The following is a 60,948-nucleotide window of genomic DNA, read 5'->3' as shown; positions in this document are numbered from 1 at the left end:
AGTTACAATTTAATAACAATTAAACTTTTCTTTAGTTTTTGATAAAAGTTGAAAACAATTTTGTAGTTCTTGCTAAGTTTTTTAAACTTTTGATATATACTCTTAGTAAAAAAAAGGTACAGTCAATTTTTTTTTTTGGTAATTTAATTTTTTTATCTGTCTAATTGCCTTTGAGATTTCACAGTGCCCTGGTGAACAGACATTGACCTTCTGGTTGCTATAAAATTGAACCAAGGTTGGAATACAAAGTTGGATAACACTAGTTTTTTTGTTCACAAAAAAATATTTTTTGCTTTATAAGTTATTTATGAGGTCTTATAAGTTAAAATGAGGTCATTTTTCTTTTTTAAAGTTCAAAAGTACACCATAAAGTGGCATAATTTTACTTCATAATTAACATAAAATCAAACTACACAAAAGTAGCTAAAATACATAGTGACTCTTTTTTGTATTATTTTTCTTAGATATTGTATAACGTTCATGAAAAGATAGATATCTTGCTCAAAAAAAAATTATGTTCAGCTATTGACTCCTTTTTGCAAAAATCAAGGTCTTTGATGGGCATTTTAAAGGTATATTTGAGGCAGAAAACTGCGGTCCATGTATGGTAAAAGTTCTGTCAATAAGCATGTTTTTATTTTAAATCAGGTGTGTCCCAAGAAAAGTACAAGCCCTGGAGCATGCAAATGTGGTCAACAAATGAAAATTGTAAATAATAAATTAGATATTCTGAGTTTCAAAATAAAGATAAAAAAAATCTTAGGATAAATTTGTAAAAATGTAAAACTTGCACTAAATATGCTGAGTATATTATTGAAAGTACAAACTTAAAATACATTTGTGGCAAACAAACAGAATTTTTTTCTAAATATGGCCCACCACCACCAAATGCCTGCCATCCCCTAATTTAGGATCATAATAATTAAAGTTCCAAATGTAATTAGCCTTACTTGATTTTTTTTCTAGGCTATAGCACATATTAGGGAGATCTATCATTAACTCACAGAGAATTCTATTTTTACTGACTAAACTTTATTTTTAAGATTTTAAAGCATTCTTTTGCAGTTTGCTTAAATTTTTATTCAAAAAAAATGTTGTAAATTTTAAATTTCCTAATAACTTATTTTGTTTTATGATAAACTTTTCACTGCATTAAAAACAAATTTTGAAAATAAGAGTTATAAATAAGTACTCTAGAAATTTTGTAAATTTTGCAAGCCATTTTTCACTAAAAGTTGAAGAACTTGAGTATTTTTAACTGAAAAACTGCAATTATATAAGCATTAAACTATAAGCATTAAGAAAATTCTGTAAAATTAGAATTGTAATAAAATAACCTTAATACTTTTCAAAACAATGACGCAAAAAACTTATAAATTAAAATTAGTTTAATTTAAAACAATCAAGTTATTATTTTAGAAGTTTAAAGCAAACTTAAGTAGTTGATTACTAAATTATTTAATTTTGCTTAAGTTATTAAAAATACCTTGAAGATTTAATCTCTATAGGTTGATTTATTAAGAATTCCCTCTTTTTCACTTGAGTTATACACTCTCATGACAATAAAACACATTATTTGCAGAAAAATAATACTACTTATCTAAAAATGTCAGACCTAGGTGACACAGATTATTATCAAGAGTTAAAAGATGATTATTTATCTGAAAATGATAATATTTTAGAAGAAGAAAATGAAGAAAGTAATGAGCCAAAAGAGGATCCTGCACAGTCAAAAGATGACTGTTCATCTGAAAAGGAAAATGTTACTGAAGAAGAAATAAATTTTAAGTCAAAAGAAAATCTTGTTGAGACGAAAAATGAAACTGGTGATTCCAAAGAAGAAAGTACCAACATTGTGTCAAAAGAAAAATCAGATGCACAAATTGAATATGAAAAGGCAGATAAGGTTAAGTTTTTTTAATATTTAAGTGTAAGTTAGATTATACCAAAGTATTTAAAGAGTTCTAATTGCAGTCATAAATAAACTTTTTGTATTGATCTAAAGCTGTAAGTTGTTCAAAATTAGTTTGATGCCAAAAAAATAAAAATATATTTAATGATGCTACTTACAGGAGTTGGACGCAATTAAGGCTCGAATAAAGCAAATTGAGGAAGAAGCAGAAAAACTCAGGGCAATTTCAACTGAATCAGAGAAAAATGCGGTTCAAGAGGCTGAAGCCAAAAATGTTTTGATTGAAAGTGAAAGGAAAGAGGCTGACTCGAAATCAGTATTTGTAGGAAATGTTAGTTATTGTTTTGTGTAATTGTAATATGCATCGTGAACACTTTTGTTAAGCTTACAACGCGTACGTTCTAGTTAGATTAGAAAAATTTAAGTTAACCTAATATTATTTCTTTAGAAAATTCTTACTAGTGTTTAGTTTGTTGTAAATTTTAAATTAAGTAATGTTTACATATATAGTAATATAGTAATACCTTTAAAACCATGCAAAAACAACTAAAATAGTAAAGTTTAACTTTATTATTATTATCATTTTTTATTATAAATTAAGATTTTGTTGTAGTTTAAGATAAGTTTTCTAGACTTTGCAATTAACAAAAGTTGACAAGTTTATAAGCTTCAAAGAGTTCCAACTCTTTTTTTATATGGATACTATTGAATTAGAAACATGCTATTATTTAAATTAAAATAAATAAATTGGATCATATTTTTACATTTTAATAAAAAAATAAGTTATATAAAAACACAACTGTTATATATTGTTGAAAATGTAAAAGCTAGATTTTATGTTACATTCAGTGTTTTCTTTTTTTAAATACTCTGTGAAAAAAGGTTTAAATTTTACTCAACATCAATAAGAAAGAGTATAAACTGTGTTTCTTAATTTAGGACATAAAACTTTATGTTTAAGTTTAAAAATTATCGTAATGTCCTAAAAGTAATTGTAAAACGTTACTTATTCATTTCTACAACTACAATTCAAAGACTAAATGAAATTTAACATTCTAAGCTTCGTAATCAAACATTATCAAGTGTCCAAAAGTTTTATTTTAATTTAAATAAAACTTAAATTATTTTATTAGCGTTTACAAAACTCAATTATACGTTTATTTGCAAATAATTTATATAGTAAAGTATAATCAGTACTATTTTCAATTATTATTTTTTAGTAGATTGATAGGAAAAAAACAATCAAACTTTAATCTTTGTAAACTTTGTTAAATGTGCAGGTTGACTTCAAAGCAAAAATATCAGATTTAGAAGAGCATTTCAAAGGAACGGGAGCCGTGGTCAGAGTTACTATTCTAACTAACAAGTTCACAGGAAAACCAAAAGGCTTTGCTTACATTGAGTTCGAATCTGCCGAATCGGTAGACACAGCTCTTGCCATGAACGGAACACTTTTCTTTGGTAGGCAGTTACAGGTAAGATGTTTGGTTGTTTATGTAAGAAATTAAGTCTTAATTTGTTTATTTATGTTTGTACTTCCTCTACTTTAAAACAAGTACAGAAAATTAGTTATTTTTTGACAATCTAGTTTTAATTTTTTTTTTATGAAAATATAACTTTTTGATTAAATTTATAGTAAATAAACTTATTTTTATGTTTGATCAATATTCATAAAACTGAAATTTTAAACTATTTACTCATACTTTTTTATTATCACTATAAATTCTTATTAAGTTTTTAAATGATCAAAGTCTAATGTTTAACCTTCAATGATAAATATTTTTCTATTAATCATTTGACTATTGTATTTATGATAAAGTATATATTGTTATAAACTATGTATGCAACTTATTGTTTCAATAAATTTAATAAGTTATTACTAAATTGTTTAAGTATTTTGACACAAGACGTTTTAGTTATCTAAGTTTTTTATAGAAAATAGCTTATTTTAAAATTAAACAAATCAAATTATTTTTGATAAGCTGTAATACATTATTTTGATCTTTTTTCATGAAATATGTATAAAATTCAAGAAACTTAACTTTTAAAAAAAACTACTTTATCAATATGCTATATTTGAGTTACACAACTAAATAAAAATAGCTATTTATTTATAGTAAGTATATTAATTATGAATTAAGAAATTCACCTTTTGTAACAATCAAAAAAATCTTGGTAAAAACCTTAGCTGTGTTAATTTAACATTATCGTTAAATTAAACATTAAAATAAAATGTTTTAAGTTAAAAAATTAACAAATTTTATATGTTTATGAATTTCTTTGATTAAAAAACTGTTCTTTACCAAAGTTAAGTATATTTTAAAGAAAAGTTTAGAAGATAAGTAGAGTTTATGAACTTTTTTTCAGCTTGCTATCTAAAAACAAGTTTGACTAAAATTATCGACGTTATAATTTATAATACAATTTATGTTTAATACATACAAAGTTTATATAAAAAATAATACATTTGCCCTAAAAATTTTGCTTTACTTTTATTTGTTTTGTTTCAATAACTATATGAAGAAAGTTCTTGTACTATTATTTTGATTGGTTAAAAGTTGAAACAGGTATGTCCTAATTTAAATGTTTTAAAATAAATTTAATGGTTTATAAACAGCTGTTCACACTATTCTTAAGCTTGAGATGTTGATAGTACCTGTGCTAAAAAAGTTATTAGTATTAAAACATTTTTAAACATTAGTATATAAAAATTATCCAAAAAAACTTCTATGTTTTGTTTTTTACAAATAGAATACATATTGATAATTAAGTTTATTATTAGCTATTTATATATTATATGTTTTGGTTTTAAGTTTTATTTATTGTAATCTTTAACTAGAAAATAAAACTATTCAATTTTTACTTTATTTCGTACAAATAAAGAAAGTAAAAAAATACCATCTGTATTTTTTTTAAATAACAACTACTAAAATAATGGTTATTTGTTTTATTGCCAGATTTTTATTTCTTATAAATTGACTCATTGATAAAGAAATAAGCTACTTGACAAAATTTAAAACATTTTGATTGCCAACGGTTTTCAAAGATATTACTTTAAAAAAAAAAGTATATTATTGGAATAATAGTTTTGTTTTTAGTTCTTTTTTTCACTTCCAAATTAATAAGTATAGTAGAAAACAAGTCTGTGACAAAATAACAAATTGTACAGGTGACCAAGAAGCGCACTAACGAACCCAGTTTCCATGGTAACGCGAGGGGAGGCAGGGGAAAGTTCAGGGGAGGATACAGGCCCCAGCAAAGGTACAACCCGTACGGAAGGGGAAGGGGTCAGCGCCCAAGAGGAGGCTACCGGGGGAGAGGGAGGTAATAAATATAAATTCAAATATTTTATTTTATTTAAATTAAAATGGCAACCATATTTGTTGTGTGATACAAATAGTGCTCATGCACTAATCCTTGTTTATAATTTCTTTTTTCGTAACAAACAGTCATTTATTATGTTAAACTAGTACTAGAGGAACTGTATAAAATTTTTTCCTTAATTATTTAGTGACAAGAATTTAAAATGCTAAAGGATAGTACATAAAGTAGTAAGTGAAAAGTAGATATTTAGTTAAGTAGTAATTTTTTAAAATAAAAATTTAACATTTAAAAGTAATATAACTATACAATTCAGGGCGTGTTTAGGTATTTTCAAGCTGAGTAGCACTTTTTTTTTCTTTTTATTAACGCTAAATTAGCTTTAAATAAAACATTTTTTTTATGAAGTAAGTGCTTATTATTTAAAGGAATTTGTAAATTATAATGTAGATAAAAGTTTCTCTTTATTAGGTTAATAATAAAACATTTGCAGTGACCATTCTTTTAAATTTTATTACAAAAGTTTTTTTTAAATAAAGGTAAAGAGAAAGTGGTTTTAATTTCTCTAACTGATACAGACACTATGACAACTAGCCCTGTAAAAGATTAGCCATTCGTTTCAAAAACTGTAAAAATTGTTTATAGATAAATAAGTGTTAGCTATTAATATATTTTTATTAAATTTTATTAGTAAATCAAACATCCTTTTCTATCGAATTTTAAGACAAGTTTCTTTTTAATTTATTAAAAGTTTTGTTTTAATAACTTCTTTATTCATTTCAAACAATATAAAAAATTCACTTTTGGATTCAAAATAAATTCAGTTGAAAAAAAAATATATCAAAAATTTATATTTCCAAGAATCATCACAGGCATTTTTTTAAATTTATGTTTAATTTTTTTATTATGTATACTTAAATACTTATGAAACTCAAACATAAGACTCAAATGTCTTGTTTTACCTTACTTTTATAACTTATTTTTTAGATTATCTAATGCATTTGTTTATTTTTATAACAAAGAAATGCTTTTGTCTAATTTTCAAGGAGTATAAACAGACTTTGTTTTGGTTTCCATTTCAAATATTATCAACAATTTTAGTAGCTTTAATGCTTTTTTTATAACAGAGGTCGAGGATCTTACCGTGGTAGGTATTGATGTCACTGTGACGTAACAAGAGTTCCATTTCAATCATGTTCTATTCTTCCAAGTACACATTGTGATTTAAAGGAGCAGTTTTAGCGTTTTTCTATTCTTAAGTTTTCTACTAAATTTCATCTTGCCTAAAATCGAGTTCTTCCCTTGCACTTTTAAAATCCGATGTGGTTCTTTTTAATGTTGCTTCTTTTTTCGCAAATACAAAGTTTTCCCAACTGGAAAGAATAGTTTTGTTTAAGATGAAAAATAATAAATTAATTAAGTTATCATCTGTAATTAGAAGTTAGTAAAATTTTAAATTTATCAATCAAATGTGTTAAAGTGATTGAATATTGAGATGAGTATTAATTTTCAAGTCTTGAATACAAAATATTCAATTTAGTGACTGTTTATTTTTAATAAAATAACAAGCAAGCGTTTATGCAATATGCATTACCAAAAGTATCTCGTTTTACGTAAAAATTACGTTTAAAAATGACAATAAAAATTTTTTAATAAAAATAAACCAAACTTAAATAAAAGAATATAATTGTAGAAAAAAAATCCAAAAAACGGTTTGCTTCACTCTATTTTGTCAATCTCTATTGATTTGCATGTTATACTTGGGTATTCATTTTAAATACTGAAGTTTCATTAGTTAGTTGTGTAAATCAACTTTATTCTGCAATGTTACTGTATTAAGATTATATATTGTATAAAATCGTCCGTGTTTCGTTACCGTATATCGGAGCACTACACACACTTGCACAATAATCGTCAGTCTTTGTGCAAACGATTAATTTTTTTTGTTCAAAACTCTTGCAGTAAGGCGAGCAAACGTGCCTTGCGCCTCACCGATCCCACAATTGATTTTGTTTTCGACGATGCGTTTGACGGTGTACGAAGCATTTTACGTTTTCGATATCACTGCAGTTGTTTAAAAACATTACAAGTAGTTAAATTTGTAATTTCCTAAAACATAACATAAATTTATTGTTAAAAAATGCTTATTAATTTAAAATTAACAAATGTAACTTATGAAAATTCTAACTTTAAATGTTCAAGAAACCAGACTATATTCATTAGCATAACAACAAAGAAAAAATAATCCTTTATAAAAACTGAAATTACTACATATAAACAATTAAAGAAAACATCAGCGAAAGTCCAACAGAGCCTAAGCCTGAACTTCATATATGCAGTGAGAGAAGCTCATGTGGTTTTGTTATCAATCTGTTTAGTTAACAGAAACAATTACTACCAACAACTATTTATAATGATGACCAACTAAAGTTTATAGTGTTTAGTCTTTTTTTATATACATAAAATTTTATCTCATTGTCAAAAAATGTGGTGAATTTTATACGTTGTTTTATAGGAATTTTGACAACTTTGTAACATTATGTATCTTAAGGTATTTAAGTTAGAATATAACTTTATATTACCAATTCTGATTACGCACTTTAAGTCTGTGTTTAAAAGTCTTATCAAAGCGGAAGATAACTATATTTGCTAAAGTAAAACTAATGAAAACTCTAAGTAAGGTAAAAACTTTCTTTATATACTCTCATTTAAATCTTCAACACTTTATTGTTTTATGTCTCACCGACAAATTTTGTCGTCTCCGACCTCTTCATAGAAAAAACCTTCGTATAAATTTCATTTAGATGATGAGTGCGGTTCTCTTGGCGCCACGGAAATTTCTACTGTTCGTTCCAAGTAACCGGCCGGGTTGTTTTCTCTGAGTTAGCTTACAGTTTTTATTAATTGAGACTTCGTGCGTCTCACATCACGATGTTCGAAAAGCCTACGGGTTCTGATATCATCTTCTAAAATACTATTTTCATCATTAAGTCGATAGATCATGCCAACATAATAATCACTGCCGTCAACTACGTAAAATTTTAGTACTGTCAAGTCATTACTTTTACTCACATTCCTATTGATTTATATTTTTTCAACAAAAAATATTATATTTAAAATATTACGTTTTAAATAAAAAAGTTTTTTTTATTTAACAAAAAAATCTACAAATTTATTAGTATTCGTTATATTGCCTAAAGTACTTTCAAATTCTTCTTCAGTAGGCAATTAGAACTAATTTTTTTTATTAAATAAAAAAAACTTTTTTTAACTATTTTTTTATTTAAAACGATTTTGATAAAGACAAAGAAATCACGAAGAACAACACACAACCAAGGGAAGATTTGAGACACTTAAAACTAAAATATTCTTACTGTAATTTAAAATATTAAAAATACAAAACTTTATTAAGTAGTCAAATCATCTAAATTTGGCAACCTTTATGAAGAGTATCATATCAATAAAATCTAATTTAATATTTGATAAAGATAATAACATCACCCTACTCACATTTGGTTTCAACTAAGTTTTATTTATGTACTTTTTCACAAATAAAATATTATATAACAAGTAATTTTGATATATGATAAATTTGTTCCCAAAAAACCGATAAAAGTGATTACTAGAAGTTGATAAAAAACTTGTGGCTGATCAACTCGCGTAATGTCTAAAATATGGTTGCATGTCGGGTGGGAAATATCAGTAAATGAAAAGTATATTTGAGAAATCTGTGTAATTTTTTTTTATTTTTCTTCGTATAAAATATTTTTTTATACACTTACATTCAGAAATAAAATCCTGTTTAAATTAAGGCATAGTACAGGGTGGCCACAGGTTTTTAATATATTTCTTTCCGGTTTTCTGTTTGTCTTCTAGGTTTTTGAAAAATATGTTTTCCTCCCTTTTTTTAATAAAAGTTGTATCTAAAGTAGAAAATTTTATTTAGTAGTATAGAATTACTTTAAATATGTTTTATAATAAATAAAGTTTTATAAAATATTTTTTTTGTGTATAATAGTTAATTTTATCGGTCGCACGACTATTCAAACTCGGACAACTCAAATTCTTAAAAAAAAATTGAAAGGGTCACAACTAAAAAAGTAATGTATATTTGTCAAATATAAAAAATACATATGTAGACCCTATTAATATCTAAAGGACGTTTTTTTTATTTTTGCAAAATATTAAATATTTATTGAGATATGGCTTAAGTAAAGTAAAAACATAGTTATTTTTAGTAATTTTAAAATGTCTTCAAAAATATTAAAGATTTTGCAAAAAACAAAAAGTTGCTTGTAGATTTTAATATGATCTACAATTAAATATCATATTTTTTTCAAATTTATATTACTTTTTGAGATATAGTATTTTAGATATTTTTTTTAAAGTTTAAATCGTCGGAATTTGAGTTGTCCTAATTTGAATTGTCATGTAACCGTTTTAATCTAATCTAAATTTCATTGTTTTACACGTAAAAATAGTTCAAAGTTCTTAGTTTTTATGTTTTTTAATTGATTTTTATGATCAAAATGCAAGGTTTTTTCAGTATTTTAAATTATATAGCTAATCTGATACTAAAATCTCAAGAAATCATAATAAATATTATTCAATTTTTCATTTTCATTCCGCAGGCCGTACGTTGCCCACCCCTACACCGTATAACATGTATTGTTTGTGGAACGACAAAAAAAGCGCTCAAAGTATTCGGTCTTAAGACCTGGTGTACGAAGAACCTTTCGGTTATCGAGTCGCATACCACTTGGATACCTTTTAACGTCTTTTCCAGGACTTGTGTTAACTACAAGTCCTGCATAGGTATTAACTTTAAACATTTTTTTCAAACTTAATATGCTTTCAAAGTATTGAACAACAATTTTAAATAATTTAAAGACACATTTTTATTTAGGTTTGAAGTTAAAAGTAAATAGTAATTTTCAAAGAGTAAACACATAAAAGTAATTTAAAACAAAAAATATTAAACAGTACAAAGTTTTAGCCCTACATGTGGTTATTATATCGAGCAAACAGTATACATAATAAACTAAAATTTAATACAGAAAAAGTATTTTTAACATGAGAGTTTACGCAATAAAAAACTTAACAGTTTATGCTATTCTATAAAAAACAATATTTGTTGTAAACCCTGTCTTACTGTAAACTACTTATGATAGCCACTATTGATTGTGATAAAAAATACAAGGTTCTATCTTTTAATTTCATATAAAGAATTCAACCATGGTAATTGGGCTTTAACTACAATAGAGACTTTAATAAATTACGCATTTTAAGAGCCACGTTACCGCGTGAGGTACGCATAAAAACTCGAAAATGAGTATAACAAAATCTAAAAATCAAAATTTTTTATTTTAAATGAAAAATATTAAACAAAATAAAACATGATCTTAATTTATTAATAAGAATAAATATTTTCTTTTCAAATATGTCAATCCATCATGAATTAAGTTAGACAGTACTTTTTATAAACCTAAGTAGATATTGACTATTTTTTGGTGTTAAAAACAAAAATGTTGTCAAAAACTGTAAAGTACGCTTTTTCAGGTTTTAAGGTATACGATTCAATAACTGAACTTGTTTTGTGCACCAGTTCCATATACTATTATTTAAGTTTTGTTATTTTGAGTGACTTTTTTTTTGTTCAATAAATGAACAAAAACTACCTAATTAATTTCCCTACTATACTTTAAAAATAAATTAATACATAGAATAATAAAAGATTGTTATAAATCATGTAATTAGTTTCAAATACGACCAACTTTGTAGTATGTATTACTAAAAATAAAGACGTCCATGTACTTTTTCTATATTGACTTTAGTTTTATTAGTAGTAATTTGAAGTAGCTTAAAGGGAAAAATCAAACTATAAAAAAGCAAACTAATACTTTTTAATAAGTATCTAAGAAAACATAGTATTTAAAATTAATTATTTTTGTTCACTAAACTAGAAATAATTTAATAAACTCCATATACATAAAATTAATATTTAGATTCTTCATACATATAATCTAAAAACTATAACGGTGCATTTTTTTTAACTGCTTCTATTGTAAATAATGTTTACATCTTAAGCTGTTACTTCAAGCTTTCTTAGCTACAAATGATTTTATTAAATTAATTTTGGTAAAATACAACTTCGTTTTGAGTAACTCTGATAGAAGTACCTAATTAGTTCGAATTAATATATAGTTAATAACATTTTTTTATAAAAAAATTTGAAACTAAAGCAAGTATCATTCTGCAGTGTATTTTTATTTATGTAGTAAGTGCTGAAAATAAAGTACCTACTAATCATGCTTAAAAGCTTAAGATACGTAAAATAAAAAAACTTTATTTATAAAAAATACAAATTTAGCAAAGAAAATCATTAAAATTGTCACAAAATTGTCAAAATATTCAAGGTAACTTGACAAAAATTGAAACAGGTACAAATTGGCCGGTAAATTATTTAATTGTGTATAAAGTTTTCTGTGAATTTTTTAGTAAAAGAACATATTCCAGGAGTGTTAAACCCGGCATAATGACTATTATCTACTTAGTATTTTTATAATTTTTCCTTCACCAAAACATTTAAGTAGTCTAATCTTTGGTTTCCTAAAATTTAGTAAAAAAAAAAAGTTGACTTAGTAACTGTCAATTAAGTTAAATTTAATAAATGAAAAGTGTTTATAATGATGACTAACTAAGTTTTATAAAGTTTAGTCTTAATTTAAATGCATAAACAAATTATGTTTTTTCATAAAATAAACTAAAAAGATTTTTTTTTATTCCTTCCTCTATTTCTACTAACTGTACTTTAAATGCATACTTATTTTTTTCAGGGCTTATTTATAAAATCTGATCGGAGTGTTCCAGAGTTGTTTTTTTTACATTGCATATGAAATACTATAACATCCTTCTCTATTTATTTCGTTATTACTTTTAAGTAGTTTTAAATACTTTTAATTAGTTTTGTAATCGCAAGTATGAGAGAAGAACTTATTTGAGCATGTCAGTATTTATTATACCGTGTTATATCGTTAAGACCTATACTAAAATTGTATCAATATCCTCAAAAATTTTAGATAAATGATACTATTGTTTATTACTACAATTGTAACTAATAATAAAAAATTTCTAACCACTAAGCAAATGAAAACTTTTCCTGTGTTTGTAGAATGTATTCAGTTTTTTTTAGTTTTTTTTTAGTTTTAGACTATTTTTAGTGCAGAGACACCTTGTAAAAAAACAGCATACAAATTATTTATTTAAATAGTAAGAAGTCAGCCTGAGTAATTGAAAACTAATCTGAGTTACATCAAATTAGTTTGAGTCGGTCTAAGTCTTAAAGAAAATATAAGAAAAATCAGTTTTACACCAAAAGCTTTTACTACTTGCTTTTTTATTTACTACTGATTTTAATGAATAGCTTATGCTGAAATACAATTTCATTAAAAAAATATTTTGGGTGAAAGAACCTAATTAGTTACAATTAATTTAAATAATATATTTATATGAAAAAATATTAATCAAAATAATAAAGACTAAATTTATTACCATAATAACAAAAGAATAACAAATATATTCCTTTATAAAATCAAAATGTTTTACAAATTTTGTTTTACACACAATTTTTCGTTTTTAGAGTTTAAATTTTAACTGTAAAGTATTTTTATTTAATTAATTAGTAGCTCATTATAATTTTTAGCTCATTATAATTTTGATTAATTTGGGTATGCAACTCGATGACCGAGAGGTCTTTTTGCGTATCCAGGTCCTTGAACCAAAAAAATTTGAGCAATTTTTGTTTTTGTTCAATAAATCACTTTTCATACACAACTACTTGTAAAAACTATTTATAGTAACTAAGAAAATTTTGTATGTTTTATTAGTGATATACCGGATCAACAAATTAGGATTGAAAAAATTGAAAAAAATATCCGGGTCCAAGCAGAAAATTGTCGGTTCAAATCCGGATCCAGAACTTTGATCCGATGGATCACTGCTTTAAACTTTTGTACTTTAGACTTAGTTAGCGTTAAGTATTTAAATACACCAAGTTCTTTTTGCATATAAGAATAAATTTACTTAGTAAATTTAAAAGACTAGGTTTATATAATTCCGTCACAAATATATTTTCATTAAAGTTTGTAAACTATATATATAGCTTTGAAATCAAACTATGAAACTATTTATAAACACATAAAAAATGGCTTTTTAAGAGTAGAAATAAACTAATTTTAATAGTTTAAAAAGCAACATACAGGCATAGATCCGAAAAAAATTATATACAATATACTTAAAACAAAAACATTCTAGCGTTTCTTTGATAAATGTAAACTTTGTTATATTTTGTAAACTAAAGCAAAAAGAAAGACTTTTAGTCCGACGTAAGTAACGTTTTCAATCAGCGGGCTAAACTTTTTAGAAAAAAGTTAAAAAGTATATAAAACTCAACCAAATCATACTTCATAGGTTAAACTAATCACAGACCCTAAAATACCAGGTGTAAGCTTCAAACCTCGAATTATTTTTTCCTCATCATATGGATCTCAAAATAATTAGTGTATATTTTTAAAATTTTACTTGCTCGCGGTTCAAGCTTAAAAGACAGTTTTAAACTTTTAAAGCTTTAAATTTCGCAAGTCTTAATTGACTATCCCTGCTCTTAGTACAATATCTTTAATTAATTTTATTAAATTACAGTAAACTGTAAATATTTGATAAAAATTATCAATGGAAATGTACTTAACAGTTTTTAAATGTATTGACTACTGCTTTTTTTTTTGTTATTTGTTTTAATTTAAAAAGCTTAATGAACAACTAGAAGCTACTTTTTCTTTAAGTCAAGCTTTAAGTATCGCTTAATTTTTTATAATAAGCATTTTTTTTATTTGAGATATTTTTTATTTTACTATTTATAACGTATACTTTAATGTCTAACATAAAGTTTACTCGCTTTATTTAACTTGAATTAATGTTAGCTCTTTAAAAGTTAAGTAATCTTCATTTTAAAGTTTAGTTAGACTACTTTCAAGCAGTTAAAATATATTTATTTTTAAACAGATTTATATCAATTTGAAAAACTGTTAAAATTTCTAACTGCCATTTTTTTGTTTAAGGTATAAAATAGGTAGATTAAAAACAAAAAGGTTTTACAAATTGTTATAAAGTAAAAAAAAACTTGTATAAATTGTAAAGTAAAAAGATAAACACTACAATCTTTTCTGATCCAAATAAGCAAAATACATGCTAATAAAGAGTAAGTAAAACATAAGTCTTTAGATTTTTGTTTACAGCTTTTGTAACTTCTATACAACTTGAAAGATTTTTAGATTTTTGTAAACCTACATAACTCCAATTTGTTAACATACTAATAATAGGTATTTGTTTTTGCTTTGTGGTCAATTTATGTTTTTAAGGGTTTATTTTAAAAAATCAGACGTTTTGTTTTTATACAAACATTAGTTTTAGTCTTTTTTAATTATTGAATCTGGCCAAATCTCAGCTAGTCATTGGCCGTGTTCGGATTCTTTTTTTTAATTTAGATTCCGGCAGAATCCAGATCTTATTTTTTTTAACTAGGATCTTAAATCCGGCAGATCACATAATTTAGTCACTATATAAATATACAAAAAAGTTATTTTTTTATTAAAATAAAGTAAAACATAAATTTTAAAAATTATTTTCTTAAAATTAAATTAATTTTTTATTTTTATTCCTTGTAGTATTCCTAATAACTGCACTTTACCTGCAATTTTTTTCCGGGTTGTTTTATACAAACTAGTTGGAGTGTTCCAGACTAGTTTTTTTGGGTTATTGCATATACTAAGTCATTTAATTAATAAACTACTTTGAAAAAAAATTATTTACCTTTTTTAAACTTACGATGACTATACATTTAAAAGCTACGGTTAGTATTGCTTTTTTCTTAATTTTTTTCTGTTTTAAAGGTCGGTAGCCTTTTTTAAGTCGTGGGCTGCACTGTGTAGAAAAATGTCTTCCACAGACCGCAACTAATTGAATTAAATACTGTGATCATTATAAAAGCACTATTTTTAACCAAGAATGTGATAATTTCAACGATAATAAATAATTGATAATTACTAGTTATTAAATTCTAGAGCCTAATTTCAAGTTTTTACCATAAAAATAATTTTTATTATTTTAAAAAATATGCCAGATACTATTTTTAAAATTTGTTTGTAAACTGCTTGAGAACTTATAAAAAAGGGCTTCTGATCACTTTTATCATAGGACTTTTTTCATAGTGATAGTAAATATAACTATCATTGTTTAAAAGTGTGGTAAATTATGTTCGAAACATAAAATCTTTGATTTGAAAAGATTTAATTTAGTTTTGAAGTAAACTTATACAGCTGTAACTTTATAAATACAATAATATGTTATAAAATTATATAAAAAGTGATACTAGTTCATATATTTAAAAAAAAATTGAAGTTCAATTAAGTTTAAAAAATACTTCTTGCTTATAAAACTTTTCAATAAACTCAAATTTTCGTTGTCAGTTCGTATAGTATTAACTTAAGTATATAGATGTACTAAAATAATGTATTTACACTAAATTTTATTATTTAACGAAAACACACAAGTTAAAATTTTGCAAAACTGAAATTTATTTTTAAGAAAAACGTTTTCCAAGCCTTTTACAACATTTTTTCTTCCATCCTTGTAAATAGTTCTCGTGTTAAATATGTTATTAATCTAAGTTCATTATTTTAAAACTTTGCAAGTCTTTGTAGTTGTTATGCTAAATTAGTACTTAAAAAGTTATATATATACAATTTTAAGAAAAAAGTTGTTTTGTGTATGATGATAATTTGTAAAACCCCTATCATTTTTAAGAAAAAAATCAAACAGAGTTTTAATTAAAATATTAACAAAAGAAATAAAAGTACATGTTGTTCAAACAAATAAACTGAGTTGTCATCAAAAAATTGTGTTTAGTTGCAAGCATATTTTACTTTGTATTAATGTACAAACGTAAATTATATATGGATGTACTTAAAATGTTTCACATATTAATGATTTTCATAAGTTGTAAACAAAAATTAATTTTGTTTTGCTCATTGTTTTTGTAAAGGAAAAACGAAGGCTTACAATTACAGAGTATAAATACTATGTCAGAACTTTGTAAGTCTAACACTGTTCTAAGTTATTGTAGATTTACGACGCTTCTTTTCAATTTTCTTGAATGTAATAGATAATAAAAGAACATTATTAGTTTTATTGACATACTATATTTAAAACTATTTGTATTATTATCATTTTTATTTTAGATAATGTTAAGTTGTTGTAAAACTAGAACAGTTTTAATTAATTATATTACACTTATGTATACATTTCTACAGCTTTATTGTGTAAGTAGCTCTTTAAAAATATATCTGAGTACTAGCGCAAAATATTGTTGTCTTTTGAGGATTTTTTCACTACTTACTATAGCGAACGTACTAAAGAAGCTGAGGTGTGAAAAAAAAAGAAGTAAAATTTAAATTTTTGTTTGAAAATATTCCTGCACTTTGGCATTGAAATGCTTGTTAAGAATTTACTGACACTTTGGACACACAGACTATCAATGACAACTTAAATTACATGATTTGTAGTGACGAAGTGAAGACTGAGTTTGAAATTTACCTAACTATCTCGAATCTTGTAAAGAATCCTTTCGACATAAGTGAATTCGATTACGAAGAATATAGTTCTGTATTATTAAAAAATTAAAATTTTCAAAAACCAGTGCATTCGGAATAAAAAAAACTTTTCGAAGAACAAAATATGTTTGTAAAATATGTTATTGAAACATAATATTTAATAAATATACTTAACACTTAGGCAAAGAGCTTTTTCGTACTTAATAAAAGTAATGTTATCAATCAAAAGTAACAAATGATATAAATTATTATTGAAAAAACATATAAATTTGTTAGAACTATGTGCTTGCTAAGAGAAATTAGAGCTTTAGTTAGTACTTAAATTAAAATTTAACATTTAATTTACTTAATCTTGCTTTCAACTTTTTTGTTTACTGAGCAATAAATGGGCAGGCAAACTGGCCTAAGCTACTTTAAAAACCTTCTTTTTGGGAAAAAGAATTACAAATAAACTCTTTATTTATTAAATGCACATAACTAGATTTTATGTCAGTATATAACAGTTTTAGTTTAAATCTATACTTTTTATATTATTTACTACAACTATTTTAAATAACTAATGCCCGCGAAAGACTTTTTTCTATGTAATGCAGTCAGCAAGCAGCTTCTTTCAGGAAAATTGGCTCACGATTTTTAAAAGGCTGCCGACCCCTGGAATAATGTTAAAATATTTACATAAACGAAATTAACAAAAAAAACATTGTGTCTTAAGTTATTACATCATAAATAATGGTTCATTAGATCTTAAAATTGTTGTACAATTTGAACTTTTTTCATTAAATGTGTTTCAAATATATAAATTGTAAAATGAGAAAAACGATTAGAAAAATAATTTATTTAGTTATACTAGTTCTACTGTTAAAAACGTTTTTCATGAGACTAGGAGAAGAAAGAACTGTTGTATCTGCGCGCTACAATAACAAGTTATTTTTATGCACGTTTATTAACTTCAAAGTTACTTAGTTTTTCTTTTAATTTGGATACTCTATAGTCTATATCATCAACTTAAAGTATAAAAATTGCCATATGTAAAGTTTATTATAACGTTGTTAAGTTATTAAATACTAAAATTGTAACTAACCTGATATATACAACTTGCTATTAAAAATTACAGTTGGAGAACGTCAGAAAAAAGTTTTCCTTTTCATAAAAGTTCAACCTCCTTGGTAAGATACAAAAAATTATTTTACCTCACTGTGATTCATATCCTTTCAAGTAACAAAGTTTTATGTAATAAAATACAGATTAATTTTATCTCCTCTATAAGTTATAATTGTGCAATACCTCTTCTGGGTATATGCAGTACAATTAACTTAAATTCTTACAGCTGTAGTTTTAATTTAGCTAACTTGTAAAAAATATTAACTAATAAATAATTTTTTTTTTCCTAGATTCTAATTCTTAACAAAAAATATTTATTCAGAAAACAAAACATTTGATAGAACTGTTGAGTTACAGACAAGCTAATGAAAGAAAAAAATTTCAAACGAGTTGTTTAGAAACATTATCGGGAAATAATGCTCCTGTAAAAGACAAGTTGCCTGCGAAAAATTCGTACTTTAATGTAAGTTATAAATAAACAGTACGAATGTTACAAAGTTAGACAGTTGAAAAAATAACTCTATGTTGTCATATGCAGTTACAGTCGATAAAATAAATCGTAATAAATAGTCTGTTACTTATGTTATTCAAGTATATCATTTTATCTACTGTAAAGCGCAAACAATTTCCGTTAAAAGTCACAGATTGAAGAAAAAAAATTGGAAAATTTCAAAACAAAACTTATTTCAAAAACATCGCACTGTGAAAATTTTTTCAAGTGGAGAGGTTATATTGACATGCCGTTATCACTCGTCGAAAAAAACTTTCCAATTGCTTACATATTAACAATTCACAAGTTAGTTAACAAAATTTATTTTTACACAAAAGTTACTAGTTTACTAAAGTTTTCTAGCTACCAATGCATATGTCATTATTTAGTTTACTAATCAGGAACTTGGTGCAATTTGAAATGCTTCTTCGTTCGATCTACCGGCCAAACAACCTGCACTGCGTTCACGTCGACAAGAAAAGCTCCAATGAGTTCGTTGAGCAAGTTACCAGAATCGTGGAGTGCATTCCGAACGTGTTTGTGACGTCACTGAGCGTGGACGTTCGGTACACGCATTACAGCAGAGTTGAAGCGGACATAATGTGTATGAGAGACTTGGTTGAAATGTTATTAAACTTCATGTTTTACTCCTATAAAAAATAATTTTGATTCAACATTTTGCATTGAAGTAGTATGTTTTGCTGTGCTCGAAAAAGGCAACAATAATAAAACTTAGTTTAATAAGATCGATGTGATGATTTGTATTTCTTTACGCAAATATAATGCATAAAAAAAAATTGCAACAAAAATAGACTAATCATAAGTACTTTTGGCCACGCTTTAAAGTTTTTTAAACCCTGGTTAATATAGTAAAGATACTTCCGTTTAATTAGTTTGTGTTGAGCACAAAATGTTAGGAGTTATTGTTGTAAACTATTATAAAATCGATTATCCATTATAAATATACTTATGAAAATATGATACTTAAAATATAAGTTTTGTTATTGCTAACTTCATTATAAATTTGTCTAATTAACTTGTAACAAAATAAAAACAGCTAAAATAGCCTAAACTTGCTATTCATATAATTTTTTTACTATAACGCAAATATATATACATTCTCAGGAGAGAAAAAGTCAAATGGAAGTATGCAATAAATTTATGTGGACAAGACTTTCCAATAAAAACAAACTTTGAAATTGTAGAAACTTTAAAAGCTCTATCTGGTTACAATAGTTTAGAAACTATAGCTATGCCTGAACACAAAACAAAACGGTAAGACAATTATTTAGAATTATAAGAGTACAACAAAAATATAACTTTATATCTAATTTTGGTTGTATGTTTTTTTGGTTATAACTGCCAGATGGTTTCAATAAGTTTGTTTTAATTGTTAAACAAAATTGAGATTTGTTTTAGATACAAGTACAAGCATATTCTTCCTACTTCAAATTTAAACGATAGTAGAGAAAATCTTTACAAAAAATTAAAAATATCGAACAAACTCAAAGCTGAAAATCCACTTGGAACTCAAATGTTTTCAGGGTCGGCTTATTTCGCATTGCATTACAAAGCTGTTGAAGTTGTTGTGAAAGGTGATCTTGAATATACTACAAATTGCGTTTTATCTGTTTTTGTTTAAAATTTATTTATTGGTTTTGAAAGTTCTTTTGCTTTTATGACTCATGAACTAACATTGTAATTCAAAAATAATTACTGCAAAGTTCCTGCAGCACAAATACCTTTTTTTATTTCTTTATAATGCTTTTACTTTTTTTTACGTTGAAAGAATTGAATGTTTACATTAAACAGATCCAAAAGTCAGGGAGTTTCTCGAATGGAACGAGGACACTTTCTCCCCGGACGAGCACTTGTGGGCCACCCTTCAGCGGTGGTACCCCAATTTTCCGGGCAGCGTTCCCCTCAACCCCAAGTACGACGCCACGGACATGCGGTCCGCGCCCAGACTGGTCAAGTGGTGGAAGCACAGCGAGGACAACCCGGACGTGGTTCAACCTGCCTACCCCAGGTGTCACGGGGTCTACCAGCGGGGAGTCTGCGTGCTCGGGGTGGGAGACCTGGGGTGGGTTTTGGGCGAGGGGAATCACCTTTTCGCCAACAAGTTCGACCTGGAGATTGACTCGCAAGCTGTCACTTGCTTGGATGAGTGGTTGATGAACAAGACTGTCGCACAAGCGAGCGAACAGCAGTTTGGATAAGTTAGATAAACATGCTGATATATAGAACAGAGTTGTGGTATAACTTTGAGTTTTAGTTTAATGTATATATGAATATTTCAAACAGTCTTTTGTTTATAGTTTAGTGGGAATATTTTTTTTTTGTAAGTTTAATAAATGAATAACAACAACCTTAAGCTATTTTTTACTTGACAGTTATAAATAACTTAATACAAATTGGTATTGGAGCAACACGTATCTTACTTTAATCGATATTCCAACTTAATACCAAAACTTGAAACAAGATTAAGTGTAAGTTTAAAAATTTCTAAAAAATTACGTTTAAATTGATAAGTTAGTAGTTGTACCGTTTTAATTTGTTTCGATAATCTTCTGAAATCAACAAGCTAATAAATCAACACAAAAAAATGCTAGCTTAAACATAAAAATACCTATAGCTTTAAAACTAAAACTATCAACCCAAGTTTAAATGAGTAACTATAAATCTAAAAATGGTTTCCATTATTTATGATCTTATTCATTTTTTTTTCATTGACTAGATTTTTAATCTTGTAGTAGATATAGATAAAAACTTGTTACTTATGTTGTTTTATTATGAATAATCGAGTTATTTGTTATAAATAAAAGAGGTTTGTGAACTTAATCTATTTAACATGTTGTAGTTTATGTGAACTCTTATATTTTTTAACAATATTGAGGTACAGCTAATATTTAATTTTTCTTAGTTTTGAAAATATAAAAAACTTGGACAAATATAAATTCTACTCTATTATTTGACCTAATAAAACCTAGCTTAAATTTTAATAAATTTTTTAAGCATAAAGAATAAAAGAAAAAAATGTTAAAATTTTTAAATATAATACAAATAAGATTACAAATCAATCAAAATAACCTTTTTATATCCTGGACATGACATTAAACTGTATCCTGGTGTATGACTAGATAACCGAAAGGTTTTTTCGTCCACCAGGTCCTAGGACCAAATGTTTGAGACTTTTTTTTTATTCAATCAACAATAGTATTATATTTCTAAATATCATTTAAAACTAACTTTTGCAAAGAGTTTTCAACTGTGCAATAGCTTCTTTTTGTTCTGGAAGTTAATGCAATAACAATCCTTTCTCAAATTATTATTTAGAACTTTACAAAATTAAGAAATTAATGCAGATACACTTTAAATATCAATTTTTTATATGTGCAAAATTTGAACTTGTTTAAAGTGTTCAATGTTGTAGACTTCAAGTAGTATATATGAAGCATTAGTAGAAGAGGTGTCAAAACCTGGTTCTGAAATTTATACGGTTAACATACTGTTAAATTATCATTTTAAAACAGTTACATTTTAGTGTTTTGTATATTAAATTACAGTTCTGTATAGAACTAAAAGTATATTTCTTTTTTAAATTATGGTGCTTCATGTTTAAGCTGTGACACTACAATTCTTGAAATAAACTTGTAGACTTATATTACATAAGTTTACTTAAGCTTTTAACTATTTTACTCAAATGAAGAGCAGAAAATTAAAAGGTCAACTATTTAATAAATTCTATAAAGGTCTTACTTTAATAATTACAGTATTTCAAATTTTTACAAAATTTTAAATTTCCTCAATTAAGTTCTAGATCAAATGGCTACAGCTTATGTCAAATGTTTTTAAAACTTTAATTTTTTAAGTCTTACTTCTCATTCGTTTATATTAATTATTTTAGCTGTTTTTAAATATATTATAACAGGTAACTAGATAATTACTTTTTTTGTTTACAAGATACTTTCAAAGTATATTATATTAATTATCTACATTCAATAATTGTTAAACTAAAACAGCTTACCTTTCAATAATAATCGTTCAAGTGATGATCTTTTTTTGGAAAACATTTTTTCTAACTACTCTGTTTTTTGTTATCAATTTCTTCATATTTTTTTAAACGTATAGCACTTGAAAAACTTTGAAATTTTCAAAAAAAAGTTGCTTAAATTTTAAAAATCCAAGAACAGAATATAATATTTAAGAGTTTTCATTTTCAAAAACCTATTTAAAATTTGTTCTTATATACAAGTTGTTTTTTGAAACTAATCTGTTTATTTAAATGGTTATTAATGGAAGTAAATTGAAAACCTAACATTTAAAACTATTTAGTTTTTAATATTTGTACTTAGTAGATAAAATATTGCTAGGCTATCAACTTTTATTTTATCTAATATTTTCTATATTTAAGATTTACTGACCTTATTTCATGAATTTTTTAAGTTTTATGAGATTCTTCTTGTTATTATTAAATTCTCTCAGACACTTTTTTTAAATAAGTCTGAGTTTTTACTTATTACTCTACTAGTTCAACACCGAAAGTTTCTTTATACCAAGCAATAATGTTGTTTATTGAACGACAAAAATAAAATCGCTCAAATTATTTGGTCCTGGGACCTGGTGGGCGAGAAAATCTTTTGGTTATCGAGTAGCTCGGATACCTTTTAACGTCATGTCCAGGACAATATAACAAATTATTAAAAACTACTAAAAGTTTTTTAATGTTGACTGAAAATCTAATAGAACCGATTGAAATAACTTTAATCAAAAAATTATTAAAGTTTAAAACCATCTTGTAAACTTTAATTTTCACAAGGTTTTATGGGTACCTTTTAATTTAAACAAAAAAGTGTGGAAGTTATTCAAAAGGTTTTATATATTGAAATTTTAGAAAACAGCATATTAAAAAAACATAACTATCTAATAAGATTCTTTGACAAGAAATACTTCACAATATTCATTACATTTATATTTGTTAAAGGCTAACAAAAGCTCTAGTATCCACAAAATCATGTCATAAACCACCAACAATCCTTTACCGTTTTAACAATTCATTACAAATAAAGACTTTCAATGAATGAAAACTCAAGCTAAGATGTTATTTTTCACTCAGTAGGCGTCTAGTAAATCAAGGGACATATTCCAGATAACGATAAAAGTTTCAGTTATAAGTATTTTCTTTATAAATAAAAAAGTAAACTGGATATAAACTAAATAGAACTTACATATTTTATTTTTCAATTTATTTACATAGTATCATACAATAATGTAAAGAAGTTTTCATCTAACTATCACAAGTATAATTTCTTAGTATTGTGATTATTCTTGGTAAGAGATGAAGATTTATTATAACTATTTCTATGATAATGAAATAAATTATGAACCCATAAAGCAGAGATCGGCAACCTTTAAATTAATGGTCCAAAATTGCGAAAGAAAAATATTTTGGTTCTGGCTTTCGTTAGACAAATTGGTTTTAAAATTATTTTACTAATAAATAATATATTTTGTAGGAAAATAGGAAAGAATAAACTAAAACAAAGTTTGATTGCGGTCTGCGCGCCGCAGTTTGCCGACTTCTGCAGTAAAGGATAAAGAAGTAATTTATATTCAATCTTTACATAAGTAGCTGTTTTTTATTTTTTATTTATAATAAAACTTCAGCAATCAAGTTTTCTTTTGTGGTGCACTTTGTAAAAATAAATGTTTATTTTTATCTAACTCAACATTTTTACTTCCAGATTAATATAGAAAATTTAATTTAAATTTTTACTTACATTTAGTAAAGAGTTTCTAAAGGGACAGTGCAAAAATGGTGATATAGCTGTAAGCTTTCTTATAAATAACCTTATTATTTAACAAGTATGGTCAAATTTGTATTGAGACTTAGATTAAGGTACTTGATTTGTACAATTTTAATACAATCATACATATTTTTGAACTTATACACATTATGATGTACAAGAAATATATATGGTTTACATCCATCCAGGCATAAAATTAAGTCTGAACTAATTTAGAATACAAATTTTAAATCTCTGGCCTTGTTGTTTACCTTTAATTTTTATATGCACTAGTGTTTCCTAAAAAATATAAAGTTTATATAAGCCTCAACATTCTGGTGACAAAGCAATAAAAAAAAGTATGTATTGTAAGCGTCGGCAGCAGTTTTAAGGTCGTTTCTAAATGGCTAATATTTTACTCATTTTTAATATAAGTTTTAAGTGGTAAAACTATTTTTTCGTTTTATTTTTTATAAATTTGGGTTAGGATAGGTGTATAGATTAAATATTTTTGGTAAGGCGGGTTAGGGATAATGGTATAGATATTCTTAATATTTTGTGGTATTATCGCTTTACCTCATTTGCATAACGTTATGAACGTAAAAGTTTCTAAAGTTTTAAATGTGACCCGTATTGTAACTTTGAAGTCCAGAAAGTCAAAATAAGTTTTCTTTTCACGTATATGGTGATTTGGAAGTAAGCGTGTTTGTTATTATACTACACAAGGGTAAGTTTCAAAATATTTGTTCTTTTCAATATTGATTCTTAATTTTTAAATGCTACATAAACTTATATTTTTCAGGGTTGTATGTTTTTGGCAAGTTTTCAAAATTTCTTGCAGGTTTTTAATAGTACACATTTTTGGTCTATTTTTAGTTTAATGTAAGAAACTGTGTTAAATAGTATAAAAACATTGAAAAGATACTGTGAAGCTATTTTAAATGTGTTTTTGAATAAATAAAACTTTTGATGACAAAAATTTATATCTACATGGTAGATTTTTAGGCCTAATCGAAATTTTACAACTGATCATGTTGAATCTGTTAAATTTACAGGTTTTTTTTAAATTCAAGGTATTTTAGCCTTAATTGTCAGGTTTTTTGGCATCCCTAATTTTACTAAGAAAATTGAAAACATTACATACTATATACTTAATTTCATATAGAACTCAAACTCTAAATGTATGTAACAGTTATTTGTAAAAAATTACTATTTCAATTAAAACTAGTTTAAAGCAGTTTGACTTCACCACTAAAATGTGTACCAAAGATATATTCTATAAGATAAGTATTGTAAAGTAACAAAACATTGATACTAAACATACTCTTTACATCTACTGTTGATTGAAATAATACGTGCATATAGTTGGCGCTTTTGTTTGTGTCAACTTTTAATAACGATGTAGCAGACGCTTTTTTGAACATTCCACCAGTTAGTAATTATATGTTGTTAAATGTGCATTACCTAGTGTAGTTAAAAGTGTAACTTTACTATATGACGAAACTAGTTATAACGAAATCAGAATATGTGCCAACCCTATAAGTCTAGGTTTACATATTACTTTAATTTATATCTTATTTTAAATCTACTTAAATCAATGTTATTATAACTATTCAAAAAAATAGGTTTTCCATTACACAGATTATAAATTATATTAAATGAGTATTTTGTGATTTCCTAATCGTCTGCTTTCTTGATTAATTCCTAGTCCTAATTTTCTTTCAAACCTTAAGAATAAAAGTACTTTCTTTTTATTGGCAATTCTAATTCTTAATCTTTTTTAACGATCTTATTGGTTGAAATTAAATTTAACTAAAACTTAAAATTTAAGCTTCAAAAGTTGTAAAAAATAGCACAATTTTAGTAATTTAAGTACATAAGAGAAGTTTTAAGTTCAAAATGTTTAACAACAAGCGTTTATATTGTTTCAAGTACCATGAACGCCTATTCAAACTGGTTAATCTAAACACAAAACGGTTTTAAATAATAACTTTTGACACGTTTTAGAAAAGTTTGTGCAATAAATATCCAATCATTTTATGATTTCGAAGTCTATTGTCAACTTACTTAAACGTATAAATAAAACAACTAACGATAATGTTTCTTAGCGTTATAAAATTTATTAACGAAGTAAAAAACGTTTTAAAAGTCATTATTAAAATGTGAAATGTACAACCTATTTAGCTTAAAGCAGTCTACGACCTAACGAAGTTTAAAATGGAAACCATAAGCTAAAAACAATTTTATATAAACACGAAGTGAAATGAAATGCTTTTTATAAGAAATGCTTCACACTTGACAACAGCACCCTATCCGGATTCTTACTTCTCGACTGTTAAAAAAAAAAACATGTTAAAATTCTTGTTAACTTCAAATTATTTTGGTTTCAGTTTTACATTTAGAGACATCAGATAAGGCAGTTGTAATAGAAAAGGGATCGTGACAACCCAAATCTACCCGGTCTTCATGGCAACCGATCAATACCCCTGCGCCAATCATCATTTGTCATTAAAAATCATTTTGACCAACGTAAAAATTTTTATTACAAACTAAATTTAGGTTCAAACAACATTTTTGCATTCGATGATACAAATCCTCTAGTATGATATTATAAATACAAAACCATGATAGAGTAACTAAAACTCAAAAGTACCAAAATAAACACTCATAAAAAAATTGATTGCACAATTTTTTAAATTATATTAGACACTTATATAATAAGGAAAGAACTTAAATTTCAGAAAACTCACTGTAAGCGGAGATGTCGATTTTATCTGGTAGTTCCGACACGTTCACCTCGAACCTGTCCTGCACGTCGTTCAATATTTTTGCGTCCGGCTCGTCGCTTACAAAGGTGATGGCAAGTCCCTTGGTACCGAAACGACCCGCCCTGGCCACCTGTCAAGTTTCAAGTTGTTTTTATCTATCGTAAAAAGATATAAAAATTAACATTTATAATCTAAAATATATCAGTCTTCAAGCTTATCTACATAAAGAGTCAGAATGTGAACAGCATTGTTATCATCAATTAAACACTTTTCTTTTTGCTATTTTAATAAAATTCAAATTAACTTACTCTATGCAGGTAAGTGTCGGAGTCTTCGGGCATGTCGTAGTTGAAGACGATGTTGACTCGCTCGATGTCCATGCCTCTTCCGAACAAGTTGGTGGCAACCAGAATACGGCGTTCGAAGTTCTGTTGAAAATTTTGTTTTTCAGAAAAAAAATAAAGAGTTATTTTTTTAGACAAAAAAATTACAAAGAACAGTTGACATATTAGTAAAATACTATTTCGTTTTTTAGATAAGTAAGGCTTTTATTTCACAATTAGTCCTTTCTATGGCTCATTTAAAAAGTTTTTAAGGTAAAAAAAGTTTTACCTTGAAAAGCTGGTATCTGCTGAGACGCTCCTGCTGGTTCATCGCCCTGTGGATGTCCACGGCTGGGAAGTTTTGTTCCTTCAGAAGGTTGGAAAGGGCGATGCAGCGTTGAACGGATTTCACAAAAATGACGACCTGTATTTTAATTTAACTAACATAAAAAAAAATTATTTAATTTACATACGCTTTCAATTATTGAGCAATTTGAACATATTGTTTTATTGCGAAGTAAAAAAAGATCTTCTTAAATAAATCAGATAAGGCAGTTGTAATAGAAAAGGGATCGTGACAACCCAAAACTATCCGGTCTTCATGGCAACCGATCAATACCCCTGCGCCAATCATCATTTTAATTTCTAACTTATTAAGTGTAATCATCAAACAAAAAAATTTTACCTGGTTGAACTCGAGCACGTCGAGGAGTTCGAACAGCTTCCTGTTCTTCTGCTTGTCCAGCAACTTGACGTAGTGCTGCTGGAGACCGTGGAGGGTCAGCTTGGCCTCGTCGTCCACGTACACTTCCATCGGCTGCAGAGGTTCAAAGAGTTTAAATTGCAGGTGTTTAAGCTAGTTTTGCTTAGAAAGTTAATAAAATGTATTTAAAATGTTTTTTGTAGTTAAAATTTAGTAAAGAAAATGTATTTGAAATTATATTTTTTTTAATAAAATTTTAATTTAAATATAATAAACTTTTTAGTAAGCTTTTATTCAAAAACAACCATACAGCATCTTTAACAATAAATTTAAGCTGCTTTATGAAGTTGTCCAGTAACCAGTTGATGTTGCTATTTCTTGGTAGTTGTTCATATACAAAAATCATCATTGTTCACACCATTCATGTGAAACACATTTACTTTTTTTTTTGAGTATACAAAGCGTGTTTATTTTTCAAACAAACGTGAGAACGATTGGAGAGAACTCGAAGCTGATTTTTTAAGGTAAAATGCCTAAATATTTCAGATGCAATAAAAATCCCCATCCCTGGAAGCATCACAACAGTGTGAGCAATTTACACGAACAAGGCCATTTAAATTTTGCATCTAAAACTAGACTTGAAACTTAGTTGAGGTATAGCTATGAAGTTTTTTGATAATTTGTCTAAAATAACCCGTTAAGATTTTTATTATGTATTTTGTATCGTCGCAATCCTAAATGCCAAACACCAGACTTTAGCCTATTAACTTTATCTGAAATACTTTTAAATTTCCCTATCGTGCAACAACAACAATCTGTCCAAAACTGCAAATTGCAACAACCACTAAAAGGTGCAACTGATTGCATGGACATTCAATAACAACATTGAAGTATACAAGAGGCAAATGAAGAAGGTATAGTAATTACATCTTGCATGAATTTTTTGCACACTGGTCGAATTTCTTTGCTAAGGGTGGCGCTGTACATCATGACTTGCTTTTCGTGTGGAGTCAGGCGGAAAATGTCCTGCACGTCTCTCCTCATGTCTGTTTGAAAATAATAATATTTTAAATGGTATTTTAGCATTGAGGTTTAAATTAAAATTAATTACAAGGCTCTCAGTGGTATACTTGAGGTTTATAGTTTATAATCATATGCTTTTCAGGCCAAATGCCAGTTATAATCATAGAGCTTATTCTATCTTCTCTTAATTTTACTAATAACCATTAGTAAAGTCTTTAAGATGAAGAGACCCACCTAATTGTTCAAGCATTTTGTCACATTCATCAAGAACGAAGTGCTTGATGTTTCCAAGGTTGAGAGACTTGTTTCTGATGAGAGCAAGCAGTCTTCCTGGCGTTCCGACAACAATGTGCGGGCAGTTCTCCTTTAATGTCTGCTGGTCCTTGCTGATGGGCAAACCACCAAAGAACACTGAGACCTGAAACAAAGTAAATCATTAGCTTTCAACACAGTTTTTAAATAGTTAATTATTTATATCATTCATCAAGATTAAATTAATCAGATAAGGCAGTAGTAATAGAAAAGATATCGTGAAAACCCAAATCTATCCGGTCTTCATGGCAACCGATCAATACCCCTGCGCCAATCATCATTTTTATACTTTATTACTAGTAAATCAAACTAAACAACACTATTAACATCAGTCAAGCTCATTAGACAAACTACGGTATTTTTGTTATACAGTGTTAATATAGTAATTAAACCTTACTTGTTTAAACTTTAAGATAATTTTTAAATTCTTACTTTGATTGTGGACATGTACTTGGAAAATCTTTCATACTCCTTGCTAATTTGGAAAGCTAATTCTCTGGTATGGCACATTACAAGGACGGAAACCTAAAAAAATAATCAAAAGATTTATTTAATTCATTATATTTATTTAAAATGTTTTTTTTCTATATAGCAATCCCTTAATGTGAAAATAAATAAATAAAACAAAATAAGTTACCTGTCCATCAACAGGCTCCAATTGCTGTAAGGTAGCAAGAACAAAAACAGCAGTTTTACCCATACCAGATTTAGCTTGGCAAAGAACATCCATACCCAAAATGGCTTGTGGGATACATTCATTTTGTACTGTAATTATTGAGAATTACAAATTTAGTTTTCAATGAATTCAATAATACTAAAAAATATAAAGTTGTATAACCTAATATAAATTTATTAACAACTTAGAAAAAATCAAAAAGGCTTTAACATAACTCATTGAAACAGTTAAAACAAACCTTCAGAGGGATGTTCAAAACCACAGTCTACAATGGCTCTGAGAAGCTCAGGTTTGAGAAGAAAGTCTCTGAAACCAGAAGAGTGAATTGATACGTATGTACCCTTCACGTCTTTCTTCTGTTCAGTTTTGCTTTCAGTTGCTACTGCGGGAGTAGTTTCCTGTTCTTCTTCATCATAGTCCAAAAGTTCTTCTTCTGGGTTTTTATCAGTTAAAGTTGCCATTTTGGATGTTTTTGAGTTTATTTTTAAAATTCTACAATAAAAATTAAATATTCATATCAATGCTCATCAATGAGATAAAAAACAAAAGTACATGATTAAAAATTGTCTGCTTAATATAACAAATTACACTAAAAATACAACTTATTCTTTAAATATAATTCTTTAATTTATAATTTTTTAATGTTAATATAAATTCTTTTAACTATACAATTTTTGAGTGAAAGTTTGTGTTAATAAAGTTTTTGATAATATTAGAAATTAAAAACTCAGTTTTTGATGATTTTTTGTAAATAAAATGTTGTTTATTATCAAGAGAAAATAAAAAACAATTTCTCAGTGTGTATTGTCATATAAATCAAGCTCTCAAGGAGCAAAAAAAAGTTTATAACAAGAATAAAATAAATAAAATCTTATTTTTTTGTCATATTTTTTTTTAATTTGTTAGGATATAATTTTCTAAATATTGCAAGTACCATTTCCTAACAGTTTGAGGTAATTATTTTAAATACGTAGGAGATAGATTTTAGGAGAAATAGTTTTTTTTTTTTTTTTTTTAATTAATTGGGTGAAAATTAAGGACATATGGGGTCCAACTTTTTTTTACTAAAAAATAGTTTTATAGAACTAAAAAAAAATTGTTTAAAATTGGATATATTATAAGTTTTAAAGTTTCTGATACAAATATATGAACCGCAAATTTTTTGGGGTCAATTTTATTAGTAATTTATAAAATCAATAAAAATCTATATTCTCCTTTTTTATTAGCTAGAGACCTTAAATTTTCAGGAAATGTTTTTTTATAGTTTAAAAGACTTTAAATGTTGTGATTTTAAAATATTAAATTTTTTATGGAAACAAAAAAAAGATAGTTGTTTTATGAAAAATTCATAATTTAAAATTAGAAAAATTCCTGCATTAAATTCTTTCAAAATTCAAAAATAGACTTCCTGTGAAAATTTTAAGAAGATTGGTTAAAAAATGATTAAGGTAATTTTTAATGAATTAGTATTTTTTGCGTTTTGGGTTTGAGCCATCCATCAGGAACCAATTGAGGTCACCAACTTTGATTACTTATATCTCAAAGATTGCTCAGAATTTTTTTAAAGTGTTTAAAGATGTCTGACAGCTCATTAAATCTCTATAAAATAAGATCAACTTGTAAAAATCAAGGTAGACATCCCTTATTCTTTTATAATTGTTTTTTTCTTATGAGGGAATGAACATTTCCTGAAACTTTGAGAGGTTGAAAAATACAGGGAAGTTATATTTTATATAAATTTTATACTTTTAAGTAAATTGACCATGTAAGATTTGCTGTCAATAATTTGGTATTGCAAACTTTTTATAAAAATTACTATACCTCAAAAATTTACTAAATTTGTTCTTTATTACAGGGTTACCACTCAACAAAAAGAGGTCTTGGTATATTTTTTGTTAAGGGTATGGGGGGGGGGGGGGGGGAATGGGGGTAAACACCTTTTTTTGGTTTTTGATCTTATTTTATACAGTTTTTACTAAGCTACAAGATGCTTTTAACAGATTTTAAAAATACAAAATAATTTCTGAGATAGAGCCGGTCAAAGTTGGAGGCAACAATAGGATCCTTATGATAGGCGCAAACTAAAACGGCAAATAACTAGAAATCACTAAAAATTTATCTCCTCCTAAGTTTTTTGAGATAACTACCTAAAATTTTCAGAAATGTTCCTTGATATATTTAGAAAATTCTGTTGGAACAGAATTTTAAAAAATTATAAACTAAAAATTTTATATAAACAAATAAACAAAAAAACAGTTTTATTAACATGCGCCTCCCATAAGGATCCTATGTTGCCTCCAACTTTGAGTTTGTTTTGAATTTTTAAAATCTGTAAAAATCATCTTGTAGCTTAGTAAAAACTATAAAAACTAAAATCAAAAACCAAAAAAGGGTGTTTGTGGTAAGGTAAAAACTTAGTTAAAAATTTACAAATAGATTAAGTTGTAAAAACGTGATTTACCCATGTGGTCATTCATTTCCTTTTTACTGTTAGAATTTCAATTTTTAAGTGAATCTGAATCTACACTTAAAATATTCCAAAAAAAATTTATAAATAACTAAGAAAATGCTGATTTGAATTTTTGCCTAAAAACTTACAAAATTGTAGATTTTAAAACCTAAAACTATTAACATTTCTAAAACAGTTTCAAAAGGGAAGCATAAGTAATAAAGAATTAAAATACTTGGTGTAATAAGGAAAAACTTTTGTTTTTGAAAGGCACTTTTTCATAACATAAATAATTATAAAATGTGTAACAATGCTAAGATTAACTATAAATTTAAATAAAACTTCTTACAAATTATTCAATAAAACAAAATGTTTAATTATTCTTTTAAACGTTAATAATAAACTACTATAGGTCTAAATGAACTAATTTTAAACAATTTTAATCTTTTGTAATTTTAATTTTAACAATAAAATATAGCCATAATAACTAACTGATGTTTAAATCAGTGGAACTTAAAAAATGGTGTCAAGGTTTTTAGTATTTTAAGCAAAATAGCTTGTCTGGTTTAAACCAAACTAGCTTGAGTTAGCCTGAATTAGTGAGAAATTCAAAACAAATAAAAACAAAAACTGTAAAAACTTACTGTAAATCAGGTTGGAATATTTTTAACCTAACATTACCAAAAAAACTATATTTATAAAAGGACATAATTTATGAGAGAAAAAAACTTTATATTAAGTATTAAAACTAGCCAGAGATCACAGAATAATCTTAGTAGCTAGATTACTCAATTAAACTGAAAATTAGCCTGAGTAGCTTGATTGTGTGAAAACTTTTTTTCAACTACCTTTATTTTAAAACTAAGGTTTTTAGAAGATGGTTTCTGAACAAACTTGATTTTTAATTGAACTTTTTTTTTAAATTTCATTTGATTGGTGTAGTTATGAAATGTAAGACAATAAAATCAAGACTATATAATATATTCTTGAAAATAATAATAAAAATGATAAAATCTAAATGTTAAATTAAGAAGAAAAAAATCATTATTTATTTTACTAAACAAAATTATACTACAAGTTTACAATTAAAATGATAGTTAAACAGATGAATTAACTAATAAATAAAAATAAAATTTCATTACTTAGTGATATACAAAAATACATTGTAAATACTATCATGCTTTGTAGACATAATCATGCATTGTAAATATTGCTATGTAAATGTTATCATGGAGATCAAGCTATATATTTAAAAAATCTCTTTAATGCTAAGTGAACAATTGATAAAAAAATATCATATTGAAATACTGTGAACTTAAATCTAAGTATTAATATTTAGATTATCCAAATTTGTTAAAAAAATGAAACTTTAAAAAAAAAAATCCTATAACAATTTTATGTTAAAAATCATAAGCATGATGCCTACCAATAGTCCATTTTAGTTTTTGTTGCATAAACCCTGACTTATAAAACTCTTCCAACTTTCATATAAAATTTTTTTCAGTGGGCGCCAGCTACAAAGTTTAACGACATTATGGCTAATTTTATGCTAATGTTCGTAATTCAAAAAGAAGTTTAGTTTTGTATCAGTACAAACACAAACTTTTGTTGTCTAAACTTTAGCAAGAGAAACCTTACTTTAAAACATTAACTTGTAATTTTTAACATAATTTTGTATTTTCTACTTTAAGAATACATCTCTTTACGATTGATCAGAATCAAAATTTTAATTTGTTAAAACAATCTAAGCCAAATTATTTCTTCAAAATGCATTGTTTTATTTAAACTTGTTTGTTTTTTTAAAACTTACAAATTATTTTAACAACAACCAAAAAACGAGTTCTAACATTTTTAAATATTTTAGTGTCGTTTAAAACCAAAAGAAAAAAATACGTGTTAGCATTAATCTATTAATATTAAATTAAAACACTCGTGTACCAGAAAGTACATACAGATTACAGATACAAAAATTTATGAAAGCTTTAAAATAACTTTAAAGCAAAACAAATACAATTTATACAAAGAAAATTATTTTAAACATTTAAAATTGTTAGGTTTTATGTCATCTATACAAAATTAGGAATCTACATTAAAACTGTTCTTTTGCGCATTTGATTTACGTTTAAAAGTAAATTTAATTCAATTATATTTTAAGCGTTTATCTAGTATAAGGTTATAAACATTCTTGTGAAAAGGCATTGCTTAATGTACTCGAGCATGAAATTAATAACTAAAAATGAAGAAAAAATTATACGCTTCATTCCTCAACTAGCATAACATCTTTTTTGTGACAACTTATTTGATATTTAATAACAGGTAAGTCTCAGTGGTTTCCCTTTCCAGGTAGCGTTGCCACAATAATAGTTTATTGACAATCTAACTCTCATTTTGTAGTTTATTTCACTTTTACAATTATATTTTATACTAACATCTAACTGCTTTGGACGAGACGTTTAACTGTGTCCATGTTGTGTACGACTCAAAACCCGAAACGTTTTTTCGTACACCAGGTCCCAGGACCAATTATTTTGAGCGTATTTTTTAATGTCGTTTAATAAAAGTTGTTATAATTATTAGTTTATATTTATGAGCGTAAAAAAAGTATCTAGACTAAAGTTTGGCCACTAAATATGTTTTTTAATTTTATTAAAAACAACAAAAATTTACATTTTTACAGTAAAAAGTATTGTAAATCTCTAAACAAAAAAATACGTAACAAAAGGTTGCTATCAGACATAATAATTTTTAAGTTTTTATGTTTTAACAATTTTCGTGTCTATATAAAAATATTTCAAAAGTAAATATGCGGATTTTTATTTCATCTTGTTATTAATGTTTGTTAGTACTTATGATGTTGTTTTTCTTCGACAATCAAAAGTTAATTAAACAAACAAAGTATTTACATGCAAAAACTGCGTAAAATTTGAATATATATTAAATTAAGTTAGTTTTTTTTTACTGTTAAGTCTCGATAGTTTTTAAAATAAAAAACTTTTTGGTTCGTGTTCAAAAAAATATTTTTTCAAACCAAAAAATCATCAAAAGACTTATCAAAACTAAAATTGTAAAGTTTCAACAAAATTTATTTAAATGTATTTAGAGTTTTACTTTATAATTTATAAAATCATATTAATTATCTTTATAAATTAACAATTATTTTCACTGCACTTTCAACAAAAACAACAGCATCCGAGACAACCTACGACCGATTTCGTCCTTTATAAAATATTGTTTCAGCTTTTTGACTATGTTTTATTTTTGGTTTTAAAATTCTAGACAATAACCACTTAGAGCAAACTAATATACTAAAACATTTGCAAATCATTTAACAGATTACCTTGATCACTTTACAAAGAAAGTTTAATACAGGCTTTCTTAAACTGGACCCAGTGGCTCCCTTTGGTGCCATAAGGACATCATTTAAAACTTACACTGGATATTCTGGAATTGATGATGAAGAAAAAAAAAAGGTCTTAGGCTTTTTAATGGTAGGTTTATCGGAAATTTTGTTGGAGGGGCCATAGCTTTTTTTTATTTATTTCAAAAAAGCCTTTTAAAAAAAAGTTTGGGAAACTCTGGTTTAACATTTTATTACATAAGTGTACTTTGTTTGAAATTTGTTTCAATGTATAAAATAAGTCTTTACTTCTAAGGAGGTCCACAAAAAATAACACTCTCTAATTTTTGTAACATTTTAACATTATTCTCTACATGTCGTCAGAAACATACAGTAAGTTAAAACTAAAAATAAAAAAATAACTATTTATTCACTAAAACAACAAAGTTCGAAGATATTTAAGTATTAAATGAGAGTAATAAATAATCAATATAAAGCTATTATTAAGTAAAACTAAAATACAATATAAAAAAACTAAATGATAAATTTAAATTAATAAAACACTTTACAATTAAAAACTTTATGTTTTAAAAATTATGTTTTTTTAATATAGAAATAGCTTCTAACTTAACAAGGCTAAACAGTTATTGCGATGATTAGTAATTATAAATGTACAAATTTTATAATTTTTTGCTTAATTCTTATTGTTAAACAATGGAGAATTTTTTAGCTGTGTTTCAGGTTGCTTTTGTCTAATTTCAGTTTTTCGTTTTATAAAATTCAATAAAAACTTAGGTAAGTGATCTTTGATTCTAGTTTTGAAACTTCTGAAAGTCTCTCCCATATAGCTTCTTTCACAGTAGCAATTGAGTTTGGAAACTATACAAGTTTTTTATAAATTCGGTATCAGATATTTTAATTCCATTTTTAATATTGGTCTTGAAACAAATATAGTTCTTGGATTTACTTGACTGTAAGTTGACTTTGTTTAACTTTTACTCTGTTCTTAAATACACGTGATATATCTCCTATGGGTAGCTGTCAAATATGCACGAGGTGATAAAATTGCACGAAATAAAGTTGCACGGAGACATTTTTGCACGAGTTAATTTTGATTTTATTTTCTTATTAATTTTATTATTATATTTATTTTGTTTTACTTGTTTGTTACTATCACTGTTACCCCTAACCCTTACCCTCGGTCGGTAGCTTTTTTTTCTTTTTTTTAATATTTATATATTTTTTCATTTATATTTTAATTAGTTTATTTTTTTTAATTTTTACTATCACTGTTACCCCTAACTCTTACCCTCGGTCAGTAATGTTTTATTTATTTGTTAAATTATCTTTTTTTTTCTGTATTTTTTACTCCCGTGCAAAAATGTAATTCGTGCAAGTTTGGCTCCGTGCAATTTTGTTCTCGTGCAATTTTGTCTTCGTGCAATTTAGACCCGTTCCCATCTCCTATATATGGTAGTTATGAATTTTCAAGTATTATTATTAATGTTGTTTACTGTGCAACGTTAGACTCAGGCATCAAAATATGAGATGCTAACACAGATAACACATAAGTAGTAAAAACACGAAAAGGAAAAATTAAATAGATATATCATTTTTAAACTACAAATATACAAAAAGTAAAATTAAATGAATAAATTAAAACTCGAAAAAGTTTAAAACTCTTAAATATATAACAAACTTGGTACAAAAAATTATCATAAAGTTTTAACTAAAAACACATTATAAGATAACACTTATAAAGTACTATAAGAAAACACAAAACAATCTTCTAAGTTAAGTAGTCATTAGCATTTTTGCAACATGTAAGTTTTCAAAATACTCATCTGTAAAACGGAGTATTTTTTTACTTTATCTAGTTATTTTTTTTTGTCGCAGTTGTAGTTTAAGTTACAATTTCACTTTTTTCCAAATTTCCCGATTTGTGACGTATCAGACATTCTTTCAGAAAACTTAAACATACTCACTCGCTCTCCATTGGTTGTTGCACCCTGATTACGAAGAAGTTGAAGGAAATGACCTACTGTACGACTTGGCTCTCGTAAAAACAGATACTGCGGTTCAATTCAATTAGATAAAATTAAGTTGGAAACACTGCCTGGCTCGTCGGACAAGATAACAAAACATCAAAAATGTGAGGTTTTCGGCTGGGGTGGAGAGCAAGAGAGCTTTACAACTTGAAGCGTGAGTATTTTAGGTGTATCGGAGACTCAAAGATACCAAAAAAAAAAAGATTAACGCACGTTGTAGACTTCGGAAAGCTGCCAAACGCTGGAAAAACTTCAACGACCGGAGTTTCCGACGAACCGTTTATTTGCAACGATGTTGTGCAATTATAGTTGGGTAAACGTACTGTCTGGACGATTTAGGAGATTATAGGTTGGAAAAAGCAACCGCCGTTTTGGTGAAAACAATAACTAACACTTTTGTCACTGAGGACAGATCAGAAAATCAAGACTGGAATTACAAAAAAAAAGCTGATAGCTTACACGAGAATAACTTTGGGCTCATATATTTTCGTTCTTTGAGTGCAGGTATATCACTGCCTGGCAGTTTCACTAATCTACCAAAGTGGAAAGTAGGCATTCTTAGCAACCTAGAAAATATAAATATATCTTATTGTCAATTTGATGGAGACAAGTTTGAAGAAAAATGTTTGTTTTCAAAAAACTAATGACTGCAAAAGCATTCGCAAAAAAAGTCCCGGCCTAAATGAATAAACTGAAATATCAGCGTGAGAGTCGATGACTGGTTTTAGGCCGGGCCAGGGAATTCTACACGACGGGAAAAGTTTCATTGGCGTCTTGTACAGATTGGGAACAGACCTCAGTTCCCACCCGACCAAATCCGACAAGCGCTTACTGACCAAGGGTAAGGGTTAGGGGTAATAGTGATAGATGGGCTTATTATTGCATGTCGAACAGAAAGTACGGGGTGAAATATTTAGACAAGTTATGTGGGACCAGTCGTAAAAAGAAGAATGAAAATCGAGACGTTTACTAAAACTCCCAAACAAAGTGACATTAGGCGCTAATATTGGATTTTAATTAAGTGTGAATCTAACTAGTTTGTTTTTGAAAAATAAAAAGTTTATTGTTATAAAAAAACATTATACTAGCTTATTAATAAAGCAGCCTATATAAAACCGATAAGTAGTAGCTCTTAAGTTTGCTAAAGGAAAAACACTAAATCAAGAAATTATTTATTTCTCAGCAAAAATTGACTTTGAATTGAATTATAAATATGCAAACGTTACTACTTCAAAGGTAGTAAGTCACCATATTTCTTAAATTACTTAAAACTTTGGTTATCATTGTTGTTTGCTAGGTTTTGTTGCATAAAAAAGTTGTTAAACTTATTCTTTATTGTACAAATTTCGACTTGAGAACTATTACATTTTTAGTTTAAAACTAAAAAACAAAGTTCACAGTGTTTGTTTTACTTTATTATTCAACTTTTAAAGTAGATCATTTAAAAGTAGTAAAATACTACAAAAATTTTTTATTTTAACTCTAACTATATTTTTAAGTTCTCTATAGTTCTAAATAATTTTTTAAAACAAAATATAATCGAAAAAATTAATAAATTTTTCTCATGTATTAAGTAAACCTAATTTTTTAACTTCTAGCCCAAAGATGTAGAAATATTAACATACAAGTTATCGTAGATTTTCATCGCTTGAAAGTAATTAGTTTCAACATGATTTGGTAGTATAGTTTTATACTATGGAAAAAAAAAGAGTTCCATTGTTTTGTAAACTTTAAATAGTTAGTTTTAATTATGCTGCTAAAAAAAAATGATACACTAAACTTTGCTACTGAGGCTATTATGGTAAAAGTTTTAAAGTTTTTAGTTTAGAGTGTAAGATAATTTGTAGGAGTAGTTCTGTCTAGGTCAGTTTATAGTCTCGTTAGTAAGATAAGAGTTAAGTAACAAATACTTAAAATAGGTAAATATTTATTTTATAGTTCATTTAAACTACAAGTAAAACAAAAATTGGGTACAAAAAATGTAAACTTTAAGAAAACTAATACCACTAAAGTTACATCTTATAAACTAAAACTTTTTTTAAATTTTAGTATGAACTCATGTTAAATATTGAACGAAAAAAAAATCAAAAATTAGTTATTGTCAATTGTACAACTTACATTTTAGATGGCATAACTTTTTAATTTTATTAAAAACATAACCAAAAAATTACTACAGTTAAATAGAGTACAAATTAAATCAAAATGGTACTTTTCTTGTTTTTCGCTTTTGGCCTAGTCAATCTTATTACAGCGATTCCGGTGACTGACAGCAAAATGGAAAACAATGCTGTCAGTTTTGTATTTACCTTATTATAATAAAAACTGTTTTACAAATTTTTTAAATTAGTTTAAAAAACTATTTTTATAAAACATAATAAAAATTCTTAAAAGTGACTTTTAAGTTTCAGCTAAATGAAACTCGTAAGTTTTTTAGTAAAGGATAGAAAAATTTTGTTTTAAGAACAATAAATAAATACTTGTATAGGCTAAAATGTATTTCAAAAACAAAATTTCATTAAAAAAAAAGTTTTAAGATCACTTCTTCGAATTATGACGTAACAAGGATTGAAGTGACAAACAGGGGTCATTCAGACAGTTCGGCTATCTTTTCATTATACTTCGATGAAGATACGGATCTGATACGTTATGAGGCGGAAAAGGAAGATTCGGATCACTTGAAGCGCGCATCGAGAGCAGTGATGGAGCCGACCAGCTATGCAGGTGAGCTGAAACTTCTTAATTAAATAGCTCTGTTGAACTTAGCTCGTTTTAAACAGGTTAATTAAGTAGTAAAGCATACAAATTCTATTCATGGTAGTTTTGCTCCTTATGATAATGCTTAAAGAATACAAACAGTAAATTAGTATACTTTGTTTTTTAAATAATACAAACTAGTATTAGGGTCGGACCCCGCAACGTATTACTTTAACCTTGAATTATCTTGTGCAAATCAAATTAACTTAGCTTTTATAAAGCAAATATAAAGATACTTATTAATATACAACATTAGTGGCTATTAAATGACTATTGAACTAAAATTTTGTTTTTAAAGAATATTTTTAATGTTCAAAGTACTTTTTTGATACGTGTCACGCAAAAGACTTGTTTTGCTTATCTCAATATAGAGGAGCTTATAGGTGATTGGGAATATAAAAGGGTAGAAGACAAATAAGATTGATATACAAATTGAATGAAAACTAATCTTTTATTTACATGAACTAAAAAAGCACAAAGATACCTTATAATTACATCACACTTTACTAAAACTAAACTTAAGCACAAATGATCATATAATACTAATAAGTATCTTAGAACTTAAGTGAATAGCATGAATTTTTAAATCTATCGTGTTTATGGCACAACAAACACTGCCGAATTCCAAAAACTTTCAAAGTGTTGTCTATTTTGTATCAAAAGCAAAGAAAATTTATTTTTCTTACGCATTCATTGGAAAGAAATTAACTCCTCAAATAAACAATGTTGTTTTGGAAATAAAGAAAATTGTTTTGAGAAAGCTTAGAGAATGTTTACAAAAATTCAATATTTATTTACACGCTTAAAAATCATAAAATGAAATGTTGATTTCATTACACTATTTAACTTTAACTTTTCAAATTAGTGAATAAAACCTGGTTAAAAACTGTTTAGCTCGTTAAAATCCTGTTTATTTTAAACTTTTACACAAGTGTTGAAAGCACGGATAAAAAACGTGGATTTTACACGTGGCACACGAAAAAAATTTACACTTATGTCTTTTACAACTAGCAAAAACAACATTCGATTTGCACAGATGGCGCTTTCGACGTCGATCGTGAAGCCGCCATGACGTCACTGACCTTCGGAAACGATGACGAGGGAAGCTTCGAGTTCACGTACCAGTCTTTCGGAGGATCGGCGAAGAAGCGAACGAACAACTTCCTCGTCACCGTCGACGTGGAGAACTGTCACGGCGCCGAAGTGGTCTTTTCTTCGGCAAACTTCAACGTTTCAAGCTACCCGCCAAACTCGAGACACTTGTGAGTTTGTGAGCTTTCTTATACAGTGCTTTTCTGATTAGTAAAACTTACTAGTGCTAGTTTTGTTTAAAATGGATATAACTACGACTATGTTGTATGTTTGGTTTCGAGAGCAGCTAAAAGAAAACGTAAAATGTTTATAAACATGTTACCTTTTGTTTTCAGGTATTTGTTTAGATGCAACCAAAGTTACAACTTCAATCTGAACGTGACAAATTTTGAGTTAGAGCAAGGAATGGACACGTTGACTGTTTACTCCGTTTCATCGCAAAAGCCAAAAACCGTCATAAGCGAAGTTAAAGCGGTAGGACTTGTACGAACTCACACTAACCAACTGTTAGTTGAGTTCAGGTCCGACTGCGACAATTCCTTCAATGGCTTCAAAGGAGTTTTGACAACGGTCAGGTCAATGACATCGACTCATGCTCCAACTACTCAAGCTCACAAAACAACTCAACGTTCTACTAGTTAGTGACTTTTTTGAGTTTAAATATTATTCATTGGTATTTAAAGAAACAATTTTGTTTGTGCTTGCCAATATCGTATTATATTTTGAAGTTAGTGATCCATCGTTAGTATTATAATAGCTTGAATTGTATAAAATGAAACAGAATGTTATACTTATTCAATTACACCTGATCGTGGTAATTATCAAACAAGTCAACAAGCATGCAAAGATTTGTTTGGTGGACAGTTGGTGTCACATAATCTAGGAAAAGATGGAATAAATTATCACAAGTAAGAAAACATGCTCAAGTATTTCTAAACAGTCAATTAACTACATAAAAACATGAATCATTAAAAAAATTTTTACCAAAAGTGTTAAATATGAAAGTTTATTGTTTAATTAAAAGAAAGCAAAGTTTTAATTCATTAAAGATAAATTGCTTTAATACTATGGATTTTCGTTAGAGTTTTTAAACTTTAAAGTAGTATTTCATAAGTTGACAACATCTTTAATACTATCATATTTCAATACAACTATTGCTTTGTTTTACCACGTATAGACTTAAATGTTTGTAAAACTACTTGAATTTTTTTCTTTACTTATAACAGCTTAAATTCTCTAAAAGCAAGTTATACTTTTTTTTTCATTTTATTCAACAAGGCAGTAAACTGTTCAGCTATCATTCACTTTAAAAGTACCTCTGAATAAATTATTTTGTGTATGTATATCAGCTTTCTTTTTCAGTTAAAGAAACGCATTGAAAAAGTTTTAATTTAGTAGTTTCTCGTCGTACTTTAAACAGTTTATACTTCTAACTGTTTTAGTATATATAAAAAGAAAAGTTTATCAATAAAGTATTAAGTTAATTTTTCCTAAATATTTTACGATTAGATTTTTACCTCTCAAACACAAATGAAAACTTAAAAAAATCTAATCATAAAAAAGACTTCTAACATTAGTTTGTAAGCTATTTAAGTTTATAAGTATTTTCTTGTAAAGATTTTTTTACAAAGTTTTAGTCTTGACAAATAAAATAATTTTAATTAACAAAGCTTATTTTTTACATTTTAATAAGTAATATTGATAACAATATTTTCATCATGTTTAAACAAAAAAATAATAATAGGATTTGCATATTTATTTTACTTTTATTAAGAAATACATGTTTCTTTTCAGTGACATAAAGAAAATTGTTGAATCGAATTTGGACAAAAGCTTTTGGCTCGGTCTTTCCGACGAGAAAACCGAAGGAAAATGGCTGTTTGCCTCGAACGGGCAAGAAGCAGACTTTGATGAGATGATCTTCAAGTGGAGACATGATCAACCAGATAACAAAGGACCTGAAAATTGCGCACACACTTATGGGAGTAGTGAAATGAACGATGTTGGATGCAATAAATTTTCAGTTTGGGGAAAGGACGTTTATGGACTGTGCGAGATAAAAGCTGATCATTGCACGACCTATACAGTGAAAACCACTCCAAAGTCAAGCGATCCAGTGTCAACCACTTCAGTGACTACCAGTCCTGTGTCAACCACAAAAGTTTTCGAAACTACTGAACGCTTTACTAGTTAGTGACTTTTTTGTGTTTAAACTTTATTAATTAATATATACAGAAACAATTTTTGTTTGTGCTTGCCAACATCGCGTTATTTTGTAAAGAGTTGTTTACAGTTAGTGATCAATCGTTAGTATAATAATAGCTTTGAATTGTATAAAATGAAACAGAGTGCTACAAATATGCGATTACACCTGATCATGGTAATTATCAAACAAGTCAACAAGCATGCAAAGATTTATTTGGTGGACAGTTGGTGTCACATAATCTAGGAAAAGATGGAATAAACTATCATGAGTAAGAAAACATGTTCAAGTATTTCTACTTTGCCAATTAACTACATAAAGACACGAATTATTAACTAGTACTTTAAAAAAAAGAAAGTGAAACACAAAAATTTAGTTTTTAAATAAAACAAAATCTAAGTTTTGAACCATTAAAAATAAAAAGTTCTAAAACTATGAAATTTAGTTTGAGTATTATTAACTTGAAAATATTATTTCATAACTTAAGAATATCTTAATATAAAATAATAACATAACACAATACAACTATTGTACTGGTTGCTACGTAAAAAAATTTGTAAAACTCCGTGAATTTTTTTCTTTACTTATAATAGCTTAAATGCTCTAAGAGCAAGTTATACTTTTATATTTGATTTTACTAGACTAGAAAACTAGCTTTTCAGCTATTAGCATATTTTATAAGTATCGATGAACAAGTTGTTTTGTATATTTATACCAGACTTTTAAAACGTACTAAAAATGTTTTAATCAAAAAATTTTTGTCAAACTTTAAGTATTTTACGCCTGAAACTATTTAAGTATTGATAAAAATAAAAGTTTATTAATAAAGTATTGACTTAGTTAATGCTAAATATTTAACAATTGTATCTTTAATCCTCTTACACAAATGTAAACTTTGCAAAAAGGCTTCAAACCTATATTTGTAAATTATTTATGTTTATAAGTATTTCCTTGTAAAAATATTTTTTACAAAGTATTAGTCTTGAAAAATAAAATCATGTTAGCTAACAAAGTTTTTTTTTTACATGTAAATTATCAATATTTATATAAATATGGCTTATCATATTTAAGAAAACCCATTTTAATATAATTTGCTCATTTATCTAACTTTGATCAAAACATTTTTGTTTGTTTCCAGTGAAATAAAAGATATTGTGAAGTCTAACCCGGACAAAGCTTTTTGGCTCGGTCTTTCTGATGAGATGACCGAAGGAAAATGGCTGTTCGCATCAAACGGGCAGGTAGCGAACTTTAATGACGTGATCTTCAAGTGGACAGTGGGTCAGCCTAACAATGTTAATGGTACTGAGAACTGCGCACACACTTGGGGGGAAAGTGGAATGAACGACCTTCAGTGCAGTTCAGCTTCACTTTATGGAATATACGTTTACGGGTTGTGCGAGATCAAAGCTGATTATTGCCGATACAGTGATATTTCTTTTTGATTTTTAAAACTTGTTGTGTTATAAACAAAATTGATCACTATGTAATTATAGTGTTATTGTTTAACAAGATTATTTCAATTGGCCTGTTTAAAACTTAACAATTAATGAAAACTTAGATAAAAACAGTGTTTAGTTATTTTATGAAAATTATTGAATTAAGGTTTTCCACAATAACCTTTTACTAAAATGGTGGACTAAAGAATGGTTTTCGATAACTAGACAAATTATTTAATAAAAATTTTTACATAGTATTTTATTAACTTTCAAATATTTTGTTCAAGTATATTAAATAGAAATCAATAAATTAAAAAAAAATATGTTATTCAAAACTTATTTTCACCTAAACTTTACCTAACTTAAAATTGAAAACAGTTTTATTTTGACATAGTTTTTTTCTTAATTTCTAAACTTAAGCAGCATTGCTGACTCATAATTTGGAAAATTAAACGACTGTGCGAACTCAAACAATGCAAACCCAATTTGCAGACTTTTATAGAAATAATCATTACTTTTATAAATAAAAACGCAATTTGTACAAATAACTTTACAATCATACCTTGAAAACAAAATCAGAATTCGTTTTTCTCGTTTGCAAAAATTACTCGTTTAATATTTTGTTACGAAAAAGTTTACTTTAATTTACTAAAAATTTATGAGAAAAGCATTTTACTATAACTGTTTAACTTTAAGCTAAATCATTTATTGATATTCAAATAAAGTCTAATTTAGCTCTTTGGCGACACTCAACAGTCAAAATATTTTATATGTCAATTTTCCTATTAACTAATAGGAGGGAAATTTATAGCTGAAAAATCCTGGTAACTATGGCCAAGCCTACTAAGACTAACTCACCAGGGGTAAAAATTAAAACCAGAGGAGTTGGAAAGTTGATAAACTTCTATAGCGAACAGATCTATTTAAAAATAATTATTTTCTGTTATAGGTTGTTTATATTTCTTGTATAAGTTGTGTAGAATTGTGTTGCACAACAGTAAGTATGATTAAAAAAAAGATAAACAGCTGATTTTGCTGTAAATCAGATAGTTGATTATTAGATTGGCAAAAAACACGGTTAATTTTTAGTAATATTAGATTTTTCAAAAACTTTAAACAAAAGATTTATTGTTAGCCATTATATACTTTTACCAAAACATAAATGATATAAAAACATAAAGTTTTCTAAATATTAACTTGAAAGTTGAGTGCGAAAATTGTAAACGTGGAAATATCTACGGCATTTTTTTAGGTCCGTCTGTACACCATTGTTGTATTTTTTTACACTAATGAGTTATTTTCTATGAGAAATTTTTATATATTTCTGCTTATATGAGGATTTTCTGATGATGCCTGTTTTAATTGAACCCTATCTAGTTATTATAAGTTTGTGAATAGTGTTAGTTACTAATGAGTATTAAAGTTAAGGGTTACTTGCAAAGGAAATTTTTATTAACTATTCAAAGGTTTTTTTTTTCATTTTTATATAGCTTTTTTATAATTTTATTTTAGTATTATGGTTAATGGTCTTTTAATGAAGAAAGTTAAAACTTTAAGTATTTAGGTGTTTTATGACAAGCTTAGTTGGAGGATACACTTAAGGTTCCAGAAGTTAAAACCTTGTCTAAAATACGATACTGTGTACTGTAACCACTAACCAGTTGAGATCGTTGATAAAGTATTTTGTGTTTTACATAACAAAGTTGTAACAATTTTATGTCTTTTGAACTAGTTAGTTTATTGCCCGGCTCTTTATGAAATAAATGCCCATTATGAGGTATGGCCTAGAAGTATTAGACTTTTATGTCATTTTGTTTGTTTGTAGGTTATTGAAAGTAAATGTGCTGCAAATATAAAATATGTTAAGTACTACATTATCTACTCTGATTTCAAAAGTATTAAACTATTTCAGCTCTAAATTTAATGCATCTACTATAAAAAATGAAATTATATTTATTATTATTTATTCATGCATTTAAAAAGATAAAAAGATTCACTACAAAAGCCAAGAGCAAATTATTGTACATAGACTAAAACGTTTATATAAATAAGTTTTTTTTGTTTAACTGAACTTAAAAATTTTAATATTTAACGTTGTTTAGATAAATTTTACAAAGTTACTATTTTAAATAATGAAGGATTAAAAACATCCAGATATAAACTTGTTTTTCCAATTTTGACTAAATTTACATAACAGTTTTTAAGAAAAAAATCTTTATATTAAAAGAGTTTATTTTTGTTAATATATAATAAATGAATTATAGATTATATAACTTGTAATGTAAACTAAAAAGCTGAAGTTTCAATATACCTTAAATTATATGTTCTAGTTTTTGATTTTTCTGGTGAGTCATTTTTTCATTATGTAGTTTATAATGTAAACTAACCCAATAATAGTGATACTACTTTAAGTGTGTATCTAAGCTATGTGTATAGAAAAAAAATATATATAAAAAGTTTTATTTTGTAATTTTCACTACTAAATAACTTACAAAGACCCATTTTAGTCACACCAATTTTCTTGTTGAAGTTTAGTATTTAGTAATAAATACTTGTATTGATGAAAAATCATCAATTTTTGGTGCTTGATTTTTAAAAAGCCTGAGTAACTAGAAAATATTTTTTCTTTTTACCATAATCAAACATTTAGTTAAAGCGTCAATGCGAGCTGAGATCGACCGTCGCTAACAATAGTAACTAAATACTTTAAACTGTAAGTTAGTGGTCTAAAAAAAGTTCTACTTAAATAAGCAAACACTCAGCATCTTTCCGCATTTGCTAGTTACAAGAGCTTCTTCGCGTGTCCTATTTGCGTATTCATTTTTACTTCATCTTCAGAATCTTACAGCTTTAATGTTAATACAAATAAAAACATCGTTATGAGTAAAGTTGTCATAAGATATGATCAAACTTAAAGATTTTGCTATATTATACGAACTCTATTTTTTTTATATGCTAAACTTTGATATTATAAATTAAAAAAACGTAAACAGTTTTCAAAGTGCCAAAATTAGTATAAAACTTACAATGAAAATACTTAATTAAATAGTATATTGTTTTGATTTAAAATTAGTATAAAGTGCTCTATACTTTGAAAAACAAAGTAAATCATAAATAAAACCAAAAATTATGCATAAAGCAATAAAACTTGAAACAAATGTAAAGAAGTGTAGGTTTCATTATTTTAGTATATTATGTTTTATTTTATTTATCTTTTATGTTTAAATCAACAAAACTTATTTGACAGCGGTATAGCCTATGGTTAGCTAAGTATTTAGTTGTAAGCTCAGCGGTAGAAATAAGTTTTCACTAAAGTTGTCATAAGCAACTTTTCTAGATGACGGACTACACTTACCAGAAAGCTTCATTGGCTATCCTCATTTGTTGAAAAAAGTCTTAAGTGTCACGTTATTTTATATAATCTTACTATAAAAATAAAATCTCAAAATTATATTCATAAGCAAAAGTGTAACAAAGTTTACAACTTGTACTAGAAATAAAGTCATAAGCACATTTCAAAAATTTTTTTATACAAAGCTCAACTTTATTTGTTTCGCACAAGTTTTTTTGATAAAAAAAAACGTGGTGAGCCAGATGTTTAGCTTTTCCTACGGTCTGTACATTACTTATTGCTAACTAGAAGTTTAGTTGTTAAAGTTGTTGTTAATTTTCTTTTAAGCGGCAGTCTCGGGCGTTACTTTTCTATTATCATATATTGTACTTTAGCTATATAGAGTTGTAGTGGTTTAGTTATACTTAGAGTTTTTAAGTATGTATTTTGTACTTGTAAGTAAACTCATTAGCAAACTTCTTATTGTGAGCTGTTTTAATTGTACAGCCTTTAACTAATTAAGTTTAGAAGTCTTTCGGTTTCAATGATAAAAAACTGCTCGAGCAGGAAGGATAAAGAATTATACATACGTTTTTTAGTTCTGTTTTGTTAAATTTTCCGAACAATTTCAGGAGCTATTTGTCAATCGGGATGGATTGACATTAAACTTTATTACTTACTTTTAATTTTTTTTACTAGTTAATTCTAAATTTGATTTTGTTGGTATACTATCAAAATCCACCCGCGATCAAAATCCACCCGATTTTTTTTTACATTTTCTTTATTTACTAATTTATTTTATATATTTTTCTATTTTTATTTATTTTTATTTATTTATTTTACACAATTACTGTTACCCCTAACCCTTACCCTCGTTCGGTAAGCGGTTATCGAATTTGGCTGGGTGGATTTTGAACGCGGTTGGATTTTGATCGCGGGTGGATTTTGAACGTGTCCCGATTTTGTTAATGGTTTACTTACATCGTAGCTATTTAATTACTGACTTTTATGTGTGTATTACAGTATTGTTTAATAAACAATAAAGAAAGCATTCAAAAAGTTTGGTCTAACTAAGGGGTCGGCAGCCTTATGTAACTCACGGGCCAATTTTCCTAGAAAAAATTGCTTGCGGGCCGCACTATTTAAAAAGAAATCCTTGAGGGCCGCATTTGTTTAAAAAATATTCTAGTAATCGGTAGAAAAACATTATTTAAGATCAAAAATATGATAAATTAAGCTATATTAGAGCAATAATAAATAGTATTAAACGAATTAAGAGCCTAACTCTAAGTTTTTATTACAAAATATTTAATTTGTATTATTTTTAAGATGTATATTTTCGGCTGAAAAGGAGCTCGCGGGCCGCAGATTTTGACTTTACGGGCCGCAGTTTTCCGACCCCTGGTCTAAGAGCTTAATGTAAAAGAACCTCCGGTTATTGAGTTGTACATCAGTAAAATCAACTACTTAACAAACAAACTTTAAATAACTCAAACAATAAGTTTTACTAATTTATTTTTATGTTTTTTACGCTATTAAAGTAACTTTTACTTGTGACTAAAAACTAATTAGGTTCAAAATGAAGATAATTTTGTCTTAAAAGCTTTACTAAAAGTTCTGTTTGTATTGAAGCCTTGAATTATTACGTAGCTAATTTAAACTTCTGTTTGGAGTTTAACAATTAAAACATTTATTTTAGTAACCAAATACTTTTTATTTCTAAGTAATTTGTATAAGTTTTTTTTTAAAGTAAAGTTATTTTTACACAACTTGAATAAATGTTGAGGCTGCCAAAAGTGTGAAATAAAAGCTTTAATCTTTTACAGAAGTCTTCATTAAAATTTCTAAAAATGGTAGTTAAAAGCTTGGAGCTCGGAAGGTTCTTTAGTGTCTTTCAAAGCGGCCTTTGGTGGTCCGTAAACATCAAGTTTTGAGTCGACGGCCACTGCAGCGGTGAGACCAGGTACATGCTGTCATCGAGAGACGAAGAAGACGCAGTGAAGAGTCTTTTGGAAGTTTGCATCGGAGAGACGGGTTCAGATCATCTGAGATCAGAGTGTGCGGAAGGTTTTTGTCGCTTGCGTCAGTTCAACCGGGACGATTACAGCAACTTGGTGATCTAACCTTACAAGCAATCTGATCCGCATTTTTCATACAGGATTGAATATTCGAAGGAAGATAGAAAAGAGCCTTCGAAAAAAATCAGAAGCTCTCAGTCGGTTGCAAAAGAAAAGCTTGCAAGTGTGGAAAAAGACGGCGACATCATAAATTTGTCGAAGAGTTTTTGTTTGTCTCTGTAACTACAAAGAGATCCTTGATGAAGATTTTCATATTGTCGTTCCATCTAGGGGCACCCGCTGTGTTGTAAATGCGCTGACAACACTTTGGTGAGCAGTAAGAAAGAATGTCCTAGTTGTAAAGTCTACACTGAAGCCGGTTCGTTCAAACTAGTGAAGTTCGATGCTGGTTTGAAGGTTGAAACTAGGGAGCACAATTTGTTCTTGTAAAACTGAAAATTAAGCATGCGTTTACTTGATTTGTATTTTATGAAAAAAATAAATTTTTTAACTGCTATTTTGTATTTTTAATGTCAAATATTACTCAATCATAGTTAACGTAAAAGGTACAAGAAAAATAACCAACTTAATACAAAATCAGAATAATTCTTGTTTAAAAAACTTTCTGAGAAAGCATTTAAAGTTATTTCAAATAATAAAAATGAGTTCAAAGTAAAAGCTTTGTTGGTATTATAACGTAAAATTTTCTAAAACGTTTATTTAATAATGTGATATAAAATTTTTATAATTGATTTTGCTAAGCTTGTGTCCACAGCTGTTGATGTTTATACCAACTTTTCTTTTTATAAAAAGAAAGTTAAACATATTTATATACAAAAACTTATTGATTACAAAATTGATCACTAAATAAGCTTTCAAATATGGTAAAATATTACTCTTATTGAAAACCAAAGATCAAAACACAGTTTTTTGTTTTAAAACCTATATGAACTTTTTAAAGAAAAAAAAAATTTAAGACGCTGTAACGTTTAGATGTTTTATTTTATAATTACTTAATGTTAAAAGCAAATAATTATAGCGCATATAAATACAACTAAATGTAAAACATATAACAAAAGCTTTAAACAGTTTTTTTACAGTTAAATTTTATAATACTCTTAGTTATTTATTAAGACACCGTAGTTATACCAAGGTTCGGCAAACTGCGTCCGGCCAAGCAAAAATTTTTTGCTACGAGGTACTTTTCAGCTAAATTGTAATTGTTTAAATCAGGGAATAAAAATGCTGTAACAATTTACAGTTAGACGCTATACTTAATAACTACTTTTTGATTGTGCTCTATTTTTGCTTATTTTATTACATTTTAGTTTTGAAATAGTATTTCTAGGATGATTACTATACATATTTTTAAATAACTTTGGCCTGCCGAATACTTTTATATAAATTAGGAAACTTCTTTGCCAGTGTCTTGAATGAGGCTGTTAACTCCTGAGTTAGAATTCATGTTTTATTGTAATTTCAAAGTAATGTAAAACGGAAAATTACATTTGACCAAAATAATGTTGAACTAGTAAAATAAAACTAAAATTTGTATAAAAGCTACATTCGTAAAAATTTTAAAATCTATTTTTTGTAGTCCAAAATTATAGCAATTAAATATTTAATACTTAGTAAAAAAACTTCTATTAGAACAAAGTTTTCTAGACTTTAAGAACTAGCTTCCTAAAATTTTTTGATTTATAACATTTTTAATTTGATTTTTTTTTCTACTTTAAGAATGAGGCATGTTATAATTTTGGTGTTGTGACACCTTGTGAATGTTTAACAGATGTTAGAAATAAAGTTCTTATAACAAAAATAACCTTTTCAAATGAAATTAAATAATGAGTTTAAAAAAAAAATATTTTAGGTTATTTCCAAAAAATGTTTGTTTACTTAATTATCTAAAAAATTAAAACACAAAATATATATTGGATTTGCACAGGAATAATAAACACTTTATTAAATTATACTATTTTAGAGTAAATACACTTATCTAGTAACTATTTGCAAAGTAGCTTAATCTTTTTAGGTTTTAATAACTTAGGACAAAAAGTTGTAAAAATACTAACTTTTTATAATTTTTTGTTGTGAAAAAACTCAAAAATTTTGATAAAACTACTAATTAAACTTAACAAAAACATTTTTAATTAAATTTTGTAAAGTATTAAAAAGTAAATAAACACTTTTTAAAATATATAGTGATCTAAAGGTTTTTCCTTCAACAAATAATTTTTAATTTTTGAAGACATCAAAATTTGATCACGCCAACGGGCATAACATGCTGTAATTTTTTTTTTAACTTGGTTTGAAGTGACTTAAAGCACCAAAATCTTGATTTCCAAAACATCAATTTTTTAAAACTAGAAATTTATTTGTTTGTATATTACCATTTGCGGATTTACTTTTATAAGCACAGACTTATTTAAATTTGTTTTTATTCTTTAATTGTCTTTGCAAGGCTTTTTAAGATGGTTTAAATCTAGGTAAAAGTGGTTTCTATTGTGGGATGAACCTTTTGCACAAAATTATTTGAGCAGTACATTTTAAATTAAACCCAATAAAAGCTTTTTAAAAAATCAGATTTTTAAAAATCCTGCTGGGATTTAAATTTAACATAAGATACACTTTTGGTTAAACATCACAAGTATAAAAAGTAGGATCGAAATATAGCAATAGTAAATTTTTTTTTTGTGTTCCATTGTTTACTAATCATTGCATGAAGAAAACACTTAAAGTAGTTAATTGGTTTTGCAAACAAAATGTTTTTATTTTAGTTTTCTTAAATAACTAGTTGTGTGTCACTTATGAAAGATAACTTTAAACTAAATATGCCTTAAATTAAACTTTAATAAATCAAGCAGTTAAAATGATGTATTTTATTTTTCATTACACGTGACTATAGTCTTAATTAACTATCACTTAACTATTTAAAAGCGAAAAGAGTATAATTTTAGTACTGATAGATTTAAATACGTTTTAATGTACTCTTGAAAATTTATCATATAAGATGACTATCTACGACTCTTAGCAAAGTATATGATGTTTTTTTTCTATTGAAGATTTTTTGTTTCCAGTGTTCTACTTTAACTCATGTTTTAGTGATGTAATATTACTTACTTTTCTTGGTAGAGTTCTCTGCTATATTAAAAACCTTAGATGAAGTTGTCAATTTTTTGCTAGTTATTTTTAGTAGTTAATGATTAAGAAAATATCGAGTTTAAAGGTGATTTGATTTAACATTGATAGAGTTAGCTTGGATATTTCTTCAAATTTTGAAAATATACAAAAACTTTTAACTCAAAAAAAAAAAATTAAAATATATCACTGGGTATTACAAACAGTATCCAAAGTTATACTCTGAGAGTCAGGTTTAACATAAGAAAATTGTAAGTTTAAACTTAAATTTTGCATAGTTTACCCAGAAATTAGATTGGAAAACAAACTAAAACAAACAAAACTTTTATTGGTTGAAAACTAAATGGTCGTATTATTGTGTTTCGAAAAGAAACACAATTAGTTTGTGATTAAGTACAGTTTTGTAAAAAGTACAAAAAAAAAAAAAAAAACTAATACAGTTAATTTATTAAAATATGCTAGCCTGTCTAATCTAGTGCGCAACTTTTTTTAAAGTAATTGGTTTAATTTGTTTTTTAATAAAAAGAGACTTTTAGTTTCGAACAATATGTTAACAGTAAAAAAGTTTTTATTTTTTTAAGAGTTTTAAAATAACGTGTATAAAGCTAGTGTTTCTTGTATGAACTTCTCACTTAAAATTATTAAGGTCATAGATTTGTATAAATAAGTATATTTGTATAAAAGTTGTATTTTAAAAACAGTATGAGTATGTATTAATTATTTCAAAATTTTAAACGATAATTTTAGTGACACCTAGTGCACAAATCTAACATGTTGCTTTGTATGCTAAAATTATGAACAAAAATATGGGTCGCTTGAGAATTCCACTACTAGATTAGCCAATTAGAGCAAGCTTTTTTTAAGGCAATCAGAGGGTGTTTTAACATTAGTAACAGTAGCTTAACAACAACTGATGCTAAGCTGAGAAATGTAATACCATTCATTGAAGAAATAAAATAAATAATAAAAGAAGAATTTAATGAAAAATGTATAATATGATAGATAAAGAAATTAATTCATTTTCCTAGGAACATATAGTGATAGTTATAAATTAGCTAGTAATGTCCTAATAAATTTAAAATAATTTATATATTAAGTTTTGTATTAAGGTTGAATATATCATCATTTTTTATTTGGTTTAGTAATATTTAAATTAATTCGTTGAGGTACTTCTTATTATCATTTTTTGTAGCATTTAAATAGAATGAGTTGTAATTTACAAAAAATGGTTAGTGTATTTTTTGTATACTAATTTTTGAATTAGAATGAATTATCAGTGTTATGTTTGAAACGCTTTTAAAACATAAAATAATTTTAGCTCTTGTTTTCTACAGGCAACAGAGAATATAGAAGTTGTATTGAAAGGTATTAGCCCTTCTGACCAGGTATTTTTGTTAGAAAATACTAACACTAACTTATTAGAGGTTAATAAATTTCTGGAATTTTGTAAAACCAGGGAAATTTCTTCAAATAAAAACAATAAGACTTCCTCAAACTTCTTTAAAATATTAAAACAACCTATTAATTTATTAAATTTTTCTGATCCGTTATTTGTTCCCTTACAACCAACTTCTATATCTAAAAATTTTCCCACCAAAACCCTTTGTGTTAAAAAATTTCTGATCCTTCAGGTTCAATCCTTTTAAACTCTTCCCTTTCTCCACCTTCTAAAAAAATTACCTTGTTGACTTCACCAACTATTTTACCTAATAAAACACAAAAACCCCTTTGTGTTAAACAATTTTCTAATCCTTCAGGTTCAATCCTTTTAAAAAAAGAGGTTTTCCTCAAAAAAAATACAAAACAAAAAAAAAATCATTTAATTTTTATTTTAACATTATTTGTTGTAGCTTTGTTTTTAAGTTTCAGCTTGTATTAAATTTATTCCAAAATGTTAATTAATTTTTAGACAAAAGTAGTAATAAAGCCCTATAAAAGTAGTTTTAAATTTTTTATTTGATTTTTTAGCTAGATTACAGTGAGGTAACTTAAATTATTTATTGTTAATCATATGATGTTACCAATTAAAATTTTTGAAAGGGCTGAAGAATAACTTATGATTGTATAAATGTTTTTTGTTAAATATTTGTCTCTTTAAAATTGCAACAACTTCTTGTGAGTTCACACTGGTGGCAGTGACCACACAATTGGATTGTTGATGTATTTTTGTTGCAGCGTCGGCAGATACTTGCTTGGGGATTTGATCTTCATAATTTTCCCACACTTTGTGGTTTTTAGTGTTGAGATTTTAACCTTGTTAGTGTTTGTCAAATGACGTGTCACCAAGGGATTTTTTTTGTTAAACAGATAGTTTTATTTTTTTGCTTAGTTTAATGTTAGTTTTAAAGGGGTAGGTAGAATCACAGGTGATGACAACTTACTTCAAAATATGTTTATTGTTGCAGAAGATTGAGTAAGACTGATGTTTTTCTACCAAAAAAATTATATTTGTATGTGTTAAAATAATATATAAATAATAATTAAAAGTTTATTATTCACAATTTGTAACATTATTAACATCATTAACTACATAATATTATTTAACTTTTGTTTATTTACAGATTTATAATTTTTTATATACAAATTTAAAAAAATTGTATAACATTTATTTAAGTAAATAATGGCTTCATACAAGACAGAGAAATAGGATGACAGTGCTCAATCTTTGGAAAAGGACATCATGCTTCACATTTATGTTAGTTTTTATTTATATTATATTTTAAATTTATTCTATATGATTGATTGTTATATAAACATTTCTTGCAGTAATTAGGTTATTTGTTTATTTTTAAAAATTTTTAAAAGGCAAGATTCAAAAACTTTTAAACTATAAAAGGAACGTTTCTAGAAAGTTTGAGGTACATACGTTTGTATTGGAAACTTTCTACAAAAATTACAATATCTCAAAACTTAAATAAATGTTCATTTATATAAAAACTGTCTTGTTGTTTATACTTGAAGCTTTTATATTAGCATATAAGAGTCTATTTAATTTTTAGATGCAATTTGAATAGTCGTGCACCCCCAATTCTATGCCTTTGAATCATGGGTAGGCAAGTCAAAAAATGCATGTAAGATTTGGGAGAAAAAGATTTTTGTAGCAGTCAGAGGAATTGACAAGATAGGTTTGCATACAATTGTTTAAATCTGTCCAACTGATCTTCCAGCTATCAGAAAAGAGATGGTGGCAGAGCTTGTCTTAGGTTTTCTTTTTAATTAGAGCTATTAGTAAGATAAAATTTTGTTAATTATAGTTTAATCGTTATAAAATTTCAGTGGTAGTTGTTTTTTGATTATGTTTTGTTTGAATAATTTTACTTTTTATTTACAAACCAAAAAAAAAAAATTAAATTATGTTAAGTGTACTACTTAGACAAATTAAGTTTGATCCATGTTTTCAATTTTGTTAGTTCATATAGTTTGTTTTATTAAAATGTGACCAGGCTTGCATTGATTTTAACTAGTGTGTTAGTTAGATTCAAATTAGCTTTTGTATATTAGTTTAGAAACAATTTTTATCAATGATTATTAATACAGTTTTTTTATTAATTATGTAAACATGTGTGCCTTTTTTATTTATTAGTTTTAATTACAATTTTAAAATGTGATCAGGTTTGCCTTTTTTTAGTTAAAAAAAAAAAAATTACAGTTGATTTTTGTGTATAAGTGTAGATATTTTTTTAATGAAGATTGCTTTTCATTATTTAAAATGTAAACAAGAGTGCCTTGTTTTTTAATTAGTGTTATAGTTCATTTACATTAATATATATATATATATATAGATAAATTTAGATAGAGTTTTTGTATTACAATTAATATTATTAATTTTGACACTAAAACATTTTTTAAATGTGAATTTTTAGTTTTGGAATTCTTTACTTTTCGTTGCATTATAGTAGCGTGTTGATATTTTTAATTAGCTGCTTTTTTTTTGTTTGTGTATGTTTAAACGTGTTAAGAAAAACTTTATTTTTTTTTATTTGGTCGTTGAAATTTATTTTATTGTTGAACAAAGAAGTAGATTTTTGGTGTTTTTTTATGGTCATGTTTATAAAAGATCAAACATATCAAAAAATTCTTCTGTAATTGTTAAATTTTACAGAGTTTTATGTTGAAGGGGTTAAAGTCTCAATCAAAAATTTTTTCTTTTATTATTTTTTTCAATTTTTGATGTTATTTGTTACTTCTGAAAACAAATTAAGTGTCTTAAAATAAAAGTTACTGTTTGAAGCATTTTTTTATCAATTGCTTTAAAAGTTTCTTTACATTTTAAGTCAACTTTATATCTACAAAAGATTATTACTGATGTTTATTTTTCTCTTTATTTTTACTAAACTATAGCTACTTAAATTTTGTTTATTTTAAAATTCATTGATTTTTAAATGCTCAACTTTAATTGATTTTAGTACTTAAGTAAAACAAACCAATTTCCAACTTATTCATAGTTAATAAAATGCTTTTAAAAGCTTAGTTTTTTAATTTATTTTAAAGCCGGATGGTTGTAAACTGTTTGTAATAGTAACTATTATTAATAGTGTATAAGTTAATATAGTATATTTTTGCAAATTTTTTTTTTCAAACAAACTCAAAAATTTATAATATTTTACCAGTTTTTTATTATATTTTTACTTTTCTGATTTTGTTTATTTTCTATACATTTTGATGAAAACATGTTCGTACTTTTGTTATATTTAAATTCTTTTGTGCAAAAGATAAATTTTTTATTTAATAAATATTTATTTATCTGTACTGTAGTATTAATAATGAAATAAAAAAAATAATAATTTTTTAGTGTCTGTTTTTTACAACAAAATTGTGTGAAAATTATTGAACTAAAAGTAGTATACTTTAAGATAAAATACATCTTTGATTATAGATCATAATTATTTTTATTTTATAGAAGTGGTAAATGAGCACATTTTAAAAAATGTACAATTGGCTGGCTTTGAACCCAGGTACCTAGATCTTAAAAATATTGGTCAAACAAACTAATCCACTACGCTACGGCTAACTTTCCTGTCACTCGGGTTTTGCATTTATATTTCTTACACTTTTTTAAACTTCACAATTTGAGCATTTTTGATCGTGTTACTATGTGTTTTACAAACACATATAATTAAAAAGTTTTACTTAGTATATTTTTAATCCTAAAATATAATAGTTTTGTACTTAAAAAAATTATTAGATAATTAGGCTAAAAAAAAACTGTAATTTGAAAAATTAAAAAAAAACTTGGAATTTTGAACAAAAGTCAATAAAAAGAATGAAAAACTGCAATTTAAAACTTTTACATGTGAAGTACTAAAATTTAAACTTGACACAAAAAATCTATTGTATAGATAAAAAAAATTATTAAACAAAATATCTATAGAAGATTTAACATATATTTTCAGTTTAATAATACTATTTAACACAATTTTTTTACCATAAACTTAATTTTAAGCCAAAAATAGACCTTTAAACGTGTAGCTTTTTAAAACCTGGAAGATATTTTGCTACCGACATTGTCAATTTAAAAAATAGTTTAAAACTGTTAAAAGCTAATTACTATAACAAAATGTATTCCGGTAAAAAAGTTACTTTTACAAAAATCGTTAACTGAAATTTTTTACAATTGTTACTACTAACTATACTAGAGCTTAAAATTATCCAAAAAGTAGTTTTTAAAAAGGAGACTATTCATTTATCTTAATCAATGTTAATAATTTAAATACAGTTGGTCTAGATGTGAAACGTTATAAAAATAACTAGTTAATTCAAATATCGCGGCTAAAAAGAATTCTATTCAGTTTAATTTATAATTTTAATTACTAATGTACAAAACTTAATAAAGAGCTATCATATACTATTTACATATAAACCAAATTGCCCTTGCAAAGCTGCGCAGTTGCGTTTGCCAACGAAAAATATGCTTTGATTGAATATATAGTGGGTGAGACCATTAAGTCTTAGCATTTTCATGTTAATGATCTGTTGATTGTAGTGACCCAAATTTATTTTACAGCGAGTTAGTCATTGGCTAACCAAGTAGATGACGTTTTCAAAATGTTTGCACTAAAAAGTTAGACAAGCTGGTTAATGACCGCAATTTGTTTTAAATTTTAAAAAAGCAAAAGAGAAAAACAATGGTTTCAAAATATTTTACGTTTTTAAGTATATTTAAAGTTATACAGTTTTGTTTTCACTTTTAAAAATTTAATTTTTAAGATAGAAACATAATCTTATTATTAATTATAAATAAAAGCAACTTTTGACCAAAACTACTGAATTAAAAGTTTAATATAGTTACAATAATATTGGTATTTAAACAGGTTGCATATTTCAAGTTTATTAAAAATATAACATAAAGATTAAAATTTATTTTATTAGATTTATTACAATAAATCAAGATTTTTCAGATTCCTTTAATTCAACTAAATTTTTTTATTTTTTTTTACAGAAGTGTTAATATAAGCAAAATAGTATTAATGTATATTAAAGAGTTAGACAAGACGTTAAAAGGTATCCAAGTAGTGTGTAACTCGATAACTAATATAACTAATATGCGTATTTTTGTCGTTTAATTGGTAATAAACAATATATAGGACTCAAAAAAAGAAGTTTGTTAGTGTACATCGCTAGTTAAATAACTTGTTAACAATAATTATTTTTTTAGTTTGATTTGTTATTTTACTTTAAAATTAATGTTTAAAATTAAATAAAATATATTACTCAGCTATAGTTTTAAAACACTTATTTATGTTCAAAAAATTTACTAAAATTTCAATACCTTACATCAGTTTTGTGTTATATTTTATTACTATTATGTATTTTAATTACTATTATGTATTTTTTATTATATATTAGTTACTGTCACTAAAAAAAAGTATTTTAAGACATATCCCTTTTTGTTTTGTATAAAACAACTTAAGACTAATTGCTTCACTTCAACTTGTATAAACTATTAGTTAAATAAATACCACAAATATTAGTCTTTCAATTTTGTCTTGTTCGATTTTTGACATAATAAAGTTTTAAAA

At 26.2% G+C, this 60,948-nt stretch overlaps 4 protein-coding genes across 4 annotated transcripts; 3 read left to right on the top strand and 1 right to left on the bottom strand.

Annotated features, from left to right (window-relative positions):
- Positions 1-1,606: 1,606 nt before the first annotated feature.
- On the top strand, positions 1,607-5,240 carry LOC145836430 (embryonic polyadenylate-binding protein 2-B-like). The gene is made up of 4 exons (XM_082944232.1): positions 1,607-1,906; positions 2,073-2,243; positions 3,193-3,387; positions 5,082-5,240. The coding sequence occupies exons 1-4, from the start codon at positions 1,607-1,609 to the stop codon at positions 5,238-5,240; spliced, it is 825 nt and encodes a 274-aa protein (XP_082800358.1).
- Positions 5,241-18,746: 13,506 nt separating this feature from the next.
- On the top strand, positions 18,747-20,709 carry LOC145836420 (beta-1,3-galactosyl-O-glycosyl-glycoprotein beta-1,6-N-acetylglucosaminyltransferase 3-like). Its single transcript, XM_082944222.1, has 5 exons — positions 18,747-18,796; positions 18,892-19,116; positions 19,616-19,765; positions 19,910-20,085; positions 20,303-20,709. The coding sequence occupies exons 2-5, from the start codon at positions 18,911-18,913 to the stop codon at positions 20,707-20,709; spliced, it is 939 nt and encodes a 312-aa protein (XP_082800348.1). The 5' UTR covers positions 18,747-18,796; positions 18,892-18,910.
- A 5,669-nt stretch (positions 20,710-26,378) lies between these two features.
- Positions 26,379-30,569, bottom strand: LOC145843106 (ATP-dependent RNA helicase DDX39A-like). The gene is made up of 10 exons (XM_082950572.1): positions 30,320-30,569; positions 30,043-30,170; positions 29,838-29,930; positions 29,328-29,511; positions 28,998-29,116; positions 28,053-28,184; positions 27,657-27,791; positions 27,353-27,472; positions 27,027-27,174; positions 26,379-26,608 (listed from the first exon to the last, which is right to left on the bottom strand). The coding sequence occupies exons 1-10, from the start codon at positions 30,540-30,542 to the stop codon at positions 26,598-26,600; spliced, it is 1,293 nt and encodes a 430-aa protein (XP_082806698.1). The 5' UTR covers positions 30,543-30,569; the 3' UTR covers positions 26,379-26,597.
- Positions 30,570-40,090: 9,521 nt separating this feature from the next.
- LOC145836410 (uncharacterized) lies at positions 40,091-45,487 on the top strand. Its single transcript, XM_082944215.1, has 8 exons — positions 40,091-40,204; positions 40,450-40,636; positions 41,706-41,931; positions 42,097-42,398; positions 42,543-42,669; positions 43,556-43,950; positions 44,109-44,235; positions 45,103-45,487. Exons 1-8 carry the CDS (start codon positions 40,118-40,120, stop codon positions 45,407-45,409), a joined length of 1,758 nt encoding a protein of 585 aa, XP_082800341.1. The 5' UTR covers positions 40,091-40,117; the 3' UTR covers positions 45,410-45,487.
- The last annotated feature ends 15,461 nt before the right edge of the window (positions 45,488-60,948 follow it).

The sequence above is a fragment of the Thalia democratica genome, chromosome 1 (genome assembly GCF_965202585.1).
Source record: "Thalia democratica chromosome 1, ktThaDemo2.hap1.1, whole genome shotgun sequence".
In the NCBI taxonomy this organism is placed as follows: Eukaryota; Metazoa; Chordata; class Thaliacea; order Salpida; family Salpidae; genus Thalia; species Thalia democratica.
Note: the sequence above shows the minus strand (reverse complement) of the source record. Positions and strands in the feature narration are given on the sequence as shown.

What these genes read in the sequence shown, in the direction of transcription:
- LOC145836430 (XM_082944232.1), top strand. Translation starts at nt 1,607, where the DNA reads ATGTCAGACCTAGGTGACACAGATTATTATCAAGAGTTAAAAGATGAT. An exon ending in AATATGAAAAGGCAGATAAG is followed by an intron (nt 1,907 to 2,072) that starts GTTAAGTTTTTT and finishes TGCTACTTACAG; the next exon opens with GAGTTGGACGCAATTAAGGC. An exon ending in TCTTTGGTAGGCAGTTACAG is followed by an intron (nt 3,388 to 5,081) that starts GTAAGATGTTTG and finishes CAAATTGTACAG; the next exon opens with GTGACCAAGAAGCGCACTAA.
- LOC145843106 (XM_082950572.1), bottom strand. Translation starts at nt 30,542, where the DNA reads ATGGCAACTTTAACTGATAAAAACCCAGAAGAAGAACTTTTGGACTAT. An exon ending in ACGTGCTCGAGTTCAACCAG is followed by an intron (nt 27,792 to 28,052) that starts GTAAAATTTTTT and finishes ATTAAAATACAG; the next exon opens with GTCGTCATTTTTGTGAAATC. An exon ending in GCAGATACCAGCTTTTCAAG is followed by an intron (nt 27,473 to 27,656) that starts GTAAAACTTTTT and finishes AATTTTCAACAG; the next exon opens with AACTTCGAACGCCGTATTCT.
- LOC145836410 (XM_082944215.1), top strand. Translation starts at nt 40,118, where the DNA reads ATGGTACTTTTCTTGTTTTTCGCTTTTGGCCTAGTCAATCTTATTACA. An exon ending in GATGGAATAAATTATCACAA is followed by an intron (nt 42,670 to 43,555) that starts GTAAGAAAACAT and finishes GTTTCTTTTCAG; the next exon opens with TGACATAAAGAAAATTGTTG. An exon ending in AACTACTGAACGCTTTACTA is followed by an intron (nt 43,951 to 44,108) that starts GTTAGTGACTTT and finishes AAAATGAAACAG; the next exon opens with AGTGCTACAAATATGCGATT.
- LOC145836420 (XM_082944222.1), top strand. Translation starts at nt 18,911, where the DNA reads ATGCTTCTTCGTTCGATCTACCGGCCAAACAACCTGCACTGCGTTCAC. An exon ending in ATGAGAGACTTGGTTGAAAT is followed by an intron (nt 19,117 to 19,615) that starts GTTATTAAACTT and finishes ATACATTCTCAG; the next exon opens with GAGAGAAAAAGTCAAATGGA. An exon ending in TGTTGAAGTTGTTGTGAAAG is followed by an intron (nt 20,086 to 20,302) that starts GTGATCTTGAAT and finishes TACATTAAACAG; the next exon opens with ATCCAAAAGTCAGGGAGTTT.